Genomic DNA, 72,089 nt, shown 5'->3' with positions numbered 1-72,089 from the left:
AGCAAACATCATACACCAAGGGATGTCGTCCTGAATATCCCTTGTCAACTCATCCATAACTATAGCAAAGAGAAAAGGACTAAGTGCGGAACCTTGATGCACCCCGATGGTAATAGGAAATTCTTCCGTTCTCCCAACATTAGTGCGAACACTTGCACTAGCCCCCTCATACATGTCTTTTATGAGGTCAATATATTTTCGCGACACACCCTTTCTCGCCAAAGCCCACCAAAGTACTTCTCTTGGTACCCTATCATATGCCTTTTCCAAGTCAATAAAAACCATATGCAAATCCTTCTTCTTGTCCCGATGGTATTCCATCAACTGTCTCATGATAAAAATCGCATCCATAGTCGATCTCCCGGGCATAAATCCAAATTGGTTTTCCGAGATGTCTACATATCTCCTAAGCCTTTGCTCGATTACCCGCTCCCATAACTTCATTGTATGACTCATAAGTTTAATTCCCCGATAATTGGAACACTCTTGGACATCACCTTTGTTCTTGTACAAAGGGACAAGAGTGCTTTTCCTCCAAGCCGATGGCATCTTGTTGCTCCTCCAAATCTTGTTGAAGAGCATGGTTACCCATTCAATCCCTCTCTCCCCGAAGCACCTCCAAACTTCTATGGGTATACCATCCGGTCCCTCTGCTTTCTTTGACCCCATCTTCCTTAACGCCTTTCTAACTTCACTCTTTTGTATTCTACGCACAAATTCCCGGTTAACCATGCTTGGTGTTACCTCTACATCCCCAAAACCTTGTTCCTGATGTCCATTGAATAAATTATCAAAGTAAGAACTCCATCTAGCCTTTATCTCGTTATCCTGAACCAGAACCTTGTCGTCCATATCTTTCACACACCTAACTCTCCCAATATCTCTCGTCTTTCGGTCTCTTATGCGAGCCAGTTTATAGATATCCTTCTCTCCTTCTCTCGTGTACAACCTGGCATACACTTCTTGTTTAACTTTTGCCCTCGCATCCCGTACGGCCTTTTTAGCGGCTCGTCTAGCTTCCTTGTACTTTTCAAAGTTCTCATCACTCATGCATTTCCCCAAAACCTTATAGCATTCACGTTTAGTCTTTATCGCTTGTCTCACCACATCGTTCCACCAAGATGTGTCCTTACTTGATGGTCTATTCCCTTTAGATTCCCCTAATACCTCCCTCGCCAACTCCTTTACAACATGCTCCAATTTATCCCACGTTGCATCAATATCTTTCTCCTCACAATCCGACCAAATATCGCTACTTCCAACCTTATCCAAAAACGCTTGTTGGTTTCCCCCTTGTAGCTTCCACCACTTGATCCGTGCCTCACCGATTATCTTTCTCTTCCTCAAGTCTCTCTTACCTCGAAAATCAAGAACCACTAGTCTATGTTGTGTTGCGGCACTTTCCCCGGGTATGACCTTGCAATCGGTGTACTCTTTCCTCCACACATTCCTTACCAAAAGGAAGTCAATTTGACTAGCATTACCTCCACTTCTATAAGTCACCAAATGAGAATGTCTTTTCTCGAACCAAGTGTTCATTATACCCAAGTCATATGCCAAAGCAAAATCCAATATGTCACTTCCTGCTTCATTTCTCTTCCCGAACCCAAAACCCCCATGAATGTTCTCAAAGCCAACTCGACTAGTACCCACATGCCCATTGAGGTCACCACCAATGATCAATTTCTCTCCAATAGGGACACGTTCTACCACCTCTTCCAAATCTTCCCAGAAGGCTCGTCGAAAAGAAGCATCCAAACCTACTTGGGGTGCGTAAGCACTTATAACCGTCACGACCTCATCCCCGACTACAAGCTTAATACTCATAATCCTATCACTCTTTCTCGATACCTCTACCACATCATCAATGTAATCTTTATCAATGACAATACCCACTCCATTACGACTTTTGTCTTTACCCGTGTACCAAAGCTTATAACCCCAAGGCGCTATCACCCTTGCTTTATCTCCGATCCACTTTGTCTCTTGTAGACACAATATATGCACTCTCCTCCTTTTCATAACCTCCCCTACCTCAGCTAATCTCCCTGTCAAAGAGCCAACATTCCAAGTACCAAACCGTAACCTACTACCCTTCCTAAAGTCATGTCCTGATTTCTTTACCCGCTCTTGACCATGCTTCCTAGATCCAAACCTATTTGACACCACACCCATACTTCGAGGTGGCGCGCCGCTTTTGGGCGACGACCTAACAACCCTTGCATATTTTTCACTACACCCGGGTCTAGAAGATGTAGCGCACCCTTGCCTATTTGACACCACCCCCAGATGTAAAGATGGCGCGTCGCTTCCGGGCGACGACCTAGCAACCCTCACATACTTATCACTACACCCGGGTCTAAGAAGTGCAGCGCGTAAACCGAGGAGACGCCCAACGATGTACAAATTCCGATTCATGTCCATAAAATGTGACGAAGTTTTTATGCTGGCTGCCACAGACCTACCGCAACCCTCCTCCTTTATCCGGGCTTGGGACCGGCAGCGAATGCCCGAAAACACTCACAGGCGGAGTTATTAAAAATCATTATATAAATGAAATAAATCACATACAAAAATAACTTAGTAATTCACAATTACAATTACTTAAAATGGGTCATAGAATTATAAATCACAACTACTTGTATTTATAATAAACAATTCATTCTTATATTAATTGTTTCATAAACAATAAATAACCTAAGTAATAAAACAATTTAATTACTTAGTACAAATCTTATTTAATCGAATTACAATAAGATACGTCTTATTACTCACAAAATCATTTGTTCAAGTTTAAGGAATTAATTAACTTGTATCATCATACAATTAATTAATTAATCAATTAAGAATGTTTCCCAAGAGGTATGACCTTAAGGGATCAAGTGATCACCACCGTCACACGACAGTAATGTCAAACTCTAGTCAGCCAATCATTACCGATAAATGTGGATTAGTTGACAATAAAATGTTACATTCCCTTATGTATTCTTAATATGATATTTAAACATGTGATCGCATTATTGTCGAGGACACATACTCCAACAATCTCCCACTTGTCTGCGACAAGTGTACGTCACCAATTCTCTTGTCCTATTACTATCTCCCACTCAATACAAGGTGTCTTGCAAGTCGTACTTGCATTTGATTATATCATGAGTGTTTTTCTCGATCTGGAGAATAACTGTCTGACCGGAATTATCTACCATAGATACCTTTCGAGCGTGGCCACGCATTTCTAGTTTATTTCTCCTCAAGTGGCCTTTAGATATAAGATCCTAACGGGGATGGACAATTCCTATTGCACTCTTCCCTTCGAATAAACACAGCTCATCATGACCCAAAACATGCCCATTAGACCCCAATTACAAAGGTCGCAGAACATAAATCAAAGTCACTCTGAAACTGTGCCATCTTAGGCAAACAGTCATTAGTCAAAGAATGGACTCATAAGAATACCATAGTAGCTCTCGCCGCGACCAGGCTATAAAAATTTCCAGAACTCTATAAGCGGTCATTAGCCCAACAGAGTGTCCCTCACAGTCTGTCTATATGATCGACTAGTCATCTCTCATGACTCTATGTCACTTGAACTTGTCATCAATCGCATCACACTCTAGCTACTTCGAGATGTCACCTCATATAAGTAACCAGGGGCGAATACTATGTTAATCCAGTTCATTTTAATGGGGTTCAATATTGTCTCAACAACCCATTTGGATGTAACAAAGTACAAGATGAGTTAACGATAACTCAAACAATAAATGTGATTATCACACACGAGTAATAAATACCATATTACTACTATATATCTTATAATCATAAGTGTATTTATACACTTGTCTAATGCAATAAAAGTTTAACTTGTGAACATACCATGTGTCCATGTGTTCAAACTTTATGAATTGCAATTTCCTTCAATTTCATGTTATTCCTTATAGCATGAATTTTACTAAGTACATGTCTAGACTTCATACTAGACTTAGGTTCTTTAGCATGAAAGAAGCTCTTTACTGTTATCATATAACTTGTAATGTAAGTTTTGGTGGACAACACTACTTTTAGTTTTAAAGTAAACCACCTAATAACAACGTACTTAGGTTCATTTCGTAGAATCTTGCAATGGATAACAATAAAACACTATTTTTAGTCATTTACATCTTAGGTGAATAAAATCAGCCTAGGATTTTCATAAATCCTAATGAGTTCGAAAACTTGAGTTTGTGTAACCTCTTAACACACAACTAAGTATCCTTCCAAACTCCATAACAAACCATTAGTTCTCCTTGAGAATTCATGACGGTTCCTTGAGGCTTACCAATGACTCTCATATGGGTTAGCTTGTTATCGACTTATCATGCTCCAAGAATTTAATTCATCTAGGACATGTGCATAATGGCATTACATGATTATACCAATGGCGGAAACATTGGTTATCGAATTCATGTAAACAAAAGTTCTTAGGTTCAGTAAATAACCATGACTCTATCATGGTAATTCTATATTCATCGACATGAATAACCTACTTAACTGATTGATTTCTTTAAGATGAAGGATCATTATCAACATAAGATACTTATCTATGTGCTAATTCAGCATCCCATGTTTTAATAGATTCACATGATGTCCAATATCATCCAGAATTGAAAACCTAAATACTTCTTTATAAAACACAGTATATGCTCGTCATTCCCAATGAGTAATATGTTACGCAATTCATGAAGTATGATTGCTCCCACCAAACTTCATGTCTAAGCATGATTGTCACCGACTCCCACTCAATTCCACATGTTTCGTTTTTGACAACTCATTCGAAACATTTCATGAATTGAAATAATCATTGCTTTACTAAGTATTTAGATAAAACCATACATGTCATTCACATATTCCTTTCAAAATACCCATTTGGAAAGAGGTTTTAATATCTAACTTATTCATTTTCATAATGAGATATAACAATGTATTTGAATCTTTAGCATAGCTGACAATTAACTTAGCTTTCGTAGACATTGACATGTCTCTCTATGCAACTCTTAATCATAAATTTCCATTTACTTTGGATTGGTCTCAATAATCCCAAATAAATCTATTTTACTTGCATAGATACCATTTTAGTTTCATTAGGCTCTTAAGTAAAATGTCGAATTTTAAAATCTCTAGTTATATCCCTTCATAGATTAAAATCTTACATTCCAAGAACATCTTCTTTTGGTCTCCTTACGTAGTGCCCTTAAGAACATCTTCTTTTGGTCTCCTCACGTAGTTCCCTTAAGAGCATCTTCTTTTGGTATCCTCACGTAGATCCCATCTAGTCAAGGTTTGTAGCTATATTTACTCCCACTCTATCTTTAGGAGAATAGATCTTTTTCTCCAAAGATAGCTTTTGAGCCACAAACAATGACGGTGAAGGAGGAAAACATATCACATATCAACTTTATAGTGATTTGTTTCAGACAATTTGGAAAAATAATATTGACTAGATGATTTAAACTTGATAGGTGTATAGGATAAGGTTGGTAATAATTCCCTAGTGTGAGTTGAATAACTCAAAATAACTTTATAATTAATCTTACATAAGTAAGTTGTGACTTTAGTCACAATGGCATAAGGAGAATCGAATTCATAGCTCATGGACATATAATGACTTAATCATTATAATTGTCTATCTGAACAATTTAAGTTGATAATCTTATGTTTCTAGATGCAAGTAGTGTATGATGACAATTTTAGAACAAACGATACGATAAAATAAGTGACTTGGGTTGCAAACCAAGTCACCAATATCCAAAATACTACAATTGTTTAAGGAAACAAACAAATTTCCAAGTCGAACGAGGAAATCAAAATAGTTCTAAAAATTCAACATGAAACTAAAGACAAAACAAAATAAAGCCAAGCATCCACCGATCTAGTACCATGGGAGGCTACATCTAGCTTCCCGCAAGATCTTCTAGGCGTGCCTTTCTTTGCCCTTGTCCTTGCTAGGATGCCCTAATTACAATAAAAAGGGTAAAATATCACAACTTGTATCAAAATACCAAAGTTGAGATTTGAAACATAAAAGATAGGGATAGTAATGTGCCTACTGGAATAACTTTTCCAGCTTTTATATCGCCAAGGTACTTTGAACAATTTCTCTTCCAATGCCCAACACCATTACAATAGTGGCATTTGTCCCCGGATGGGGCACCCTTCTTGGGCTTAGAGGAGCTAGCTTCACAAGCTTTTCCTTTGTTCTTGTAAGGAGTTTGATTTAATGTTAAGCACATCCTTGGTGGTGCTAACACTTAGCCCCATGTCCCTCACGGCTTGCACAAGCATTTTGTGCAATTCGTCGAGGGACACTTTCAAGTTTTGCATATTAAAATTCACCCTGAATTGAATATATGCCTTAACCTTGTTTAAGGAATGAAGAATTCGATTAATGATGAGTTCTTCGGGAATCTCTACCTTTTGCAATTTTAGAGTCTCAACATGCTCCATTAACTTGAGCACATGAGGGCTAACGTTTTGGCCCTCCTTAATGTTGAGATCAAAGAATGCGGATGCCGCTTCATATTGAATGATCCTCAGAACTTGTGAAAACATGGTCACAAGTTTCGTGTAGATCTCATAGGCGGTGCTAATCTTTATATCACTCCTTTGGAGTTCGGCCTCCATAGAGAAGATCAACACATTTTTTATCGCAGACGTCTCCTTTTGGTAAGTCTCATAGGCTTGCCTAGCGGCGAGAGTAGATCTAGCGGTAGGTGCGGCGGAAGAGGCCTCGGTAAGGTAATGAAGCTTGTCGTCACCCTCCGCGGCCAAGCAAAGTTGTGCGTCCCAATCGGCGAAATTGGACCCATTCTTTTCTGATTTACAACGATCCATGAAGGATCGGAGCCAAGAAAAATTGATGAGAGTATTTGAGCTAGTGCTCGCGGATGAAATTGGAGTTGCCATTGCAATTTAGAAAACAATATCGACTACAAAACAAGAAGTGAAGGAATTAATAAACATCTATTGTTTTAATAATACTTGTAAACATTTTAAACAAGTTTTAAGCATTTATATAGTGACCTCTACCCAACTATTATAAATGATCCCGAGATCCAAAATCATATTAACTCGGGCACGGTGAGCCGATTCATCCCTTATCAATATAATTCGGTGGATTAACTCTTTAATCGATTCTACTTCTAGAACTCTCGGTCGATAAAATTACTTTAATATTTATCTTTAGCACGGAACACATGCGACTACAGTCACGAATAATTCCGTTGAGCTCAATCCAAATTTCGATGTAATAACATTTTACTACCCACTTACCCAACGTAACAAGTTTAGCACCCCGGTGAGCCGAGCCTACTTCCTTATGAAATTGGGACTCATGGTTCTACTATTTGGTAAAGCTAATTCTCAATTATTATTTAGTGAGAGGTCTTGTCAATTTATTATCTATCACGTTTTAAGTGAACTAAAGCGGTGAACTACAATAATTTTAATTGACACGGTCGATGACTCGATAAAATGATATGCATGTGTAGTTATGGCGATTTGGCTATGCATGCAAACATATAAAACAAATGCAAAGCAAAAACAAAAAATCCTAGTATGGCCTTCCTAAAATAGTAAATCAAATAAACTATTTACAAATTTGGAAACCAACTCCTTTGGTCCCTTGAACTTTATTTGGCACGCACTTCAAGGTAACACCGTCTTTGTCGGGCCACCTTCTCGAATTGCACCGTCTTCAAGGAACTCCGAAATATAAATTACATAGCTTTTCTACTTTATACAATATAAAAGAAAAACCAAAATAAAATAAAATAAAAGTGATACGAAATCACATTAGTTACAACCGAATCGATATCCCCATTCATTTCAGGAAATACCAATTAAAAACTAAGGCCATACTAAGTTCAAATTACATAATTCAAAATTATATAAAATAAAATATGACAATCATACTAAAAATGCAGTATTAATATATGTATGAAACATGCCATGTGAAGTGTCAAATCGCCCTATTAAGCTAATATCATATATTCGGTCCGTTTTATGGATTATTGTGACAATTAACTTATTAAAATCACAAATATTACATAAATCACATCTATGTCCAAGTTAATTACCCCAACCTTCTTAGGACTCAAAAATTTAGTCTTCACTAAACATTTGACAATAATTCAACATGATATTTTATTATTGCTCTTTAAACATCTATTATTCATAATAATAAAGAAATAAGTCCCAACTAAGTCATAAAAATTCGAAAATTTCAAAATCATAATTTTGTTTATTCTGGATAATTCCCAACATTCCAAAAGTTTAATAAAATTTTCCTTTAGATTATTTTTGTTTATTTCACAAATAAATCGTATAAAACATAATTTTAACCCTTTAATTCAAAATTAAACATAAAATTATGCAATAAATCAAAATTAAAATTGTGAAATAAGTTTCTTGAACCTGGAAATGATACATTTAAGCCCAAAATCGAATTTTTATATTTATGACTATTAAAGTTGATATATATCAATTTATATCTCATAAAAATTAATCATCACTTAAATCATACGAAATTTAACATGCAACTTTATATCTGATGTTCATATCATATATACAACATTGGGAAAAACTTTCATGCCATGAAATTCATTTTAGCTATTTTTTCTAAAATAGTCACTATTTATTCGATTTTTACATCTAAAAATCATAAATCATGCAAAATAAAACCATTTTATTTCAAAATTTACATACAGTGTGTAAATATTGCATGTGACAACATACTAAAATTTCATGGTCATTAACGAAGTATAACCATTTTTAATCAAAATACCTCTATTCAATCGATTTTTATCATGTAAAAATCATAAATCATGCTATATAAAACCATTTTATACGAAATTTTACATAAAATGTGTAAAATATGCATGTGAGGTTGTGCAATAATTTCAAGGTCAGAATCATAGTCTAACTAATTTTAGTAATTTAAGTGACATTTTATTCAATAAAATGTAATAAAAATAATAATAATCATTTTAAAGAGAAATAAATTACCATAAATCATCAAAATGAATTAAAATCAATTTAGGACCAGAATGTTTAACATGCAAAATTTTCGTGGCATTTATCTTCATAAATCACAAATTTTTAGTCTTATATGTTAACATATTAACTCGGAAAACAAAACCGATTATGCTGTTAGGTTTATTTACCTATTATTAGACTCTTCTAATAGTGTACTAATTAACTTCTTAATTTGTGTTCTTTAGATCTAATGCATGCATAACAAAATAAGAGATTAATAAGAAAAACAATGTCCCTTACATTGTAATTTTCGGATTTATGGGCACAAGTAAGGCCCCTACCTTCACTTGTTCTTGAGCTATGATGAGTATTAGGATGATCCTCTAAAACTCAATATTAAGAGCTCTCCTTTTGATTGCACCCAACATGTAACCTTTATCACTACTAAATAATATTTGCTAGATATTTATTTAGTAATCTGCCTTAAAATTGATTACTAATACTCATATATTACATTAATATTATTAATAATGTGATTGAACAATTTATGTGATTTCTAAAACATTTTAGAGAGATTGTGTGTGTGTGTGTGTGTGTGTGTGTGTGTGTGTGTGTGTGTGTGTGTGTGTGTGTGTGTGTGTGTGAGAGAGAGAGAGAGAGAGAGAGAGAGAGAGAGAATGAATTATGAATGCATGTAAGAGTAAAAATGAGAACCAAAAACTCCCCATAAGTGGAGTGTGGTCGGGTAGCTAGAGGCCAAAAGAGGGCATCTTGCTTTTTCTTTTACTCTTACCAAAATGTAGGTATGTAAGAATAGGTAGAGTAGGTTCAATTAAATAATTATTATCACATAAAATAAATTACCCACTAATTCCTATCACCCTCCATTTTTTCGGTCATTTATATAAAATGGACCACCATTTTATTTTGTCAATTTATCATTTGCCACACAATATGTCACATGTAGTATGTTACATGTTATTAATTAATTTAATGCATATTTATCAAATAAATATCATTTTATAAATTAATTAAATTACATACAACAAATTGACTAGTGATTCTTGATCACATAAATAAAATGCGTCATATAATTATAATTCACAACATCTTGTAATTATAATTAATCATTCATTCTTATCTCAATTGTTTCACAAACAATAATCAATTTTAGTAATAAAGTATTTCAATTACTAAAATAAATCTTATTTAATCCCATTATAATAAGATATAAAAATTCTCTCTCACAAATTGAATTGTTCAATTTTTAAGGAATTGATTAACTTGTATCGTCATACAATTAATCAACTTTACAGATAAGGGCATCATCCTTTAGGTGTGACCTTAAGGGATGAACTGACCACCACTGTCCTACAACAGTAACGTCAAACTCTAGCAAGCCAATCGTTACCGATTAATGTTGATCAGTTGACTATTTAATTTATCATCCCTTTTGTATTCTTAATATGAGATTTGATTATGATATTTAAATCATGTGATCGCACTATTGTTGAGGACACATATTCCAACAATCTCCCATTTGTCCGAGACAAGTGTGCGACACCAATTCTCTTGTCCTATTACAATCTCCCACTCAATGCAAGGTGTCTCGCAGGTCGTACTTGCACTTGATCATATCTTGAGTGGTTTTCTCGATTTGGAGAGTAACTATCTGACCGGAATTATATACTATAGATACTTTTCGAGCGTGGCCACGCATTTCCAGTTCACTACTCTTCGATCGGCCATGAGATTTCAAACAACCCTGACAAGAGATGGACAATTCCTATCGCACTATTCCCTTCGTTTAGCCACAGTTCATCATAACCCAAAATACACCCATTTGACCTCATTTACGACAGTCTTAGAGCATAAATCAAAGCCAATCAGAAATTGTGCCAACTTGGGCGAATAGTCTCTAGTCAAAAGAATTGACTCAAAAGAATAATATAGTAGCTCTTGCCATGACCAGGCTTTATGAATTACCAGAACTCTATAAGCGGTCACTGCCCGACAGAGTGTCCCATACAGTCTGCCTATGTGATCGACTACTCGTCCCTTATGACTCTATAGCACTTGAACTTGCCATCAATCGCATCACACTCTAGTCACTTCGAGACGTCACCTCATATAAGTAACTAGGGGCGAATACTATGTCAATCCAGTTCACTTTAATGGGGTTGAATTTGTCTCTACAACCCATTTGGATTTAACAATGTAATGGGTGAGTTTAATAAAACTCAAATGATAAATGCGATTATCATATATGAATAGTCAATACACTATTACTACTTCATATCTTATAATCTACAGTGTACCTTTTACACTAGTTTAAATGCAATAAAAGCTTGGTAAGTGGATATTCCATGTATCCATATATCCAACTTTATTAATTTCTATTTCCTTCCATTCAATGTCATCTCTAATGACATGAATTTATCTAAGTATATGTCTAGACTTCTTACTAGACATGGGCTTTTTAACTTGAAAGATGCTCGCACTGTTATCACATAACTTTTGATAAAGTCATTGGTAGAGGAATCTACTCTCATTCCCTACGTTGACCATTTTATCACAATTTACTTAGATTCCTTTTGTAGAATTTGCAATGCGCCAAACTAAAAACACTTTTCTAGTCTCTTACTCCTAACTAATAAGACATCCTAGGATTTCAAAAAATCCTTTTTGGTTTGGAAACTAAAGTTTGTGCAACCCTTCAACACGTAACTTAGTTTATCATCCAAACAATCGAACAAATCCTCAATTGTTCTTTAAGGCTTTCACAAGACCATCTTATGAATTTACTTGTTATTGACTTATTATGCTCCAAGCATATGGTTCATCGCAGCTTGTGCGTCTGTTGGCATACATGATCATTCTAATGACGGAATCATTAGCAATCGATTTCATGTGATCAACAACTTAATAGGTTCAGTGAACGACCATGACTCCATCATAGTAGTTCCACTTTCATCACCATGAATAACCTATTCAACCTTTTTGATTTTAAACAAATTTAAAAGATATTATCATCATAAGACACTTAACTCTATGCCAATATTCTCTACATAGATTCAGAAATCTTAGAATATATTGCACCTTTTCCTAGTCTCCCAATCACTCTTTCACAGAAGAGAGCATTGGTACATTATTCTCAATAAGTAATATGTTATCAACATATAAGACATGGAAAAATAATTCTAGCTCCCACTTAACTTCATGTATAATCATGATTCTTCAATCATGTGAATGAACCCATTCTCAATTATCACATGAACGAAAAGTATAATCCTTTAGTGCTTACTTAAGACCATTCTGGGATCACTTAAGAAAGCTACGCCATAATATGTTAGGATTCTTAGATTTTGATCTAAGGCTTTGTGTTCCAAACACATTCCTTTTCTAAATTCCCATTTTAGAAAAGCGAATTTTTAATATCATTTGCCATTCCTCAACAAAATGAAATGCGGCGATTCCTAACATAATTTATCTTGACCAACATCTTCATGTCGATCTATGCACTTAGGTACTCTAAAGCTCTATTTACCTTTAAGGAGACCCTCGCCTTAAAGTAAATCTACTCTTGAGTAACAATCTTTGGATTGTAATGCTATGGCTCGTTTGTAACAAGATCGATTTGGGATAAGGTCATTATACCATTACTTTTGAAAAGCAATATTTCTAACAATAAGACATGTGTGCTATACTCTCACTCTATCTTTATAGATTTATTGTTCCATTACTTTCACAAAGTAACACAATAACTATAAGACATGTTTGTTAGTTACAATCTACTTCCACTCTATCTCTTAGAAATACACCTATCTTCTTAAAAGATAGCTTTGTGAGTAACAAACATTTATGGTGAAGTAATTCGAAGTTCGTCTAGACTGATGAATTTGCACATAAAAGACCAGCTCTATCATGGCAGCTTGATTCATGTCATATGCCAGTCTGATCCATGTCATATGTTAAATAGACTCTCTATTTCAGGTATCTCCTGGTTGACCATCCGTTTAGAATTACTTGTCCGTTTTGGATTGCAAATTCCCAAAATTGAGTTCAATAACTCAAACCGACTCATATTAGTTTGATCTTATGGGTAGTGACACTAGGTCATAATCCATATTTAATAAATCAAATTCATTACTTAGATATTTGCAACTACGATCGGATCGTAATGCTTTAGTACTTTGTTCAATTAGTTCTCTACGTCATTTTAGAAATTCTTTTTTTTTTTTTGATTCCGAGGGGGTTGAATCCCCCCCGGGCCCATGCATTCCCGCACCACCACATGGACCATGTAAGCCATCCCCTTCGGGGACTACAGTGGCAAAGTGATCCTCGCCCCAGCTGGTAGTCGAACCCGGGACCTCTCAACTCCTGCATTTCTACTTAAATCATCGGTAAAAGTGACGAAGTAGTCATAAATTCCTCTTGCGGTGATGCTCATTAGAACACATACATCGGCATGTATTAGTTCTAACAAATCACTTGCTCATGTCCCTTTACCACTAAGTGGAGTACAAATCATTTTGCAAAGGAGACAAGATTCGCATATTCCATATGATTGAAAATCAAATGGTCCATTAAATCTAGTCGACACTAGCTTTTTAATGCGTTTCTTATTTATGTAACCTAATCGAAAAAGCCAAATGTACAAATCATTTGGATTACTAGTTATGAGTCTTTTGGATTTGTATGTTATAGATATCTTTAGTTGAGTTGTAAGTGTCTAAAACATGAATACCATTGATAAAAGTGGCTTGGCTCACGACCAAGTCATATTTCAACAAAGTACAGCAATCCTTCTATGTCTAACATAGAAATGGTAATAATTTTTTTGGACAAAATGGATACATAATAACAATTATGTAAATTACAACTCAAAGCTATTAGTTAAAACAAATACATAAGTCCCTCTTGAAGTGGCGGCTACCCTAACTCCATTTCCTTGTCGGAGATTTATATCATTCTTGTTTAGCTTTTCCACATTTCCAAGCCCCTGAATACAATTACAAAGGTGAAAACCACAACCGGTATCCCATACCAATGTTGAGGTGGATGTATAATTTATATCAATAACGATTTCGGAAGAAATAGTACCAAGTGGAGTGACAAGTCCAGCTTTGATATCTCCCAATCACTTTGGGCAATTTCGTTTCCAATGGCCCATGACATTACAATAATGACATTCTTCGTAAGATTGGGCACCTTTCTTGGTCTTGGTTGTGGTAGTCTCACTATCCATTTCCAATTCATTATCAGGTTTGGGTCTCTAACCCATCTTTGCCTTTCCTTTAATAATACCATCACTCCTTTCAGTTCCAAGAACATTCTTGCTAGAACTCTCACTGAATTTAATATTTCTCCTAGTTTCTTCAAACAAGGATGCCATGGATTTAGTGAGATTTTCTTCATAAGGTTTTCTTACCAAAGAAGTAGGCATAAATATTGGAGTGGGAGGTGTGGAAGTGGTAAAGTAGCAAATATTTCCATCCTGACCAATGCCAAAGCGTAATTCTCTAATCGTATCATTGTCATACTCGGAGCACTTTTCATCGAATGATTGGAGCCATGAATTAATGGTGATTGGTGTAAGAGTATTAGATGAATCCGTTGCGAATAAATAACTACAAAAACGGAAATGAAGGAAATAATAAACATCCATCGTTTTAATAATACTTGTAAACATGTATTGCATTTTTATAGTGATCTCTACCCAACTATTATAAATGATTCCGAGATCCAAATTCATATTAACTCGGGCACGGTGAGCCGATTCATCCCTTATCAATATAATTCGGTGGATTAACTCTTTAATCGATTCTACTTCTAGAACTCTCGGTCGATAAAAATTACTTTAATATTTATCTTTAGCCCGGAACACATGCGACTACGGTCAAGAATACTTCCATTGAGCTCAATCCAAATTTCGATGTAATAACATTTTATTACCCACTTACCCAACGTAACAAGTTTAGTACCCCGGTGAGCCGAGCCTACTCCCTCATGAAATTGGGACTCATGGTTTCTACTATTTGGTAAGGCTAATTCTCAATTATTATTTAGTGAGTAGTCTTGTCAATTTATTATCTATCACGTTTTAAGTGAACTAAAGCGGTGAACTACGATAATTATAATTGACACGGTCGATGACTCGATATGATATGCATATGTTGTTATGGCGATTTGGCAATGCATGCAACATATTAAAATAAATGCAAAGCAATAATAATAAATTCCTAATATGGCCTTCCTAAAATAGAAAATCAAATATCTATTACATATTCGGAAATCAACTCCTTTGGTCCCTTGAATCTTCAAGTGCCACGCCTCCCAAGAACATCGTCTTCGTCGGAACACCTTTCTGAATGGCACCGTCTTGAAGAATTTCATAATTACAAATAATAATAAAAATACAAAATTATTCCTATTATACATTTGTAAAATGGAAAAACTAGTAAAAATAAAAGTGATACGAGATCACATTAAATTGAAAACGAATCAATATTCCCTTTCATTACGGGTAATATCGATTAAAACTAAGGTCGTACTAGATAAAATTACATAATTCAAAATTATATAAATAAAAGACATTCAACAATTGAAATATGCAACATTATAATATGTGTCTGTCATGCCAAATTATGTGCCAAATCGCCCTATTTACCTTATATCGATTATACAACCCGGTTTTATGGAAATGCGTGATAATAACTTCTTAAAATCACAAATTAACATTTAAATCACATTTAAGCTCAAGTTCATTATCCTAACACTCTTAGAACTCAAAAATTATTCATCACTCAATTTTTGACAATAATTCAACCTGGTTTAATTATATGCTCATTTTTTACCTTAAAATCATAACATTTATGAAATAAATTCAAATTAAATTACAATAATTTCAAAATTTGAATATTAAATTTTTGAACATTCTCGAATTATTCCTTTACACTCATAATATCAAAAATCATTGTTAAAACTTTTGAACTAATTTCGAGAAAATAAAGTTGTAATTTATCGGTTTTATCTCATAAAACATCTAAAGTATCCAAAAATTAATCCAATCAATTTTATAACTTTAGATCTGATAAGTGGGATATTTATGCAACCTAAACTAATTTTCTCATACCATGCAATTCGTTTTAGCTATTTATGCTAAAATAGTCACTATTTATGCCATTTTTACACTAAAAATTCATAAATCATGCTAAATGAGATCATTTCATCTCAAAATTTACATACACTGTGTAAATCATGCTTGTGACAAGATATTAAAGTTTCATGTCCTGGTTCGAAGTTTAACTATTTTTAACCATTTTACCTCTTTTAATCCATTTTTATCTCATAAAACTCATAAATCATGCAATATTAATCATATTTATACGAGATTTTACACACAACTTGTAAAATATGCATGTGAGGTCATATAAAATTTTCAAGGTCAGAGAGTAAGTTGAACCACTTTTAGTCATTTAACCTCCATTTATGCCATTTTTATCACATAAAAATCATAAATCATGAAATATTAATCACATTAATATAATATTTTACATGCAATAAATAAAATATTTATGTGAGGCCATACTAAAAAATCACGGCCAGTAGTGAAGCTTAACTTATTTTACTGAATAAAAGTTCATTTTACTCATAAAAATGTAATTATTTCGTTAAAAATCAATAAAATGAGCAATAAAATACCATAAATCATAAAAATGACCTAAAAACATTTTACGACCAGAATATATAATATGCATCATGATTTCGTGACTTACTTTTATAAATCACAAGTTTTTAGTTTTATATGTTAACATTTTAACTCGGAAAAACAACAACCGATTATGCATGCAACATCCTATGATCTGATACCACTTGTTAGGTTTATTTACCTATTATTAGACTCTTCTAATAGTGAAATAATTAAATTCTTAATTTGTGTTCTTTAGATCTAGTGCATGCATAACAAAATAAGAGATTAATAAGAAAAACAATGTCCCTTACATTGTAATTTTCGGATTTATGGGCACAAGTAAGGTCTCCTACCTTCACTTGTTCTTGAGCTATGATGAGTATTAGGATGATCCTCCAAAACTCTATATTAAGAGCTCTCCTTTTGATTGCACCCAAGATTTAACCCTTATCACTACTAAATAATATTTGCTTGATATTTATTTAGTAATCTACCTTAAAATTGATTACTAATACTCATATATTACATTAATAATATTAATAATGTGATTGAACAATTTATGTGATTTCTAAAACATTTTACAGAGATTGTGAGAGAGAGAGAGAGAGAGAGAGAGAGAGAGAGAGAGAGAGAGAGAGAGAGAGAGAGAGAGAGAGAGAGAGAGAGCAAAAACATGTACAATGAATTATGAATGCATGTAAGAGTAAAAATAAGAACCAAAAACTCCCCATAAGTGGAGTGTGGCCGGGTATCTAGAGGCCAAAAGAGGGCATATTGCTTTTTCTTTTACTCTTACCGAAATGTAGGTATGTAATAATAGGTAGAGTAGGTTCAATTAAATTATTTTTATGACATAAAATAAATCACCCACTAATTCCTATCACCCTCCATTTTTTCGGTCATTTGTATAAAATGGACCTCCATTTTATTTTGTCATTTGTCACACAATATATCACATGTAGTATGTTACATGTTATTAATTAATTTAATGCATATTTATCAAATAAATATCATTTTATAAATTAATTAAATTACATACAAGAAATTGACTAGTGATTCTTGATCACATAAATAAAATGCGTCATATAATTATAATTCACAACATCTTGTAATTATAATTAATCATTCATTCTTATCTCAATTGTTTCACAAACAATAATCAATTTTAGTAAAGTATTTCAATTACTAAAATAAATCTTATTTAATCCCATTATAATAAGATATAAACATTCTCTCTCACCCAAATTGAATTGTTCAATTTTTAAGGAATTGATTAACTTGTATCGTCATACAATTAATCAACTTAACAGATAAGGGCATCATCCTTTAGGTGTGACCTTAAGGGATGAACTGACCACCACCGTCCTACAACAGTAACGTCAAAATCTAGCAAGCCAATCGTTACCGATTAATGTTGATCAGTTGACTATTTAATTTATCATCCCTTTCGTATTCTTAATATGAGATTTAATTTATCATCCCTTTCGTACTCTTGCTAATTGGTTTATACTAATTTGGTCTCCTACCAAATTAGTCTTCTTAAAGAAATTTCCAAATGCCCCAAAAACCCTAGATCTAATTGCAAGATCTACTCCTTAAGGATTTGTACCAAGGAAATACTCTTAATACAAATATTAATTTAGTTACTATAAATTAATATTTATATCCTTAAAAATACTAATATTATGTGATTACTACTTCTAGTAATTTTAGGAATAATATTAGAGATTATGTGAGAGATATCTAGTGTGTTCAAAACTAAGACTAGAGAGATAAGTTAATCACCAAGTGAGTAACTTATCAAAAAAGAATTGTATAAAATAAGAAGGAAAAACCTCTCATTTTTCCTTAGGGTGGCCGGGTAGGTGGAAGGGGGGAAGAGTGCCTAATGCATTTTGTTGTTTCTCTTCTCAAGAATAATAGGCATGCAACCCTATGATTAGTAGGTAATCATAGTGCCTCCCACTAATTAAATCAACAAAACACAATTAAACCCCATAAACCTATTTACACAGCTCAGCCACTTAAACTGGGTCCATTTTAAGTTTGTCAAATGTTAAATTGTAAAGATTATGAACCTACTCCTTATAGTTCATGGGCATGGAGGAAAATATGTGAGGTTAAAAAGCTGTTCAAAGAGGGTTATACTGCTGACAAATGGAGAGGGACTGCTGAGGCTTACACTATATCTGATGGTTACAACTGGTTATTGAATGAGTCTAATCAGAAGGTTCCTTGGGCTAGGATTGTTTGGAATAGGTACAATTTACCTAAATGGAGTTTTATTATGTGGCTCGTACAGCATCAAAGATTGCTGACTCTAGACAGATTAAGGAAAATGGGATTGGATGTGCCTACTGAATGTTACCTTTGTGGCATGGAAGCAGAGACTCATATGCATCTCTTTAGTATCTGCATTTTATCAAACGTTGTTTTCAGCTGTTATCATCCTGGCTACAAATCCCTATGAGTAATCTTTTAGCTACTGAATGCATACTGAAGCTTAGAAGACTCTCTGTGTTGGTAAGACAAATTATACTAGCTGCTATAGTTGGTGTTCATTATGGAGTTTGGAAAAGTAGGAATACTCGCAGAATTGATGGATATGTTATGAATCCTGCTCATCTTGTGAGACTGGTACAAGTTGATTGCAGAAGACGAGTTGCAGGAGAATTTCAAGGAACTATGACCAGTTTTGATAAGAATTGGTGTAGAGATCATGGTCTGATCTGAAGTTTTTTTATATATATACATGTTACTACATAGGTTTTATCTTATTTGTATATGAAAATATAGCATGTAGTGGAAAAACATTGTACTGGGTGCTTTGGTTGGAATGAATATTACAAACATTTCACCTAAAAAAATGTTAAATTGTATAGTGTGACATATTGGTCATGTTACTAGGCATGTAATTTAAATAATGCATTTTTAACTTATTAAAAATCATTATATAAATGAAATAAATCACATACAAAAATAACTTAGTAATTCACATTTATAATTACTGAAAATGGGTCATAGAATTATAAACCACAACTACTTGTATTTATAATAAACAATTCATTGTTATATTAATTGTTTCATAAACAATAAATAACCTAAGTAATAAAACAATTTATTTACTTAGTACGAATCTTATTTAATCGAATTACAATAAGATACGTATTATTACTCAGAAAATCATTTGTTCAAATTTAAGGAATGAATCAACTTGTATCGTCATACAATTAATTAATTAATCAATTAAGAATGTTTCCCTAGAGGTATGACCTTAAGGGATCAACTGATCACCACCGTCACACGACAGTAATGTCAAACTCTAGTCAGCTAATCATTACCGATTAATGTGGATCAGTTGACAATAAAATGTTACATTCCCTTATGTATTCTTAATATGAGATTTAAACATGTGATCGCATTATTGTCAAGGACACATACTCCAACAACAGATTATACCTTTTGATCCCGAGCCAGAAAAGACTTTTTGGTACAGACACAAATTTCAAAGAGAAATAAGTCTGGTGGAAGACTTGAGTACACTTGACTAGGAGCGGTTTACTTTCGCAAAAGATTCGTCCTTTGAAGAACACTTATTTCTGCACCCGTTACTCCTACAACATTAAATATGCCGACCTTGGCAAGTCATTCCGAACCCACGGTTGATTCTATTCCTAAAGATTTCAAGCTCCCTACCACTGATAAAGGGACTTTTGAGATGAAGCCTTCCTATATAAGCCTAGTAGAGAGAAATTTATTTGAAGGAAAAGCTGGAGAGGAGCCCGCCAAGCACATGGAGAAATTTGTTACATATTGTTGTTCTATTCCTTTGACTTCAGGGGTGACTCAAGATCAAGTCAAACATACTTTATTTCCTTTCTCCCTGAGAGATGATGTAGTAGAATGGCTACGTGACTTGGATATGGAGGCTGATTCAATCACTAACTGGACTTCATTAGCTCTTGCATTCTACAAGAGGTATTTTCTACCGCATAAAACTAATGCTCTTAGAAGCCAGATTACGTGTTTTACACAAGGTCCTACTGAAGACCTTAATGAAGCCTAGTTTCGTTTCAAAAGGCTAGTTCGATCCATCCCCCCATCATGGCTTCCAGATTTTGTTTCTTTACAACCAGTTTTACAACGGGTTATAATACGATCACAGAGCTTTGCTTGATTCATCTACCAATGAAAGATTGCATGATAATACTAATGATGGTAATGCTTGGAAGTTGATTGATTAGATAGCTACTTACACTGCTTAGAATGGTAACCCCAGAGGAAGTAAGAGAGGAAGTGGTTCAGACAATGCTATTGCGGCACAACTGGAGGCTTTAACGGCTCAAATAGCCGAGTTGAAAACTACTCGGTCTTTGGTTAATAAGCAAGAAACGGTTCATGTGGTTCAACAAGAAGTGTCCTATGAGAGATGTGGGATACATGGCCACACTGCAACCAAGTGTATGAGTACCATTGAACAGGTACATGCTTTCCAGACTTTCAAGCAAGGTACTCCTTATTCTAACTTATTCCCTGAAAGGAGTCAGAATGTATTTGCTCAAGCCCCGCCGCATAATGCTTATATTATTCCTCCAAATCGTGGTAATCAACAGATGCAACCTCCTCCTCAAGCTCCAAGTAATGAGATGGCTGAGATGAAAGCTCTTTTGCAACAAAGTTTGATGATTCAACAAAAGCAAACGTCTCAGATTTCCGAACTAATGGCTCAGAACAAGATGTTGGATACTCAAGTTTCTCAAATGGCGGCTCAAAATCCTTCAAAACAGTCCGACAATCTTCCTCCTCAAGGTAAACAAGCACATGAGCAAGTTAATGTTATTTCTTTGAGGAGTGGTACTACTTATCAAAGTCTGGATGTGCCCATTAATGAAGATGAGGTTCCTTATATGCATCCTAAGGGATTGGGCAATCTCGAGTTAAGCGATGACGAGGAAGTAATTGTCGGAGTGTCCCCGACAATAATGCGATCACAATTGTCGATCATGATGATCACATATTTAAATCTCATATTTAAGAATACATGAGAGAAATTAATACTTTACAGTCAACTGGTCCACACATATCGGTAATGATTGGCTGAATAGAGTTTGACATTACTGTCGTACGACGGTGGTGATCAGTTGATGCCCTGAGGTTATACCTATAGGGTAATACTCTTAATTGATCATTTAATTAATCGTATGCCGATACGAGTTAATTAAATTGCTTAAAATTGACGGATGATTTTGTGAGTAAAATTAACGTGTCTCATTGTAATTCGATTAAATAAGATACGGTCTAAGTAATCGAATTGTTTTATTACTTAGATTAATTTATTGTTTACGAAACAATTGAAACAGATTGAATAATTTATTATAAATACAAGTTGTTGTAACTTATAATTCGATAAACCATTTTGGTACAAGTAATTGAGAATTACTAGTTAATTTTGTATGTGACATATTTTATTAATATGTTGATTTTTAATATGTTAAAAATACATTATATTGTGACATGTCATGTAACATGTGACATATGACAAAATTGACAAATGACAAAATCAAGTGAACCTTCCATTTTATGTATGTACCGAAATATGGAAAGGGGGCAAGGATTTATATTGTGTTGCTTATTTTAAATGGAAACACAATGATTATACTCTACTCATAGACATGCATTAGTTTGTCTTGGGAAGAATGTGAAGCTCATGCATTGGCCCTCTACCCTTCCCTCCACCCGGTTTTTGCATAAGAAAAGCCAAGAGTTTTTCTCTTATTATTCAACCATTCACTACATAATTTTTTAGTGTAAGAAAAATTAAGAACTCTCTACAATTTGTGAAATATTTTAGAGAAAGAAACACTCATAAAATCCTCTCCTCTTAACCGAAAAAGAAGATAACAAAAATCTAATTTTTGTGTCAAGTTTAACTAAGATTTTAATTAACAGTAGATCATATTAATTATTATTATTATTAAGGGTGTTACTTTCGGTATAATTCCTTAGGAGACATTCTCCACTTGAATCTTGTTCTTCCACCTTTTGAAAGCTCAAAAACTAGTAAGAAGGTGAACTTACTAGTGCCCATATTCCGAAATCATCAATGTAAGAATTGATTTTCTCCTTATACTTGTAATTGTTTTGCATGCATAAGATCCGATTTAATTTTATGACTAAATTAAACTATCATACTATGTATATGTAAATATTTGAGATTAATGAATCCTAACAAGTGGTATCAGAGCACAAGGTTGTTGCATGCAAAATCGGGTTTGTTTTTCCGAGTTAATTAGTTAACAAATAAAACTTGTTATTTAGGATTTATGAAGATAAATCATGAAATAATTTTGCATGTTACAAGTTTCTGGTCCTAAAATTTTTTTGGGATAATTGGGTTGATTTATGTATTTTATTGTTCATTATATATATTATTGGCATTAAAATGTGATTTTTATGAGAAAAATGTCATTTTTGGACGAAAAATAGCTAAACTTCGATTTTTTCAGTGATTTTTGGTTATGTTTTCACATATATTATATACTAGTTTCATGTTACATTTCATGAAAAACTAAGTTATTTTGCATAAAATATGAATTTTATGAGTTTAAATCGAATTTAAAGGGTTTATTAGGTTAATATGAGTTATATTTCGAATCTGGTCATGAAAATTTTATATGTTGTAACATGCATTTTTACTCAGTATGTGTAAAACTCTTAGATGGTTTGAACTTTTTTTTATGATTTATCAATTTTTGAGTAAAAATTCAATAAATAGTGACTTAAATTAGCCTATAATGCTAAAACATATTTCATGACTAAAGAAAAACGTCATATGTTGCATTTTATCCCATATTTCAGATCTAAAAGTGAAAAGTTGATTAAAATTAATTTTCTCATATTTTAATGGTTATATTTGATAAAACCGATAAACCGCAACGATGTTTTTTCTCGAAAAAAAAATTTCGAAATTTTTAACCTAAGTTTTGAACATTATGAGTGTCATGGTATTTTTCCAGAATGTTCATGAGTTTGAATTTCAAATTTTGAAATTATTATAATTTAATTTGGAGTTTATAATATAAAAATGTATATTTTTTGGGTCCATTATGAACAATATTAAGAAATCAAGTTGAATTATTGTCAAAATGTTAGTGAAAATTAAGTTTTGAGCCCTAAGATGGTTGGGGTAATTAACTTGAACATAAATATGAATTTATGTAACATATTGTGATTTTAACAAGTTATAATCACGCAAATCCATAAAAACCGATAAAATATACGATATCTATAAATACTATTAAAAGGCTAGCCTAAAAATGACACATAGACAATGCCACATTGGATGAAAAAAAACCACGTATACAATAACATGTGACTTGGCAAACTAATATGACGTGGATTATCCAATTTATTATTATATTGCATTAATTTAATTCACTTATTTACTTTAAAAATCCATCCATATTCCATTAGATTTAAATTTAATTAACTCAAAAAAAAACTACAATAAAAAAATACGTATTAACTATAAGTTAATAATTTCAAGATATTTCATATGGAGTACTATTATATGTATTCGAAATAAAAAAAAATTGAATACATAAGAAATTAAGAACGAAGAAGAATAAATGAAGTTGAAAACAAAAAAAATTGTATTGTCACTAATTCACTACTTTTTTTTAAAGGCATTAACTCACTATTATTGTTACTATAACTTTGTTGTATATAGAAGATGTTTTACAGAACTAATTAATCGATAAATAAGTATTAACGATCATATAAAATATTTTCTTAGGAAAATGTAAAATATATGAAAAGGAAAATATTTATTTAATTTAAGTAATTTACAAACAAATCCTGTAAATACTTGTGAAATTAAACACTAATAATAGAATTTTAAAAGGGTAGAAATACCGTATTTAGTTCATGAAATTATTTCACGTAAAGGATAAGGTTTTGGAAAATATAAAATATATGGAAAAGAAAATATTTATTTAATTTAAGTAATTTACAAACAAATTCTGTAAATACTTAAGTAAATCTATACAATATAGTTAAAAGGCTAGATTAAAGCATTTAATTTAATTTCACATGGCATTAGCATTTAATATTTTATACCCCGTTAATTTCCATTAATTTTTATTGACTGTTTAATTATTATTTATTAATTATTATTAGATTATTGGTTATTTGATATGATTCTTAAAAAAAAAAAATTGAATGATTACTAAAAGTCCTTACAAAAAAGTCATTACATATTGTGTAAAATACAAATAAAGAAAATCAAAAGACAACATTAATATTCTTAAACTAAATGTATATATTAAATATTTGATGAGCTAAAAAAACCAAAAAAAGATGTAATTTACCAAAATTCACATAAAAGTTTCATAATTTACAATTATATTTCACATTTTAATTGAAATTTTTGGAAGAGAACATAGATGTTAGTGAATCGGCTAAATTTTTTCATATTAACACAATTCATAAAATTAAAGTATATATTTGTTTATTTCTTTAAAATCTATATAATAAATAGTATAAAAAGGCTAACATTGAGTACACTTTTAAAAGACATTTGATATAACCACATGATTTCAAGAAGCCATATTACAAGTCTCATCATATCATCATTATTGTCTTTTATGTCCCCTAATATTTATTCTTACAATTACAATATTAAAAAAAATTAAAGAAGACAACAAACTTTTTATCTTCTTCCACTTCAATACTTTATTCAATTCACCACAAGCATTTAACCATACTTTTCATATTCTTTCTCCATAACTCATTTCTCAAGTTTCTTTATAATGATTCATATTTTTAGTTTACCTTAAATCTTTTGATGATATTATGACTTCTTAATTACCACTTTTTTTTCTTGAGATGATAATGTTTATTCCATGAGGACAACAATAGACATGCATTTTTATTATAATTTTTTATCAGCCTACAGCTCATTCGTTTTTTTCATGTTCTCTTTTCCATTATAAAATTTTACTATATTGGTCAAACTTATTTGATAATATTTTAAATATACTCGGTATATCTTATGCAATTTTGTATTTTGTTTACAATTGATTTTGGCATAATACTAATTTGTACAATTGATTGAATTTTCAGGAGCATGACATACCTGGAGATCAATACGTGCAAATGACAATCGACAAGTATGTGGATTTTTTAAGAGGTAGCATAGTATTTCTCATTTTTGTTTTCTTGAAATTTCTTTTTTTGGGAGATTTTTCTATTTTAATTATTAATACAAAACTCATTTGATAATATTTTACATATACTTGGTATATCTTATGCAATTTTGTATTTTGTGTACAAATAATTTTGGCATAATACTAATTTGTACAATTGATTGAATTTTCAGGAGCATGACATACTTGGAGATCAATACGTGCAAATGACAATCGACAAGTATGTGGATTTTTTAAGAGGTAGCATGATGTTTCTCATTTTTTTCTTGGAATTTCTGTTTTTTGGGAGGTTTTCCTATTTTAATTATTAATACATGACAATCGGTGAGTACAGACTACAATTTAAGAATTATCAATTTTTTTTATTTTGGTTATTAGTTCAATATCAGTTAACACGATATTTGATGTTGGAGGATGTGTTCATATGGATGATCAAATCTGAAGCTCGTGAATGGAGTAATCACCATATTGAGGATGTATTTTTATGTCGTTGACATTTTAATTGATATTAGCCTATCTATTTTTGTTCCAATAATTATGCTAAGGTTTTTAGCCTATTAGTTATTCTTGGCCTTTTAGTTGTAGTGATAGTATCGACACAACATTGACGGATAATCTTACAAGAGGAAAAAAACCATCAAATGATAATTAAATTTGAAATGGAGAGACACGTATTCAATGTATTCAATTACTATATTAGTCTTACTTCATTCACTTTGTTAGACTATTTTTCTTTTACCTATTGAAGGAGAAAAACTTGACCGCCTTTGGTAAATTGGCGGTTAAGAAAATCTTCAATCTCCGGAGCACCAATATCTTGAAGTTACGTAATACATAACCTATGTATAAGTATTAATCATTGATTTCTATATAAACAACTTATGTCTATATACATGTATTTAGACTATTTAATTTGAGTATGATGAATTGAGAATGCAGATCATTACTGAATTTACGAGTTAGCACAAATTATGAATCATCAGAGCAATGAGCAACGTCATTCGTTCAACATATACATTCAAAAAAACTCTCTACTAAATGCCTAAATCCCATTAATTTACTAGGTTGTTAATAGAGGAGAAGAAGAGTTACTCATGATTAGATTTTTTTTTGTATCTTTTACAAAGACCCACATTTTAACGATAAATACAATGCCTCTATTCCCCACTAATCTCATATTATTATTGTTTATATTACCGTGTTATTATGTTCAATCTCATAATTTCCATCCTATTTTATCGTCTGCAATGTTTCCAAATCAAAATTTGTTTTATACAAGTAGTATTAATAAAAAAAAAGAAAATTTGTATAGGACCCGTGATTTTTCACGGGTTTCAAAACTAGTTGGCTCTTAAAAGGCGATTTAACTTAGTATGGCCTTAGTTTTAATTGGTATTACCTGAAATGCATGAGAATATCGATTCGGTTGTAATTATTGTGATCTCGTATCACCGTTTTGTAATTTAATAGATTTATTTTTTTATTACAAATGTATAATAGGAAATTATGCAATTTTATTTATTATTTTGTAATTTCACGGAGTTTCCATGAAGACGGTGTTACCTCGAGATGCGTGCCAAGACCGAAGTTCAAGGGACCAAGGAGTTGGTTTCCGAATTTGTAATAGTTTATTAGATTTAATATTTTAGGAAGGCCATACTAGGACTTTATATTTATGCTTTGTACTTTCTTTATATGTTTGCATGCATCGCTAAATCGCCATAACTAAACATGCATTTTATTTAATCGAGTTGTCGACCGTGTCAATTATAATTGTCGTAGTTCACCGCTTCAGTTCACTTAAAACGTGATATATAATAAATTGACATGACCTCTCGCTAAATTAATAATTGAGATTTAGCCTTACCAAATAGTAGAACCCACGAAACCCAATTTCATAAGGGAGTTAATTCGGCTTCACCGTAATAAAAACCTTGTAACATTGGGTAAGTGGGTAGTAAAATGTTATTACTTCGAAATTTGGATTGAGCTCAACGGAAGTATTCATGACCGTAGTCGCATGTGTTCCGGGCTAAAGATAAATATTAATGTAATTTTATCAACCAAGAATTCTAAAAGTAGAATCGATTAAAGAGTTAATCCACCGAGTTATATTAATGAGGGATTATCCGGCTTCACCGTACCCGAGTTAATATGAACTTGGATCTTGGAATCATTTATCATAGTTGGGTAGAGGTCACTAGATAAATGCAATAAAACTTGTTTAAATTTAAATTATTTACAAATATTATTATTAAAACGATAAATGTTTTATTCCTTCTATTTTATTTTGTTGACCGCTTTTATTTCTCAATAACAAATGGCCGCACCAAACACCAACGCAAACACTCTCACTAATGTTTCATAGCTCCGATCCTTTATGGATCGATGTAAACTTGAAAAGAATGGATCAAATTTCTCCGATTGGGATGCCCAACTCAAATTAGCCGCTCAAGGTGACGACAAGCTTCGTTACCTCATTGAGGCCTCTCCACCCGAACCTAATGCTAGGTCAAGTGCCGCCACTAGGGAAGCATATGAAGCTTACCACAAAGATTCCGCTGCAATAAAAAATGTATTAATATTTGCTATGGAGGCGGATCTCCAAAGGAGAGCCTTTAAGATGGGCCCCGCCTATAAAATCTACTCTAAGCTTGTGACAATGTTTTCACAAACACCGAGGATCGTCCAATATGAGGCGGCCTCGGCATTCTTTGATCTCGACTTCAAAGTGTAATAACCCAAATATTTCTATATTAATATTAATAGTTTTATACTATTTTCTTATATTTTATATAAAGGTTGATCTTAAACAAAATATAATATTTTATTTTTGGGCTGAGTTGGTTTTCTCTAAATTCTGCTAGTCTTACGAACCTCCAATTAGCTTACCATTATTTATTCGTTCTCTTCTTTGCTAACCTATTTCCTAATTTCTATACATGTTCCAATTAATAGCCGTCACTTTGTTAAACTCTATTCCTCATTGCCTATATATAATAACCCATCAATATTATTTCCTATGACTATCAAGTATCACGTATATCGCTAGGAAAAAAATATCCCATAAAGCCTTTGGTCTGCTTTTGCTTATATCGGAGGGTCGTGCTTTTCTTCGTGTCAACATCTTCTCGTGACTGTCGCACTAGATTTTTATATCCAACCTCTATCTGGGCCTTTGTCTATTCTTTGTTTTGAGCAACTCGGGACAAATTCAAGGTAACACGAATCTACCGATCCTATTATAATTATGATTGTTCGGGGTTATATGATTATGTGTAATTTATACATGTTGTATTTATTTAAATTGATTATTGATAATGAATGTAATATTATTTATATAGTAGTTATACTATTTTATTGGTAAGGTAAATAATTTGTGAGATGGGTACAATTTATGCGTGGGTTGAGTTTGATTATTGAGATGGAAAGTTCGAGATTGTGAAAAATTATTTTTTAACAAGGAAATCTAACGCTTAAAGATAAGCTAATGTACCATTGCTCAATTAGGCTATCAAGGTGGAGTTTATTAATATAGCTATGGGATTTAGCAAAGTTCAAGTCAAAAGCTAACAGGGAGTATGTCGGTGTAGATAAGCACAATTGCATGATCCATAGAAGAGTATCCGTGTGATATTTTTATATTAAGTTTGACGTCTTGGATGTATATATTGTGTTTGATTTGTCGATTGTTTTGACCTAGACTCGTGGGTGAGTAGCTTAGAGTATTACTCTAAGTGTTGAGCACGGTTCATTATTGAACCTCTGACGATATTGATATTGAAATTGAAATTGGTTACCGGTATTGAGTTATGAGGCCGTTGTGCCATATTGTGTTTACGGTCCAGAGTGACCCTGGTTATTGAGTTATATTATAAGATTGGAATTGACATTGAGATGGATATATTGTTTCGCGGTCTTATCCGCCAGTTCACTCACCCCTTGTCCTAGTCTTAGGGTTGACGATGAGAATACGATATTTGGTTACTATACTATGAGACGGAGTAATCATTGAGATGGAGTAATGAGTTGAGATTGAGTTAATTACTGGAATTAGAGAGTGTAGTAATATGGAGTAAGTTTGAGTTTGAGATTAGTTTATGGGGAGTGTTTTTATTATTCTCCGTGTTTCTTTTATTTTTACATGTTTGTGGTTCCACGCCATGACCAAAAATTATTCTGCTTCTATTGAGGTATTATCTGTTACTCAGCTTTTCGACTGACGTGTTTTCTCCCTTCGGAGCTACTCGTCATGGGGGTAGTTCCTTTCTGCCTTCCGGTTTTGCTTTCAGGTCTTCCGCTGCTGTTCAAAAAGGATTTTATCTCAAGACAAGATTTTATTTAAAGTATTTGTAAAAGTTTTAGTTCATTTTGTATTATTTTATATTTAAGCGGATTTGTAATAAGAGACTTTGTATATTAATTATAATATTTCTTTATTTCGGCAAGGTTTATATGTAAAAGTTAAGTTTTAATTTAGCCGAAAATTAGGGGTATTACAATTGGTATCAGAGCAGTTTTCTTTCTTGGTTAGGTGTTGAGATCGTCACATCTTAGCACCGCCCTTTTAACTTTTAAAAAAATTTCTTATTTTGAGTTGTCATTTTTTTCCATTTTTAAAATTTTACATTCGAGGACGAACTTTATTTTAAAGAGGGTGCAGTGTAATACAACTCAAATTTTATAGTTTCTTTATTTTCTAAATCCGAACTTCGGGGACGAAGTTCATTTTAAGAGGGGAAGATTGTAATAACCCAAATATTTCTATATTAATATTTATAGTTTTATACTATTTTCTTATATTTTATATAAAGGTTGGTCTTAAACAAAATATAATATTTTATTTTTGGGTTGAGTTGGTTTTCCCTAAATTCTGCTAGTCTTACGAACCTCCAATTAGCTTACCATTATTTATTCATTCTCCTCTTTGCTAACCTATTTCCTTATTGCTATATATGTTCCAATTAATAGTCGTCACTTTGTTAAACTCTATTCCTCATTGCCTATATATAATAACCCATCAATATTATTTCCTATGACTATCAAGTATCAAGTATATCGCTAGGAATTAAATATCCCATAAAGCCTTTGGTCTGCTTTTGCTTATATCGGAGCCTCGTGCTTTTCTTCGTGTCAACATCTACTCGTGACTGTCGCACTAGATTTTTATATCCAACCTCTATCTGGGCCTTTGTCTATTCTTTGTTTTGAGCAACTCGGGACAAATTCAAGGTAACACGATTCTACCGATCCTATTATAATTATTATTGTTCGGGGTTATATGATTATGTGTAATTTATACATGTTAACTCGAAAATAATTAGAACAAACCTTGAGGAGTTTTACTTCCCCAAGGCAAAGAAAGACACAACTAATAACAACTTAAGAAAATCTAAATCAAGTTAACACCGTCCCCGGCAACGGCGCCATTTTTTGGTCGGACTCTCGAGGAGGTTTAGTTTTCGATACTTGTCGTTAGGAGCACCTAGACCAAAACACAATTTATAACTTCACAAACAACTCTACACTTAGTAAAGAGGCAAGTAAAGGTCGGATCCCAAGGGACGGGAATTGAGATGAGATTTTCTATTGCAACTAGTGGTGTCTAAGGGTGTCTCAATTTGGGGTTTGAAATAGAAGATCACTAAACTAAATAGCAATGAAAGTAAACTAGCAAGATGATTAAAAAGGGATGTAAACAATTGATAAAAGGCACTAGGGTGTCATGGGGTCATAGGGGATTCATGGGAATTGATCCTACAAACATATTCTCAAATTATAAGCAAGCAATTATTGTTGTGATGGATCGAGTTGGTTTATATCTTACAATCCTAGGAAAGTTTGGGTCCCGGAGCCGAATCGATTAGATTGTACAACACCTACAAGTCGACTTAATCTTCCCTACTCAACTATATGCATGGTCTAATGAGACTCGAGTTGGTTTATATCTTACAAGTCTCATTGAAAAGATAGGTTATGGGTAAAAAATGCAAGGATTCATAGGCTCGCATTTCATCAAACATAACATGTGCATAAGTTGAGATCACAACAAGCAAGCAAATAAACTATGAAAACATATTAAATTAAGCATGAATCATCCCCCATGTTGGTTTCCCCTAATTACCCATTAACCCTAGCTAAGGAAACTACTCACTCATTATCATGTTGAACATGCTAGCAAGGTTGTCAATCATACCAACAAAGTGAAACATGATGAATAAATGAAGATAATTAACAATAATTAAAAAGATATTAAGAGAATTATACCTACTAATGATTCCAATAATAAAGCAAAGAATAATATAAGTACTTGATGATAGATTGGAAGGTTGTCAATCTCCCAATAATAACCCAAATAATCTTCAATTACCCAAAACAAAGGATGAACAAGAGAGAGATTAAGGAAATGAAACTTGTATTAAAACTTGATTAAATGTTGATTACAAGATTAAAGAGAGATTTGATTGATATTAACTACACTAGAGATTGCTAAGAAGAACATGCTAATCTAATTAGACTAATGGGGTATTTATAGTGGGGATTAGTTACATAAATTAGGGTTTACTAAGGGCTTAAATGACGATTAAGTCCTTGAGGAATCGCCGGTCTCTAGGGAGACTCCGGTCTCCTTTTTGCTAGTCTTAGAAAAATATGCGCATCCTTCCTTGAAGCTTGTAGAAGACGAAATGGCTGTTAGAGAATCCGGGCGTCCAGGGCACGGGACGGGCGGATTCTGGTGATTCTGGACGGGCGTCCAGCTGGGGAAGACGGGCGGATTGTACGTGTTTTGGACGGGCGTCCACAGAGAGAAGACGCTCGGATTGCCCCTCTTGGACGGGCGTCTTGTGGACAATCCGCTCGGATTGTCTTACAGCTTCTTTCTTTCTTCTTTTCTTCCTTTTTCTTCATAAAATCCTTGAGGATTTCCTCGGGGATGCAAGGATCTTTTCTCATCATTGCCCATCTACTATAGTATGTACAAAGGCCTTCTAATCTTGTCTTCTCTTTGATGCTTGGTCGTTGAATTCAATCAATTTAACTTCATTTTGCCATGAAAATGCAAGGTTTGCACTCCTTTCCTACCAAGGACACAAAACCTCAAAGAATATGCAAAACAAAGGACTAAAGACAATAAATGACCCAAATATGCACTAAAAAGTATGGGAACAAGGCTAATTCGGGGACTAAATATGCTCTAATTATGGTCACATCAAACTCCGATTTCATTAGTTCCGAAAAATATAAGTAAAGGAGTTCATTTGTTGCACCAAATATAATGTCATCATCATATACTTATACAACCAACAGTTCATCTGACTGTGACTTTAAGAACAATGTTTTGTCAACGGAGCCCCTTTTAAAACCATTTTCAATAAGAAATTTAGACAATCTATCATACCAACACCTAGGTGCTTGTTTTAAACCATAAAGAGCTTTGTCTAATTTGAAAACATGGTTAGGCAAATCATTGTTCTCAAAACCCGGCGGTTGCTCTACAAAGACATCTTCTTCCAAATATCCATTTAAGAAAGCGGTTTTGACATCCATTTGGAAGAGTTTAATGCCTTTGTGAGCTGCAAAAGCTATAAGTAATCATATGGCCTCAAGTCTAGCTATCGGTGCATAGGTTTCATCGTAGTCAATACCCTCTTGTTGGTTATAACCTTGCACCACTAGCCTAGCCTTGTTCCTTACAATTTCTCCCGAGTCATCAAGCTTATTGCGAAAGACCCACCTAGTACCAATGACGGTACGATTAGGCGGTCTAGGGACTAAGTGCCATACCTCGTTTCTCTTGAATTGATTGAGTTCTTCTTGCATGGCAAGCAACCAGTCTGCATCAGTCAGAGCTACTGTTACATTTGAGGGTTCAATTTGAGAAAGGAAGGCATTGTGGGCACAATAATGAGATGAGCGAGATTGTTGAGGGATGATCTTGTTCGAATTCCCGAGTTGAGATCGCTTGTGAGATTAGAGAGTGGATGAGAGCTTTGATGTTTCCACTTCTTTGGAACAACGGTTTCTTGTTCCCCCTCAACAAAGATCGATCCAGTGATCTGTTTCTTTTTGCTTGGAGTGATCTTCATCATCACTGTTTTGGGTTGATTCAGTTCTGGAGGTGGAGGCAACAGTCGTTGGGTCTGTTGCATCCAGAGAAGAAACAGTAGTAGGTGTGCTACGTGTTCCCCCTGAGCTGCTGACTTCCTTTGAAGGTAACAGTCCCTGTGTCTGTTGCGAGTTAGCGTTGGCAGCTTCTACATCCTCGAACACGAAGTCCTTTCGAACAAGACCAATCTCAAACTCATCGTCATCATCATCGTCATCTTCCACGTTTTGTACCTGTCCAAGCACACTAGATTCATCAAAAATGACATGGATGCTTTCTTTAATCAACATGGTTCGTTTATTGTAAACTTTATAGGCCTTGCTATGATCGGAGTAGCCAATAAATACTCCTTCATCACTACGTGGATCGAACTTATCCAAGTTGTTTTTACCATTGTTATGAACTAAACATTTGCTTCCAAAACATCTAAAATATGAAATATTGGGTTTTCTTCCACGTAGCAATTCATAGGGAGTTTTATTCAAGATACTCCGTATCATGACACGATTATGAATGTAGCAAGCGGTATTTACCGCTTCGGCCAAAAAGTTCTTAGATAACTTACTACATAATAACATTGTTCTAGCCATACCTTCAAGGGTCCTATTCATCCTTTCAACCACACCATTTTGTTGTGGGGTTCTAGGAGCCGAGAAGTTATGGTCTACACCATTGTCATCACAATAAGCACCAAATGATGAGTTTTTGAATTCAATTTCGTGATCGGTTCTTATTGAAACAAGTTTTAAATCAAGTTTGTTTTGAATCTTTCTTAACCAAATTAGAAACTCATAAAATGCCTCATCCTTAGAGCTTAAGAAGAGTGCCCAAACAAACCTAGAGTAATCATCAACAATGACACACACAACGACTACCACCTCTACTCCTAGTTCTCATTGGTCCACACAAGTCGATATGTAGAAGTTGTAAAGGTTGAGATGTACTCACAATTCTTTTGGATTTAAAGGAACTTCTAACATGTTTACCTCTAGCACATTCATCATATACTTTATCAAAATCAAACTTCATGTTGGGAATACCTTCAATTAAGTCGAGTCTTTTAAGGGTATTAAGAGTTTTAGTACTAACATGACCAAACCTTTTATGCCATAACCAAGGATCATTGTTCATTACACTCATGCAAGACATAGTGTGACCGGATAGAGTGTTCAAATTAGTTAAGTACACGTCTTTGACACGTCTTCCTTCGAGTATTAGTTCATTAGTAGTGGCATCAATTATTCGACACATATTAGCACTAAATTCTACAATATTACCCTTATCACAAAGTTGAGAAATACTAAGGATATTATGCTTCAAACCTTTAACAAGCCGCACGTTGTCGACACAAAGTAATGGTGACTTACCAACCTTTCCAATGCCAATTACTGCACCTTTCTTGTTGTCACCAAACCTTACCGTGCCACCATTGTATGCTTTAAGTGAGAGGAATTGGCTTCTATCACCCGTCATGTGACGAGAGCATCCGCTATCCAAGTACCAATTGCGGCCGCCTCTCACCAAGCCCTACACAAGATTAGATTTTGAGTTTAGGAACCCAAACAAACTTGGGTCCCCTTTTGTGATCAACATATCTTACGGTGTCTTTCCTAATCCATATTTGCTTTATTATTTTGTTGTTCTTGTTAATGTCCTCAAATCTTTTTCTACAACCATTGAAAACATGACCATTCTTTCCACAATAGTTTCAAATAATGTACTCGGGAAGACCCATGTATTTCCTTCTTCTAAAATCAGTTTGAGGCCTCTGGATGCAACAGTCAATCTGACTGTTCCATTTGAAGCCCAAACCAGCAACTTTGTTACATCTCTCGGTTTGACTTGTGAGAAAGTTTAACACGGTTTGACTTCCTTCCCATTTTTCAGTGATGTTTTTGGCTTTTACAAGTTCATTGGTCAAGTCATTGACTCTTGAGAGGAGATGCAAATTCTTTTCTTTTTCCCTCTTGAGTTCATCATTGTTTACACTTTCTAAAGACAACCTTTTCTCAACTATGAAGTCATGGGTGTGGTTGTTGAGTTTAGACACGAGATATCCGATCTTTTCTTTGGACTCTTCATACTTAGATGTCATCTCATCAAGACGTTTGCTTAGATCAACGAATTCATCGGATCTATGATGAGGAGTAGATCTAGAAGTGCTACATTCGGGCATACCCTTTTGAAGAAAGGTAAGCCTTTCATGAAGAACCTCTATTTCTTTATTAAGACATGCTACCTCATCTTTTAGACACTTGTTTTCATTGACCAAACATTCAATTTTTTTCTTTGGACTTGTCTAAGTGTTTGTCAGAAGCAACGATCCCAGCATAATCTTTGTTTCTCTTAGGTCTACAATCTCAACCACAAGGTCATAGACTTCATTTTCGAGAGCATCTTTGTCCTTCAAAAGATCATCACGTTCCTTGGTTAGTGAGGAAATTTGCATCACCAAGGTAGTGTTGACATTTTCAAGGTCAGAGACGTCCGTGGGGATCATCCTAAGACGCTCTAGTTCTTTAGTCAAATGTTTGTTTAACTTGTTGACTCTTTTAACTTTATCATAAGCCTCAGAGGTGACAGTGACGCTGTCTGTTGCTTTTAGTTCATTTTTAAGATTAAAGTTCTCTTGAGCGATTTCTTCAATCTCATTTTGCATTACCTCAAGCTTATCATTTTGAAACCGGCACTTATCAAAAAGTTGATCAAGAAGCTTACATACTTTCTCTTTGGAGTAAGTTCTAGCCTTGGTCTTTAGATGATTTACCTCGTTGTCGGAATCGGATTCGAAATCATTGGGATTAGCCATGAGGCATCTTAGGTGTTCGTTTTTTGAGGTTTTTGAGACCTTTTCTTTAAGATGATTTTCAAGACACATTTTAGCCTCTAGTTCCTCATCTTCCTCGGAGTCGGACATTCCCCAAATAGCACTCATGACTCTATGTTTGTAGTCCTTTTTAACCTTTTCTCTTCTTTCCTTTGATTTGATATCATCCCATTTGGGACATTCTTTAATTTGGTGAGATTTATCACCACATTTAAAGCATCCCACAGTGGAGTTAGGTCGTTTCTTAGGAAAGCGTTTTTTCGAGTAATTATTAGTGAACCTTTTGTTTCCTTGACCATTGACTAACCCGGCTAGATTCCTTGTGAACATAGCAAACTCGTCTTCCTTCTCATATTCTCTATCACTTGGAGAGGATGTGAGGGCGAGACTCTTTCCCTTTGAGGACTCACTAGAATGCTTGTCGAGATTAAACTCGTGAGCCATTAGTGATCCCATTAGTTCATGAAGAGATAGGGTTGACAAGTCTTTAGCTTCCTCTATGGCGGTGACCTTGGGTTGCCACTTAGAGGTTAGACTACGAAGGATTTTTCGAATGATGTCCTCGGACTCGAAATTCCTTCCTAGACTCTTAAGCTCATTAATAATACAAGAAAAACGTGAAGAGAAACTATTTATGGACTCGTCCTTTGACATTCTAAACATCTCATATTGTTGCATGAGAAGGTCAACACGGTGTTTCCTTACTTGGGACGTCCCTTCATAGGAAAGTACAAGGGAATCCCAAATAGATTTTGCCGTAGGACATCCAGAGATTCGACTAACTTCCCCCTCACCAACACAACGTTGAAGAATCGACATTGCTTTGGAGTTCTTTTCGGCAAGTTTGAAGTCATTTTCATTGTAATTTCTTTCCTCTTTCGTTTTGGTGAAACCGTTTAAGATATCGGTTTCCTCAATAACAAGAGGTCTATTTTGGATGATGTTCCAACATTGATAGTCTATGCTTTTGATGTAATATTCCATTTTGAGTTTCCACCATCCAAAATTCGAACCGGTAAAGACCGGGATCTTGGAGTGTTTCTCGGAATCCATTACCCACGAATCAAACTCTAAGGCAATTAGCCTCGATCAAGAGCACGAGGCTCTGATACCAATTGTTGAGTTTATGGATTCAAGTACCTAAGAGGGGGTGGGGTGAATTAGGTACTATTTAAAAATTTTAACTTCAACTTTATTAATTTAAAGTGAGTTGTATGAACGAAAGAGATGAAAGAATACTTCGAATAATATTGCAAGATTAAACGAGTATTAAAATGAGTGTTTGCTGAAGTATGAAAATAACAACTGTTCTGACTGTAGCTATTTGTCTCAGTTTATGGAGTACAGACTGAAGACCAAATGTGACAGTATGAGGAACTGTTACTTCGAAAGTTAAGCAAAGCAAAGCAAACAAAATAAAGAGCAGTGGAATAAAACAAAGAAGATCAAACACGAGATTTTTGAATTGGTTCGGCAAGAACTCAAGTGCCTACGTCCAATCTACTTTTTATTGATTTATTTTAGTGATCTACTCCGACTACTAAAAACCCGTACAATAAAAAGACAACAAACTACTCCGGTTGTGACACAAGTTCAAGAACTACTCCGTTCTTAGAACAAGCCAACTCGCAACCTACTCCGGTTGCCAAAGAGTTGAAGACTACTCCGTCCTAAACTCTACACACACACTAAGAATGTTATAAGGATCAAGCTTCCACTAACTTATTCTTAAAAAGAATTGAGGTGGACAACTTTACAAGATCAACAATTCATAAGTGAGAGAGTCTAGTATATTAAAGTAACAGTAGCCATGATTGTAACACTTGAAGACTTTTAAAAGATTTGCAAAGTAAAGACTCGGTTTTAAGCTTTGAAAAACAATTTGCAAACTTAGATTAAATCTCAGAAAAAGTCTTGAGGTTATGAGAGGGTGAGGCACGCCTTTTATAGAGAGGATGAGCAAGGGGGTTGTTAGGGTTTTGAGGGTCAAAGACCATCACATGTGATGAGTCTCAACAACTTCCCAAACTTGCACCAAAGAAGGTTCTTATTCAAAAGGCAAAAGAGAGAAAGAGGGTTTGAAATTATCCAAAAGAGATTATGCAAATTCCGAAAACAAAGAAGGGAAAACAAGTCACATGATGACAAGCTTTCACAAAAATGGCAAAAAGCAAACCTTGTTTTATCAAAGACAAAAGAGTCAAATTTGCACAAAGGGGAAACAATTTGAAATGATAATTTATTCAAACCATTTTTTCTAGAAGGCCAAATCCTTGTAAAAATCTGAAAGTTATCTTTCAAAATATAAGACACGTAAATGGCTTTTGAAAGATAAGAAAGTGTTCAAGTGTTACGAATTGAGGCAATGATCCAGTGTCTTACTTTGTGAAAGTAACAAAGTGGTCTTGATTGTTTCTATTACTTTAAAATACTTTACTTTCTAACTTGTACATAAGATGACGCCTAAGACTCAATACAATTGGATGATCAACAACTCAACACTTCTTAATCCAAGCTTGATTTAACCATAAATCCTGAAAAGGTAAACTAAGAAGGCACACATTAAATGGGCATGTTATCATCAATCAAAGGAACCCAACAGATACCGCAGGGAACATTTTGGCTGCGGTCACAGAAAGATTGGGTCTCGCGACAGTGACGAGAGCGGAATTGATGGCTCTTAAAAGGGGTTTGGTCATAGCAAAGGAGAGATTGTTTCACAAACTGGTTATTCAAACCGATTCTCAACCTATCATTAATTTGTTGAAAGCGGTGGATATGTTACCTTCCGCTCATGCTCACCTTGTCCAAATATGCAAATGCTTCCTCAATGACCATCCGGAGATAGTCGAGATCCACCATATTTATAGGGAGGCGAATGCGTGTGCAGACTGGCTAGCTAATGTTGGAGTGAACCAGAGGCAGCAGGTGGTCGTTTGGGAACCTAATGGTATACCGAACCATTTGTTTCGGTTGATGCAACAATATGTTGGAGGGGTATCGTGGCCTAGGCTTGTCCCGTTTTATGCTTCTTAATTTCTGTCTCTGTTGTTTAGTTTCTAGTAGTCAGTGTTCTTGTCTTTTATGGGTTCTACCCCGCTTCGTGTAACCAAAAAAAAAATCTAATTGAGAATATAAACGAACGCGTGCAATTAAACTAACCCCGTGCATTGCACGGGTGTCAAAACTAGTTTACCTTTAAAAGGCATTACAAACTCAATATTACCGATTATTTAAATCAAATGATAATTTGATTATTTATTATGTTTGATTTGACGAAACTCAGTTTAATTATTGCATAATTATTAATGACAAATCATAATTTTCGTTTCAATTGGGTCTAAGGTCGGACGGGTCAAGACCGAAATATTTAAGTTCGGTCTCCGGTCTACAAATTTCACGATTTCGGTCTTTGGTCCGGTCCGATTTTGAAGCCATGCTCACCCCTAAATTTGGAATGGATAGAAGGAATAATTATTCGAAGACTTGGGGGACAGTAAGAGGATTATACATCTGATGTACTACCTCCAACTTTATAGTTTATGAGCATTCTAATAAAGTTTTTGAGTTTTATTTTAAAGTTTCTGAGTTTTACTATGAAGTTTCTGAGTTTATTTACTTAAACATTAAACTCTAAAAAATTGCAATAAAACTCAAAAACATTGCTATAAGTTTAGTTAAATTTGAGTTTTGACGGAAAAAATATTAAAATCTAACTTAAAATTTTTAATATGCTCGAAAAAAATACAAATATGCTCAAAAACAAATAAAGTTTGAGTAAATAAGCTAAAAAAAAATACATATATGCTCAAAAAAACAAAAAAGTTGGAGATAGTACATTCGATGTATGTTCCTTTTTCTCCTTGGAGGAGCATTGGAGTAAACGATTACTCAAACTTAAATCATGTTGGCAACCTCTAGTGGTCAACAATGAAAACATAGGGCCGATAGAGAATAGGTGACTGACAAAAATACTAAAGACAATAGTACAATAATACTCACAATAACACCTCAGATCAGAACATGTGGACAGAAGCCTTTACTTGAACACCTCAAGCAACTAGAAGTACCTCATTTCTTCTTAATCTCTTTGATTCACGATTCCCTTGATCAAAAACAAAGAAAAGTGGGCAGTTTCAGCTCCTAATCTCACATAAAAAAATGGCAACACTTATTCCATACAATCTACCCTCAAAACCCACTTTCTTCACTCTCTCCAAACCAGCTACTAGAACCCCATTTTACAGTTTTGTTCATAATCATAATAAGTTAAGACAATTACAAGTAAAACCCATGTCTTCTAAAATAGCCAAGGCAGTTGCAGAAGACGTTACAGGTCAGGAGGATGTGCTAGTAGACCCCACCAGGGTTGCTGAAGTCGTGGATTATGATTGGACAGAAGAATGGTACCCTCTTTACTTGGCTAAGAATGTTCCTGATGACGCGCCTCTCGGTCTTACAGTCTTTCATAAGCAGCTTGTTCTCTACCGTGATGCTGCTGGTGAGTTCAGGTGCTATGAAGATCGTTGCCCTCATAGGTATCCTTCTCATCTGAAATTTTTTAGTACCGATAATTCCATATAGCAGTGAATTTTTGTACCGCTAGCAATGTGCATGACAGTATCATGTGGAGTTTTCCTTCTGTTACTGTAATTTTGGCTATACTTTTCTGATTTCTATCCCGAATAAAATTACTTGTCGAAAGAAATGGCACTAGTTGATAGGTTGATGTCATATTTAGGTTAGCTAAGCTTTCAGAAGGGCAATTGGTTGATGGAAGGCTTGAATGTCTATACCATGGTTGGCAGTTTGAAGGTGACGGCAAGTGTGTAAAGATACCTCAGGTGCATCCCATCACATTTTCTTTAACTACGGAGTACTTGTTTTCTGCAAATCTATCCCTTCTTTTTACTTGTGCTGGAGAAATAACAGTGACTTTTTGTGATAGCTTCCATCTGGAGCCAAAATACCGAAACAAGCTTGTTTGAAGACATATGAAGTGAGAGAATGCCAAGGAGTGGTGTGGGTTTGGATGTCCCTCACCACTCCACCAAATGCCAGGAAGATCCCTTGGTTTGAAAACTTTGCTAGGCCGGGATTCCAGGATATCTCAACTACGCACGAGCTTCCTTATGATCACTCCATCCTTCTAGAAAACCTCATGGATCCGGCTCATATACCTATTTCTCATGACCGTACTGACTGGACGGCAAAAAGAGAAGATGCTCAACCGTTGCTTTTCGAGGTCACCGAGAGGACGGCCCGTGGATTTGCTGGCTGGTGGGGAAAGGAAAGTGACAAATCCAGGCCCAACTTTCTGCGGTTTGAAGCGCCATGTAATCTCCAGAATAACCGAGAGATAGTTGATGACAACGGAGCTAAACAATACTTTAGTGGGCTCTTCCTTTGCAGGCCATCTGGCCAGGGGAAATCCATGCTCATTGTAAGATTTGGGACAACAAAGAGATCACCACTTGCGAAATTCTTTCCGACATGGTATTTCCACCAGAATGCTAGTAAAGTGTTTGAGCAAGACATGGGCTTTCTCTCGTCTCAAAACGAGACTCTGATGAAGGAAAATGTCCCAACCAAGGAGCTGTACCTTAATTTGAAGTCATCTGACACGTGGGTTGCAGAATACAGGAAGTGGATGGACAAAGTTGGGCATGGGATGCCTTACCACTTTGGACACAGCACAGTCTCACTACCTGAGATACCAGCGGTTGTTGAGCATGCTCCAGCAGGCTTAGTTGCTGGGCTTTCAGCTTCATCTCCGGCAAAGGGTGGACTGGCATCAATGCATGCTCCAAACTGGGCCAACCGATACTTCAGACATGTGATTCATTGCAAAGAATGCAGGGGAGTTGTTAAGGCCTTCCAGTCATGGAAAAATGTCCTTTCTGTTGTGGCTCTTTTATCGACTGGATTTGCCATTCTTGCGACAGGAAGGCAGTGGAAAACTCTGTTTTTGGTTACGACGGCTTTATGTCTGGCTGGTGTATATGCATGCTCTACTGCAATAATGCTGAATACAACAAATTTCATAAGGAATCATCGTCGAATCTGAACCTTCACTTGTGCCTTGAGGATTTACAGCAGGAGGGAAGTAAAAAAATGCTCATATCTAAAAAAGTCTGAATTTGTTGTTCATACAGAACTCTGTATGGTCCACGCAGAAAAAACTTGAGATAAGTTAGTCCGACAACAAGGATATGGTAATCACACTCAGTAGGTCTCGAAATTGAATGTAGCCATATAATGCCTTGCGTAATTCTCTCAGTCTTGAATGATTGAAATGAATGTATTTATATAAGAACTAAAATACAGCCAAATTTCAATTGCAACAGAAAAGCCTAGCTAATCAGCTACATTGTCACCTAGCTAATCAGCTACATTGTCCTGTTGATGTTTGTACTCTCTCTATGTCAAACAGGATCTGAGATGTAGTCCTTCATTCGAAAGGATAAATGACATGCATGTATTATATTGACATATTAGTTTTTGTGGAATCAAATTGGTCATAGCGGCTATCAACTGTCTCAGATGCTTTTCAGTATCTGCGAGTATGTAGAGCAGCTTATCCTGTTGTGTCACTTGGTGACTGAAAATTACAGCTTTCGAGCTCTACTAATCTTTGATGAAGACATACTTGTGGACTTGTTGGTGGTGCTTTCTTCTGTCTGGCTTTTATAATTGTCTGAAATCACAAGTGGAATGTTGGTCTCAATTTCATCAAGTGCCTGCATAGAGAAACAAATAATTTTAAATCTAAACATCACAACTTCACAAGTGGGAACAGCCTCTGTGTTGCTAACATTGGAGTAAGGTTGCGTACATCCGACCTCCCCGCGATTTGCAAGAGCCATTATATTAATCAAAAAAAATATCAGGCTGTTCATTTCCGTGAGTTAAGTTCCCAGTTAAGGTACAATCTTCCGATATGGCCAAACAGTTTTGAGCTTCTTGTACCACTCTCTTTGGGGGATGTCTTCTTTAATTTAATAAGGTGATCATTGCTTTACCTAAATGAAGGGCGTACGTGACAATACGGTGAATGTTGGGACTTTTGACTATCTAGCTCCTATCCGTCTTGTATTAGATTTAATAGAATGGTTCATCCAAAAAGAACAGAACTCGCATTGTCGTTAGACAGTTGTGCTATTCCAGAAACTAAAGCTCTAGAATCACTTTTCCTTCAGCACTGACCTGGACAGCCTTCTGAAGCACATTGAACATCTCCTGGGCACGCTTTCGTTTCTTCTTAACATCAAAATTTTCCTGCAGCAGCTCTTCAAAAAGGTCTTCTCTGTATTGACATTGAACATTTGATCATTCATAAAGTAGTTCAAACAGTGAAACAGCCCCAAAGGACATGGAAAAATCCTAACATTTTAGGACGCCGTTCATCCAATTTAACACCTGAAGTGAGTACAGATGACAGTTTTAATGGGTCAGTGAGGTGGCGAGATACAGCTATTTATCTAATTCCATTTTGAGGTAATTAACATCTTACAAGATGTTGATCAAAATAAATGCCTGTTAACCAATGGCATATGGCGTACCTGTAAAACGCTTGAATGAGGCTGTTATGAAGGTCCCTCTTAAGATGATTGACCTGAAAGATAAGTGTGAACGACAAATAAGAAATCATTATTTGGAAAAAGGACAATTAGAGCTCCTGAGAACAGCATGTATTAATGGACTGTACCACAAAGTGCATTATAGCTTTTGGAACATCATCTTCAATTTTGTTCCTGACTATATCAAAATAAGATTGCAAAAGTATCCTGATCATCAATATCTCAGTTTCTTCATCTTCAGTGGGTTCCTCTGAGGGCTTTAGAATGGAAGAAGGCTGCACTTGAACAACCAACAGAATTGTAAAAATCAAGGATATTTGCACTCATGTCTTAAAAATTAGAAAAATTTCAATCTCCATTAATGATGGTGATTACCGCTTTCAGCTGTATCAATGACGGTGCTTTCAATGTATGATTAGGCGTGTCATCACTGAACACACCTACAGGAGCTTTTTTGGATGATGAACGACCCCATAGTTTGATAGGCATCCCAAAAAGCTTTGTTATAGCATCTATAATAACCATTTTAGATTGCAAGATCAATACTATGACTCATATGTACACATTTTGTGTATAGTTTGATAAACAATCAAGCACAGCTCCACCATCTTAAAAGCCACTCACCAGCTGATACTGATTTATCATGCTTTTCTAGCTTTTGGCCTTCCTATCAAGAACCCCCAAAGAAAGCAAATAGATGAGCATTTGTAATCTTTACAAGTATTAAGCAGAAAGACATCAGTATAACCGTTATAAGTACTTGATTTGCTGACTTCTGATCCCTCTTTGGAGATGGAAATTGATCAGCATCCATAATTGTGCCCTGAAATACAAATGGGACTGTATCGTTAGCCATTTAAGATGCCCGTCCAAACTAGTTACGTGACCAAAGAAACTCAGATATTGTTATACGTAGGACTTGCTGGAATAGCTTCTTGAAGAAGAGAACCGGCACCTTAGAAGTACGGATCAGCCGTCTAGCAATCTCTATTGCTCTCTGTCCTCCCACAAAGCTTGGGTGTGAAGTATTTATGTCATCTGCCTGGATTAATGAAACAAACAATACATTTGGAAAATGCGTAAAGAAGGCAGATTGAAAGGTCAAAAGCACTTTCTGCACACAACACGTCCCAAAAAAACTGAAAAGGGCTGGCAGCTTGAGAATGTGTTTAAAAACCTCCATGTCAATTGTTTCTGCAATTCTTTTCTCCACAGGTTTGATAGCATAATGCATAAAGTTCGCCATTACCCCCTTTACACGCTTTCTGAAAGTCGGAAACCTTTGCAACTCTCTTGATTCACAAGAACGACTCATCTACAAGAAATGTAAGCACTTGTTTTTACATTCAAGTTGACTGAGAGAAATGTTCTTTAGTCACATAAAGATGTAACAATGCACCAGTTTGTGCTTCATACCTTGATAAGTTCATCGCATGCAAGTTGCAGACACTGCATACTAGGATCTAGTAACCTTTCAACTTGTCTTCGTATCAGAAGTTCAAAAGGCACCTGAAGTTTTATTGTCAAAAATCAAAACAAGCTAAATGATGAGTTGAACAGGATGTATAATTCATGATGATGGTGTTCACCTCTGGAACAAATAATTTGTTTCTTGGACCCATAGAATTTTGAATAGCTATCCTGATTTCATCATCTGACAGATCTTCACAAGGATCAACTTCCTGAGGGATCATACAAGGAACATAATCACAGCACACAGAGAAGTACGTGAAACCTTGATGAGATAAGACGAATGATTCAACTTCAGTGAGGTAGAGCAGTGAAAAATATTAGACCTTCAAGGCTTTACCGAAGATTGAATGGAAAATATAACGAATCCTTGCTCCACCTGCCAACTCCTGAGTTGATATATGTGGATTCTTTCCGTCAATCACAGATGAGAAAGCTATCGACAAAAGGTATATAACAGAAATGTCAAAACAGGATAGTAAGCTAGTACCTTAGCATATGATATGCGAAAGCAATACTAAAGTCCATTTCTACCTTTGGAATGAAAAAGGGAGGAGGATACAGAAAGATAATATTATCAAAATGAACCTCTCACCTTCACTATAGCTTCTCAAGATATTCAACACAACTGCTCCTCTTTCCTGGAAAAATTGCGACATTCACATCAAGAATTGACATAGCACGCCCTATGTTAAAGGATTTTGATTTTGAATAAAAGAATTGTAAGAATAATAAATATCGACACAATAACTATGATGTTGCCACAAGATTTCTGTAGCTTAACTGACTTTTGATTCTACTCCATCTCCGTATGTCCTTAATTCTTCTTCAACAGCTTGAAAGTGCAGTTTAATTTGCGATTTCAATGCTGGCAGATTTGCTCTGATGTGTTGCTCAAGAATCTGAAAATTCATTAGCATTATTGCTAAACTCAACATAATTTGCAGAAAAACTATACATCAACCTACATGGTCTGTTTCTTTGAAAGCAAAATTTCTGAAGGTAAGGTAAAATAAAATAGGCGAGAGTGGAATTAAGAGTTTGACGTAACTAACTTGATTTAGTTTCTTTGCTAGTTGAGGAATTCCACAACGATCCAGTACACCCTTATATTCCTTCAGCAATAGAAACATTTACAGATTGACAGGGAATATGATCAATGCAAGAGTAACAATTAGATCAAGTATTGAATCTAGTTGCAATATATAGGTGGCGTACATGATGATCACGAAAGAATTGTTCCTCAAAACTAAGCGCTTCAGCAACACTTTTGTTCTTGTTGATATCCTGAATTTGCAGAGAAGATAAAAACTCCATGACATGCGTGCTAAATATCTCGAAACAGTTCTAGCTATGTTCAGTTTAGAAGCTTTCTAATACCATGAATTTCGTAGAAGTTACTGAAAGCATCATTAATCATCTTCCGAGCAAAAGGATTGACGAAGTAAAGTTGATATATGATAAAAACCAACACAGAAAGACAGAAAGTTACCCTCCATCTTTTACCTCTTGACTACGATTAATCACACCAATGTAACCCAGATGAAGAGGAATTACTTTCCCTAGAAGAAATTTACAGGCGTCAGTACCCCTGTCCATTATATCCAGCTGCGTGCGCCAAGTCGCCAACACAGATTAAACGTATCTATCAGTTACTATCAACAATCAATCAACGCACATAAAAGAAAATATGAAAAAGCATATACAAAGACTGGAGCAAAAGACCTTAGTAATGACTCCGATTGTTCGGGTACCTGCCAATAAAATTTAAATTAATAAGTAAACAGCAACCATAAGAACATAACTCTACTGCATCAAAGATTCCCACCAGTGGGTAAGTAAGGGGTCACATGTACGTAGCCTTTCTCCCTATATTAAAAACACAAAGACGTTTCAAGACCAATGATGACAGCGACTTCAAAATTGAAGCATGCACTGAAATGTGATCAGATGAAGAACAAAAGTACCCTTTGGATCAGCTTCTTTGGACATTTGAAGGGCATCAGAGGTTGCCAAATCAGAATTCGCAGGACTAACTGCTAATATAATGCAGTTCTCTTCTTCAATATTGTCCATAATCATCCTCCTAATTCTATCTTCTATGTCAGTAGGTTGATCTCCTACAGGAACTTTGGTAACGCCAGGTAAATCAATAAGTGTTAAGTCAAGAACATTCGGGGAAGAAATTTTCAATCGGATTGGCTTATCTGAAACCCCTTTGTTTCTTCCTGCTTCTCTTTCCGTCTCCACCTGCATTCATGTGACAATGTCGGATCAAAACGTATCTACAAGTCTGCTGCGAATGCATTATTCTGGTCACTATGTATCAGTGTATCACGAGTAAAACTCTTGTGAGACCGGGCGTCAGGTAAATTAATTCATTCGTCATTGATGTTCCAATTCAGAAATTAGGGTTTGAACTTTGAATTGATCAATTCCTCAGTGCCAAAACAAACAGTAAGAAGAAGCGTCATTAATTACTGGTAAATAACAGAAACCTGAATTTCACGGCGAATGGCGGAAAAATCATAGAACTTAGTGTTAGGCAAGTGAAGGAACTCCCCCCACTCAATGTGATCATCTACAGTAGGAGAAGGGAGACGGTGGTGAAGTTGGAGGATGAGAGGGCGGCGAGTACAAATGTCGCAGGCGCGAGGAAGGAAGTCGCGGCCAACAAGTGCTTCAAGTACGCTGGACTTGCCGCTGCTCTGGCTGCCAACCACGGCAACGTGAGGCAACCTGATTTGGGAGAGCTGGTGGGCGCCGAGACACGAAAGGATGTCTTGCAGCTTGTTGATTGTCGGGATCACCGATGATCCTATACTTGTCAATGGTAGTTGTGGTTGCGGAGGCGGAGTTGACCAATTTAAGCTGCTGTTGTGGTTATGAGTGGTGGCGGTGACGGTGGCGGAAGTGGTGTTATCCCTCTTTTGCTGTTTTCGTGGTGGCCCTCCCATGATCAGGTTTGAATTTTAAGTCAAGAATGACAGGATTTAGGGTTTTAAAGGAATGAAATTTAAGCATTTGGCGCCAACCATGGATTACCTCCTTTTTTTTCTCTTTTTTCAAAAGGAAGGAGGAGTAAATCGGTACTCCTTTCGTCCCGTCCCGGTCAATAGGTTTACTATTCATTTTTGGGTGTTTTAGTTAATAGACTATGTTTCTGTTTTGGTTATGTTTTACTTTCTATTTTATTTTTTAATAATATACTAAAAATAATTCTCCTCTCTTTATCCATTGATCTTTTTATACAAAGCACATGTAAACATTTTATTGAGGCGGCGAGTTGTCCCGTAAACTCTATCTTTGCTTTCTCTTAATTGTCTATATCTATATTTGGTATGGGTTTATACCTAACTTACCATATTATTATCATTACTAGTTGGAAAGAAAAGTCCTTGCTATGACACCTTATAGTTTTTGATCTTTGACAACATAGTTTGTGTAAAAGTAGGAAAAAAAAACATATTAAATTTATCTTTTTTAAATAAATTACTTTGCACTTTTGCAAGCAATTTTTTATTTATGCTAGCTTTCAATTTATTTCAGCTACCTAAAAAATACAAAATGCTACTTCTCAAACACTTACATAAAAAACGGTTAGTTGAAATATTGGTTAAAATAAACTGTATGGTCAAATAAGTCCTAAAGTACGTTGTCATAATGCATGTACTCTTCTACCTCTGGAAAATAAGACGACTATTGTAATTTGTAAGATAGAGCAATTATAAATTTTTCTTTTGCTAAAAAATTAACATCATGTGAGACTTGTTGGTCCGAACAATTCAAATAAAATCTTAATCCATGTTCATATACATTAATAGAATAACTACACGTATTGTCCTGTATAAAATTAGCTCTTTATAATATATTTATTTCCTTCATTCAATGATATTAGGGCATAGAGGGAGTCATTTATTACCAACAAATACCCCGGGTTTCAGGGTCTATAAAATACCTTCCACACGTCCCATTTGCTCTCCATTACCAGAATAGAAACATTGCGAATCAGAGTCTGTGACTGTGACCATCAAAAGAAACAATTAGTCTCCCTTGTGACATAGAGTATCCGTCACAAGGGAGAGACGGGTTGGTTTGATACCACATTATGCTATACAAGTAAGGCTAGATGAGTCAAATTTAAAAGGTGATTTGACTACTCAACATTAAACAAATATAAAAAAAAAGAGGGAATGGGAGTTCCCCATGCAAATCGTCTATTACACACTTTGTTTCATAAAAACACAAAATTAAATCCCTCTCTCATCAATTATACAAACATTTTCCTCTTTCATCAACTTTAACAAAATCAAAACCATCTTCTCTGATCAAGAACACTGTATACAAACTCCATCTTCATCTTGGCGAGCTTCAGTTACTAGCTTCTAAAACTCCTAGCTAATCATCATTATTTCCTAGTTTCTTGAAGGGTTTTTTGTCAAACACAACCTTTAAAAAACTTTTTTTTCGAAACACCACCTTTAAAAAAAAAGTTTGTAAAACACAACCTTTAATAATTTTTTTTTTGTAAAACACGACATTTTGGCCAGAGTTTAACCACTTGCAATAGGGTGACTTTAAGTCGATATTTGAGGTAGCAAACGAGTTCCATTTGAGGTGTTCTTAGACTCTTTGGAAAGGTGAAAGTACAAGCTTTCCAATGGTTACCAATACGGCGGTGATAGGTCGGTTTATGTGGGGTCTATTGGTATGTAAAGTAAGGTTGGTCAAGGAGTGAATTGGAGAGAAAAACAAACTAGAAAAACACCAATTCACTCCTTGACCAACCTTACTTTACACACTAATAAACCCCGCATAAGGCCACCTATCACCGCCGTATTGATAATGCCGGGAAAGCTTGTACTCCCACCTTTCCAACGAGTCTAAAAACACCTCAAACCGACCCCGTTTGCTATCTCAAACATCGACTCAAAGTCACCCCATTGCAAGTGTTCAAACTCTAGCCAAAATGTCGTGTTTAACAAAAAAAAAATTATTAAAGGTTGTGTTTCACAAACTTTTTTTTTAAAGGTCGTGTTTGAAAAAAAAAGTTTTTTAAAGGTTGTGTTTGACAAAAAACCCTTTCTTGAAAGTAATGGGTAAAAAAACAATGGCGAAGAGGACATCTCCGAAAAAACTTGCGAAGAAAACTATGGAAGATATTGTTTAATTAATTGTTTGTTCAAATGGTCACATTGATGTAGTTTTCTCAATTTTTTTGTATTTCACATATAGCCATGCATGTATGAGTGGATGTAATCAATGGATTGTATTGTGTTAGACTAATTATTGTGGTTGTGTTTGTCATGGATTGTATTATGTTGCAGATCCGGTGGTGGAGAAGGGTAAAGGGAAGCAGCCGGTGCAGAAGGGTAAAGGGAAGCCGAAAGGTAAGATGACATTTGCAGTTCTGATGGTGGAGACAGATGAAAGTGAGGCAAGTAATGAGTCAGATGTGATTTCAAAGGAGACGGAAGCCAGTGGTGAGGAGGAAAGGGAAGGAAGTGGGTGCTGTTGTTGGTGTAAAAAAGAAGAGCAAGAAATAGACAAGCACGGTAGACAGTAATCTGAAACTGTGACCATTTTATCGAGAAATGTGCTCATGTTAAGAGTTTCTGGACACCTTATAAACCTTAAGATGTTAACAAAATAAACTAGACATGATGACATATTTGATATTGTTGAAAATGTGGCCACCTTATCGGGGTAATATACCTCTGTTTTTGTGGTATGACCCGACCTTAACAGGCTAACATCTATGCTTAAAACATGGTCATATATGTTGTCATTTTTAAAATGTGACCACTTTGACGAGTAACTGTACCATATCTTTTGTGATGAATAAATATTAAGGTTCTAACATATCCTAGTGACTTGTCTTTGTGATGAAATGTGACCACCTTAGTGTAGGAATATATCAATATGACAACGTCTTAAAATGGTAACATAATAAACTAACAATACTCAGAAATTGGTGATTATTGATAATGTGACCAAATTATGGCATATGTAGTTGTATTTGGTTGTTGTGTGGTGTACTTAGCATCATAATATCTATGCTTAACGGATGATGACTGTAATACTACGGTTTTCATAGGCTGGTACTCGGTTGAGTATGGCCTACTCGGTCGATTAAAGTGTGTCGTGTATCCTGTTTGGCTACTGCCCAGGAACACTCGGCCGAGTATGCGGAATACTCGACCGAGTAGAGGATACTCGGCCGAGTATACTCTATACTCGACCGAGTGTCCGGTCCGTCAAGTGTTATTTTCGCGGGTTGATTTGGAAATGATTAGGGCGATATATAATACGCTAAACACTTTCTAATTACATTTTACAAAACCTAAACACTTCTACGATGCTCTAATCATCTCTGAATCTCTCCTTTGTGTGTGGGTGATCATAGCAATTACATTCATTCCTTTGTTCATCGTCGGTAAGTCCTTGTCTTCATATTCAATGGTTCATATTTTAGGGTTTGTCTTGGATTATGAATTGGGGGAAATGGGGTTTCACATATAGTGATTGTGTTATGTGATTGTTGATTAGGCGGAGACTTCGTAGAGGAGTCGTTCTAGATCGCTTGCTTGTATTCCTTGCAGTTGTGCTAAGGTAGGGTTTCCTTACTCAGTTCCTGTTTAATTGATTTGAGATGTTTTGTTGTACTGTGTATGATTGTTGTCTGCTGATCATCGTTGGAGTGTTGGTGCGGTGGTTGTGATGGTGTTATGATGATTATGGTGGAGTCACTTGCGGGAGTGGCTTCACACCCTAGTTCGCCCTCCGTGGAACCCGCCACGGGAGGGGATGTGCACATTAAGGGACAGGGTTATCGCTCGTTGATGAGCGGTATTTAGGTGGGGATTGGCTGCGATTCCCCGGTGGCGGCGAGGATTACCTATTGCGATGGGTAATCTGGCAGGACTACACACTTCGATGTGTAGTCGGTTACTGTGTGAGATCGGGAGACCGGGGATAGAGGATGATCAGCTGGTTGCTTTATACGCTTGTCTTATTTTAATTATACACTAACTGACCTCGTTGTGTTTTGTAAAATATGTGGTGATCCATTCGAGGATGGTGAGCAAATTGTGACAGGTGATGCAGTTGATGAGCTTTAGGGCAGTTATGGGGAGTCACCACGCAAACTTAGTTATCGCTGTCAAGAGTTGTAGTTGTTATTTCATAATTGTTGGTTTTTGGATAGTTGTTTATGACGGATGTTGAGACTATGTAACTGTTTAGGTCTTTTTTACCTAAGTCGATTTAGGGTTAATGTAGTCTATATTTGTTGGTCGATTGTATGATGATTCGTATGTTAATAAGTAAACAGGAAATAAAGTGCGTAATGTAAATTGACACGTAAGATTTTGGTGACGCGGAAAACCCAATGTGGGAACAACCGCGGGAGGGACGGTACCCTGCCAAGTATTGCACTATATAAATTGGAGGATGATTACAATTATGGTACGAAGCTTAATCCTGCTGACCCTAGGTGTCAGGCCTGCAAGATCGAGAATGAACGTGTATTATTTGCCGAGATGTGATCTTGAGTGTTGATGTATGAATGCGGGTATTTTATGAATGTCCTTCTTGATTTCCTTCCTCTGCTATTTATAGGGTAAGAACCCTAGATATACTCTATCTCGAATATGGAAAGAGAATATTATTTCCATAAGGACTTCTTTCCTAATCCGGGTTCCCTTGCCAATTCTCCCCGATCTCCCTAACTTCTCCCTAACTTCTCCCTGACACTCCTTTCCTTAACACGAGCGCCTACTGTGATGGGCTTTTGATCCTTCTTAAGCCCATTCCCCCTTCTCCTGACTGCGGGCTCCCATCCTCCTCACCTCTTCTCCATAATCTTTTATTTCACCAAGTGGGCTTTCTTTATTACGCTATTTTTAGCCCAAACAGTTTGCCCCAAATTTCTTGCGAAGTACTCTCTCAAGTATCGAGCAAGGAATTTACGTAACCAAATATTTAAAACCCTACGCCGTCCTTTTGCTCCTTCCCATGCAAGCCGCCTTTCTCCTCTTTCTCCGCACCCAACTCCCTCTCTCCTCTTTATAACCCCAACGTCTCTCTTCCACTCTCATTAATCACTCCAAATCATTTCAAAAAACTCTCCTCTTAAACCCTCAATCTTCTTCCCTTCAATCTTCATCAGCTTCACTGTTCCCTCTCCCGTCTTCATCATCAGGTAATCCATCTTCTTTCTTCCTTTTAGTCTTCATTTTCTCTCTCCATTATGGGCAAAACTCGACAGTCTTCGTCAACCTCGACGCCCTCCGACCGTAATCTCGACCCCATTTTCCCTTCTCGGGGACTTTTTAGACATCCACATGATTATGATTCTGCCCTAACTCCGGCCGACATTCCTAGGATCAAGAGTCTGCTTGGTCTTGGTGACGGGGTGGATATCGCCATCCCTGAACCGGGGCAGAAAGCTGACGCCCTCCGTCCGGGGTGGGTTTGTTTCTATCTGTACCCATTCAAATATGGCCTCCGTTTCCCTTTCCCTAAACTCGTCCAAGATTTTATCTTCACCAATAATTTCGCCATGGCACAAATTTTCGCTGCCATATGGAGAGTTCTTCTCTATTCTCTGGCCGCTGGTCAGAGTACTGGCAAAGCTGTCACTCTGGGCGATCTGGCCTATATGTACAACATCAGGTCCCTGGGCAGGGGTTAATTCTCCTTCCGGGGCCGTGGAGAGGCTCCCTTCAAACATGTGTCAAAATCTCGCGATGAGAAATGGTTCGAGGACTTCTTCTACGTGAGGAAGGACTCCATCCAGCCTCCTGCTGATTATATTTTCGAGAAATGGGTTCTGACTTCGAGTAAGTAGCTTCCCTGTCGCCTGAATTATTTTATCTCGCTGCTTACTAGCTTACTTCATCGTCTTCATGCAGGCCCCTGTGACCTTACCCGTATCGGCGCCAATATCCCTGCTTGCAGCAAGATATTTTGCATTTCTGAATCTGAGAGAAAGTTTCCAAACCTGCTTCCTGGCTTCTCGCCTGCTTCTTCCTCCAATCCTCCTCAATCAGCCCACAGCATGTCTTCTGGTAAGGTTTCTGTAACCACTTCTGTTTGCATGCCGTTGCCGCTGATGTTTTAAGCATTCTGCCGTCTGAGATTGTGTATGCTTGCAGGTTCAAAAGTCGATCAACTGGAACTCATCCTCCAAAGTGCTAAAAGAAAGAGACCTTCTGCCAGCCCTGATGTGGCCTCTGCCTCCAAGAGGAGTGCTCATGCCGCCTCTTTTCACACTCCTCCTGCAGTTTCTAGTTCTGCTGCTCGCGTACCCTTGGAGGTTAATCCGTTATCTCGCCATCCGCCTACTCCTCCTGCCAGTCCTCGTGCTTCTACTAGTGGAGGCATCATTGCTCATTTTCCAGAAGGCTTTGGGAATGTGGACAAGGTGCCCTACTGGCCGGAGATTGATCAGCTGCTCTTTCCTCCTGTTGAGGAAACGTTTTGAGTTCTCCTCGGAGGAGATGGTTGAAAATGACGTGCACAACGCTTTCATGGTAAATATTCTTCATTTTCTACCGTCATCCGTCTGTTTCTTGCTTAAATTCTGCCTCCCAACTCTTTTCTTTGACTTCGATTATTTATGCCCCGGACTCTTGATCACTTTACAACAGAAGATGATCAACATAGTGCGGACCACCGGTCGTGCTACCGGCGCAAGAACCAGGAGTCAAGGAAATCGTTGCAGATCCGCACAACAAATGGGTTGATCCGAAGGAGCGTGTGGTGGAGCTGAAGACTGAGCTTGCTGACACCAAGAAGAAGTTGAAGGAGGGAGCTGATCAGCTGGCTCGGACCCAGGCGGTGTGCAACACTTTTTATGACTCTCTGAAGCAGTCTGAGAAGATCACTGAGCTGATCTCCCTGGCCACCAATGTCGTTGCTTATGCCACCTGGCGGGGAAAGATCAGTGGGATGCGTGCTGCCCTCGAGGAGGCTCCCACCCAGCAGGCCATAGAGGAAGAGGAGAAGCGGTGGAGATGCTCTACCCCGCTCAACTCCGATCCGAGCATGCCGATGCCCGAGGTTGGTGAGGTGAATTCTCTGCGTTGGTGAGCAGTGTGTGGGGGTGATCTTTGGAATGTCCCAGGATGCTGCTGACGGAGCTCAGGGAGCTATGGCAGCTGAGGATGCTCAGACTGATGCGGTACCTGAAACGAGAGGTCAACAGGCAGAGGAGATGCCAGAGGTGGAGGTCATTAATGTGACCGATAATTAAGTTTTTATGTTTTGATAAACTTTTTGGCAGTCTGGCCCAGAGGTGGCAGACTTTGTAAGTTTTTAAACTTGTTCTTTTGTTTGCTCCGCCAGGGTGGCGGTTAAACTTGGGGCCGTATTTTGGCCATATTTTGAATGCCCCTTGTCATAGTTTGGCAAGGTTTTTACATATCGTGTACTTGTTTGTTTATTCTCCCAGTTTTAGGAAGTTTATGCCGTGTCAGCCTGCTTGACTGATTTAGGCGAGTCCTGTTACCTTGAAAAGGCTAACGTTATGACTCAGCTAGATGCCGTGTCAGCCTGATGGCTGATTTAGGCGTATGCCACAATGTAAGGAGGAATGGCCGTGTCAACCTAGGGGGCTGATTTAGACCAGCCTGGTCAGCCTGAAAAGACTGATCTAGACCAAGCTAGCTACCGTGTTAGCCGGCTGGCTGATTTAGGCGCATGCCGCAGTTTGTGGACTACTTAACCTTGTTCATGACGCAAGGTGTGTTCGTCTCATTTTATGCCAGCAGGTGGCGTCATTGAGGCAAGTTTATCGTCATTCTAGGACCAGATGGAGACGCTGCAAGATTCTGGTAGCGCAGATATCCCTACGTTCCATGTTCATTTTTGCATGCATGCTGGGGCCCTGATTAAGTGCGATTAGTGCGAGCTACGTCCAGGGGGTGGTATCAGGGGTAGCCGGATAAGCGTATTCACCACAACCAGGCTCCCTTTCGTATGTTCCACGATCACTTTGGTGAGGGTGCTCCTTGTGGAGAAAATAGGTTAGGCATGTTGGAGTGCCATGTGCCTTGTCACCCCGCGTTGGCGATTGATGATCTGCTAGACATCCTTTCAAAGTACCATAGATACCAGAATTCAAAGTGATGTACTTAGAGAAGCCTGAAAATAAGAAAATCTATCAGAATGATGTGAAGTACCTGTCGCCATCTCATGGGGTACCAGAGCAATTGTGGTCCCGGAATGACGCCGCACCACACCATCCAATAGTAGTTTAAAGTTTTAAAACAACTAAAGACACCCGAAATAAGAGTGAAACCGCGGTATGCCTACTACCGGATTTTTATTTTATCTTTAAAAATGATTTGGCTTCTCATAGTACATTATTCTGAAAGCTAGAGTCTACTTATTATCAAAAGTAATATCTCTTCAGGTGAAGTATGTTCCATGGGCGTTGTATGATTTGACCGTCCATAGTCATCAGTCTGTATGCACCATGGCCAACAACTCCTTCTACCTGGTATGGTCCTTCCCATTTGTAGGCGAATTTGCCTGCTTTTCGATTCTTGGTGTTCTGGAACACCTCTCGGAGAACCAGTCTCTCCTACCTCCGGGAGCCCGACCCTTACATTCTTGTTGTAACTCCCGGCCACAGATCGTTTGTAGGCGGCCAGGATGGATTTTTGCGCTTGCTCGCAGCTCGTCAATTGTGTCCAGGCTTCTGGTCATCTCTGCATTGTTCAGTTCCCTCGTCATATTTTCATACCTGTGAGTGGGAACTAGAACTTCTGATGGAATGACTGCTTCTGCGCCAAACACCAGGCTGAAGGGTGTTTGACCTGTTGCTATCTTTGGCGTCGTCCTGTCTGACCATAACACTAGTGGCAATTCATCTGCCCACTTTCCTCCTAACTCCTGTAGCCTCCTTCTTAGATTGTCCATAATGATTTTATTGCTGGATTCAGCTTGTCCATTGGACTTTGGAGTCCTGGGTGCTGACTTTTTTAAGGTGATATTCCACCTGGCACAGTATCCTTCGGTATCGTTTGAGATGAATTGTGAGCCATTGTCACATATGATTTCTGATGGGATACCAAATCTGCAGATGATGTTTCGTTTTATGAATGAGATGACCTGTTTGTCCTTTACTTCCGTGAATGCTTCTGCCTCTATCCACTTGGAGAAGTAATCTGTCATTGCTAGCATCCAGGTTCTGTTTCCTGTGGCCCGTGGTAGAGGGCCTACTATGTCCATGCCCCATGCCATGAATGGCCAGGAGAAATAATAGGTGCGAGAGGTTCTGTTGGCCGGTGAATCATTGGTCTTGAGCGCCGCAAAGGCGTCACATTTTCGTGCGTACTCTGCGCATCTCGCCTCATTGTAGGCCAATAGTATCCCTTTCTCGAGGGCTTTATTTGCCAGGACTCCACCCCGCATGGTTTCCACATTCGCCACTGTGGAGAGCATGCAACACGGTCTGTGCTTCTTCCTTGTCCAGGCACCGTAGGTAGGGACTGCTAGCGATTTTCTCGTATAGTGTATCATCAATGAGTATGAACTCGAAGCCTTTATTTTAAAAGCTCTCACTTCCTTCTTATCGTCTGTAGCTTGTTATGGCGCAATGATCTAGGTAAAGTGTGCGCCGATCGTCTGTCATTGGTCGGCTACTTGGTCGCGCACTGTCTGTTTGGCCGAGAGCTCTCACCTTCCTCTCAGAATCGCTTGGATTTCCTTTTTGCTTTGTGGATCTTTCAGTTCACCTCTTCTATTTCGTTTGCCTTCGGATAGAAGTTTCAAAGATATGTGCTATTGGAATGCTTTGGATAGCTCGTTGGTTTGAATGTTGCCCCCGGGGTTGCAAGGGCGTCCGGTTCCACGTTCGGTCTCTGGGAACCCGTTTAAGCTTGCAAGTTTCGAATTTTTGTTTTAATTCCTTTGCTACTTTCAGGTATGCAATCATCTTCGAATCTCTGGCTATAAACTCATCATTCACGTGGTTGACTATTAGCAAAGAGTCACCGGATATGAGCAGTGTCGACCCTAGCTCCGAGCTAGCTTCATTCCCAATATTAAGGCTTCGTATTCCGTTTCATTGTTGGTTGCCTTGAATTCACATCTTACGACTTGTGCTATCGAGATCTCCCCGTGGTGATCGCAGGATTATTCCTACACCCGCCCCTTTGGTTGGAGGCTCGTCGATATGCATCCGCGGCGTCCGTCTCGCTTGCTTTTTCTAGAGTGAGGATTTACGTATCCGCCGTTCGGATGGCCGGATCAAGTCCGACACAAAATCGGCCGTGTGCTTGTGATTTTATTCTTTGTCACCGGGTCGTCTTGGATGTCGTATCCACTGAGGTGTACAAACCATTTAGACATTCTCCCTGATAGTTCAGGCTTCCTCATGATAGCTTTTAGCGGGTAGTTTGTCACAACATGTATGATGTGTGACTCAAAATAGGGACGCAGTTTGCGAGATGCTACTACTAATGCTAGTACTAATTTTTCAAGGGATGTGTACCTGGTCTCTGCCAAGAACAGAGACTTGCGACGTAGTACACTGGGCCTGCTCCTTTTCTTGCTCTCTGACCAGAACAACACTCACTGCTACTTCTGTGACGGCTAGGTATAGGAATAATGGTTCTCCTGGCTTTGGTTTTGACAGCAGTGGCGGGCTGCTGAGATAGTGCTTCAGGTCTCTGAAGGCTTGCTCGTGTTCTGGGGTCCATTCAAACTTCTGACTCTTCCTTAGTACGTCGTAAAATAGCCTCGCACTTGTCCAAGACCTTGAAATGAACTCCTGTTCGGGTGCTACCTTCCCAGCTAGCCTTTGAACATCTTTAGGCTTCTCCGGTGATTCCAGCTGTAAGACAGCTTTGATCTACTCGATGCTGGCTTCTATCCCTCTTTGAGTCACAATATAGCCCAAGAACTTGCCAGAAGATACCCCGAAGGTGCATTTAGATGGGTTTAGTTTCATCTTGTACTCCCTGAGGGTGCTGAATGTTTCTGCTAGATGCCGCATATGATCTTTAGCTTTTTCTGACTTCACCACCATGTCATCAATGTACACCTCCATGGTTTTTCCTATTTGTTCTTTGAACATGCGGTTAACCAGTGATGTGACCATAATTATCGCATATTTAGCCCCCGAATTAGCCTTGTTCCCATGCTTTTTAGTGCATATTTGGGTCATTTCTTATCTTTAGTTCTTTGTTTTGCATATTCTTTGAGATTTTGATCCCTTGGTAGGAAAGGAGTAAGAATCTTGCATTTTCATGGCAAAACAAGACTAAATTGATCGAATTCAATGACCAAGCATCAAGGAGAGACAAGATTAGAAGGCCTTTGTACATATGATAGTAGATGAGCAATGTTGAGAAAGGATCCTTGAGTCCCCAAGGAAATCCCCAAGGAATTTATGAAGAAAAGGGAAGAAAAGAAGAAGAAGCCTTGCTGAGGCACAATCCGTGCGGATTGTCCCCAATCCGGCCGTCCTCCGGTGCGCGAATCCGTGCGGCTTTCCACTAAGACGCTCGGATCCCACCTCCACAATCCGCCCGGATTCTCTTGAATCCGCTCGGATTCCATCGCTAGAATCCGCCCGTCCCGACCTTAATCCGCCCGGATTCCAAAGCCACGCGCGATTTCCTCTTCTCCAAGCTACGAAGAAAGAAGCCCTTCCTTCGGAAAATACCGGCTCCTCCCTGCTCAATCTAAAAAGTGTAATTACTAGTTTAGCCCTTAGTTAACCCTAATGCATCCCCCTAATTTCCACTATAAATACCTCATTAGTCTAATTAGAAGAGGATGTTCTTCTTATCAATAATTAGAGTAGTTAATATCAATCAAATCTCTCTTTAGTTTTGTAATCAACAATTAATCAAGTTCTAATACAAGTTTTATTTCCTTAATATCTCTTTTGTTCATCCTTTATTTTGGGTAATTGAAGATTATTTGGGTTATTGTTGGGAGATTGACAACCTCTCAATCAAGCATCAAGTACTTCTTTTATCTTTGCTTTATTATTGGAATCATTAGTAGGTATAATTCTCTTAATCCCTTTTTAATTATTGTTAATTACTTTCATTTATTCACCATGTTTCATATTGTTGGTATGATTGACAACCTTGCTAGCATGATCAACATGATAATGAGTGAGTAGTCTCTTAGCTAGGGTTAATGGGTGATTAGGGAAACCAACATGGGGAATGATTCATGCTTAAATTAATATGCTTTCATGTTTTATTTGCTTGCTTGTTTTGATCTCAACTCATGCACATGTTATATTTGATGAAATGCTAAGCCTATGAATCCTTGCATTTACTACCATCTCCTATCTTTTCAATGAGACTTGTAAGACATAACCCAACTCGAGTCTCATTAGACCATGCATGTTGTTGAGTGGAGAAGATTAAGTCGACTTGTAGGTGTTGTACAATCTAATCGATTCGGCTCCGGGACCCAAACTTTCCTAGGATTGTAAGATATAACCCAACTCAATCCATCACAACAATAATTGCTTGCTTATAATTTGAGAACATGTTTGTATGATCAATTCCCATGATTCCCCTATGATCCCATGACACCCTAGTGCTTTTTAATCAATTGTTTACACCCCTTTTTATTCATCTTGCTAGTTTATTTTCATTGCTATTTTAGTTAGTGACCTTCTACATCAACCCAATTTGTGACACCCCCAAGACACCACTAGTTTCAATAGAAATCTCATTTCAATACCCGTCCCTTGGGATCCGACCTTTACTTGCCTCTTTACTAATTGTAAAGTTGTTTGTGAAGCTATAAATTGTGTTTTGATTCGGACGTGACCCAACGACCACACCTTTAATTGTGAACACGAAACGGACCGATCAAAAATGGCGCCGTTGCCGGGGACGGTGTTTGTTTGATTTAGATTTCCTTTTTATTGTTATTAGTTGTGTCTTTCTTCGCCTTGGGGAAGTAAAACTCCTCAAGGTTTGTTCTAATTGTTTTTGAGTTGTTCGATATTGTGCGAGATGGATTTTATAGATTGTTTTGTAGAGGACCACTTGAGTATACCTTACTTCAAGGATCCCATACAAGCATTGTAAGCCTTGGAAGCAAGTGAGGCTAACAATATGTATTGGGAATTGGAGGTGGATCTCTTTGAGGCCGCTCTAGCTAACAAGGAACTTACTCGTGCACAATCCGAATTAGTGCATAACATTCTAGTGGAAGCATGTCAACCCATAGAGGATGAGCAATCCATCCTAGAAGATATTTTACAAGCTCAAGAGTAAGAGGTACCCATCATGGAATTTGAATATGATGAGGTTGATGAAAATGAAGTTGAGTATGCTATGAGAATGGAATGTCTAATGGAGATGGAGCAAATTCTCAATGAAACTCCAAAGGAGGAAAGTAAGGTACAAACCCCCACTTTAAAACCCCTTCCCCCAAATTTGAAATATGCCTACCTTGATGAATCAAATACCAAACCCGTGATTGTTAATGATAGACTTGATGATGACCAATTGGGAAAATTGCTTGATGTGTTAAAACAACATGAGAAGGCTATAGGTTATAGTCTAGATGACCTTAAGGGGATAAGTCCCAACTTTTGCATGCATAGAATTCATCTAGAGGAAGACCATAGACCTACCATTCAACCCCAAAGAAGATTGAACCCCCACATGCAAGAAGTTGTCAAAGGAGAAGTCATGAAATTACTTGATGCGGGAATCATATATCCCATATCGGATTCTTTGTGGGTTAGCCCCGTCCAAGTGGTACCTAAGAAAGGAGGTACTACGGTAGTGACAAATGAAAAGAATGAACTAATACCCACAAGAATGATCACCGGTTGGCGTATGTGCATTGACTACCGGAAATTAAACTCCGCAACAAGAAAGGATCACTTCCCCTTACCATTCATTGACCAAATGCTTGAGAGGTTAGCCTCCAACAATTTCTTTTGTTACCTTGACGGGTATTCGGGATTCTTCCAAATCCCTATACACCCGGATGACCAACATAAAACCACTTTCACATGCCCTTATGGCACTTTTGCATATAGGAGGATGCCTTTTGGTTTATGTAATGCCCCCGCCACTTTCCAAAGATGCATGATGAGTGTCTTCTCCGATTACTTAGAGACCATAATGGAAGTCTTTATGGATGATTTTAGTGTTTATGGAAAGGACTTTGACTCATGTTTGCATAATCTTTCTCTTGTGTTGCAAAAGTGTGAAGATGTTAGTCTTGTTTTAAATTGGGAAAAGTGTCACTTCATGGTCAATGAAGGAATTGTCTTGGGTCATTTGATTTCGGAAAAGGGCATCGAGGTCGATAAAGCTAAAGTTGAGGTGATAGAGAAACTCCCACCTCCCGTGAATGTTAGAGGGGTGAGAAGTTTTCTCGGTCACGCGGGTTTTTATCGTCGTTTCATAAAGGATTTTTCAAAAATAGCGAAACCCCTCACTCAACTTTTGCTTAAAGATGCCCAATTCCTCTTCACTGACGAGTGTGTTGAAGCATTTAATAGAATCAAAGAAGCACTAATCTCGGCACCAATCATCCAACCCCCGAATTGGGAGTTACCTTTCGAGATTATGTGTGACGCTAGCAACTACGCCGTTGGAGCGGTTCTTGGCCAACGGGTAGGGAGAGCTCTTCACGCCATCTATTACATAAGCAAGACCCTCGATCCCTCCCAAGTGAATTATGACACAACCGAAAAGGAGCTTCTTGCCATTGTATATGCTTTGGATAAATTCCGTTCCTACTTGCTTGGATCCAAGGTGATTGTATTTTCGGATCATCGCGCTCTCCGACATCTCTTGATAAAGAAGGAGGCAAAACCAAGATTGTTGATATGGATTTTGCTTCTTCAAGAATTTGACTTGGAAATAAGAGACAAGAAAGGAGCCGAGAATGTAGTGGCGGATCACTGGTCAAGGATCCGGTTTCATGATGAAAATGGAGAAACCCCGATCAATGACTCATTCCCCGACGATATTTTGATGGCCATTCAAACACAACTTGAAAGGCACATCACCCCATGGTTTGCCGATTATGCCAATTATATTGTTGGAAAGGTACTCCCTCCAAACTTGAATCACAACCAAAGGAAGAGATTCCTATTCGAAGTGAAGAGGTACTTTTGGGATGACCCAAACCTCTACAAGGAGTGTAGTGATGGGCTCTACCGGAGATGCATCCCTCAATGGGAAACCCAAGGAATCTTGGAAGGATGTCATTCATCACCCTACGGTGGGCACCATGGAGCAAGGAGAACCGTAGCAAAAATTCTCCAATCGGGCTTCTATTGGCCTACAATGTTTCAAGATACAAGAGAATTCATCATTCATTGCGACGCTTGTCAAAGAACGGGAAATATCTCGTGGAGGAACGAAATGCCACAAAGGGGCATTCTAGAGGTGGAGATCTTCGATGTTTGGGGAATCGACTACCAAGGGCCCTTTGTGACATCCAATGGGAATAAGTACATTCTTGTGGCCGTAGATTATGTCTCGAAGTAGGTGGAGGCAATTGCCACCCCAAATGATGATGCAAAAACGGTCACCAAGCTTTTCAAAAAGATAATTTTCCCAAGATTTGGAGTTCCTAGAGCGATCATTAGTGATGGAGGAACGCATTTCCATGAGAAGAAACTTGCATCCCTTTTGACCAAATATGGTGTCCAACATAGAACCGGCTTGGGATATCATCCTCAAACAAGCGGTCAAGTTGAAATTTCAAATAGAGAGATCAAGCAAATCCTTGAAAAAGTTGTGAACAAGACTCGGAAAGATTGGAGCACAAAGCTTGATGATGCTCTTTGGGCTTATAGGACGGCCTATAAGACTCCCATATGAGCCTCCCCCTACAAGCTTGTCTATGGAAAAGCATGTCATTTGCCAATTGAATTGGAGTACAAAGCTTATTGGGCAATCCAAGCACTTAATCTTGATCTCAAATTGAGCGGTCAAAGGAGGATGATGCAAATCCAAGAGTTGGAGGAGTTCCGACTACAATCCTATGAGAATGCGAAGATTTACAAAGAAAGAACGAAATTGCTTCATGATAAGAGAATTAGACAAAAGGCCTTGCACAAGGGAGACAAAGTCCTTCTATTCAATTCCCGCTACCGACTCTTTCCGGGAAAATTGAACTCTAGATGGATGGGTCTCTATGTGATAACCGAAGTTGGAAAATATGGAGATTTCGAACTCAAAGCGGAAGATGGAAGCAAGTTCAAGGTAAATGGTCAAAGGTTGAAGCCATACTATGAAGGAGCGTTTGTTGGAGAGGTCGAGGCTACCTACCTCGGGCCTCCTCCCCCTTGAAAGGACCATCTAAGGGAGAGTTTGGTGGAGTCCTCCCTAAACCACCACTTGTAAATATACTAACCCTCTAACTTGTATTTATTGTTTTATTGCATTTGTTTTAATAAATAGCATGAACTCTTTTCATGAGCGTAAGTGAGGGAGGGTTACTAATGAATTTTGAATGAAGGAAGGAACGAATTCTCGAGTGTGGGGACTCATCTAAGAGAGGAGAAAAAGTCAAAGGAAGAATTCGCAGCCTGAACACGAGCGGATTCCCTGGAATCCGGCCGTCTTGCTGGAATCCGGGCGTTCTGAGGAGAAACCGTCCGTCCAGCTACGCTGAGAATTTGAAGATCTTTGGTCTGAGGTTGAATCCGAGCGTCCTAGGAAGAAAAACGCCCGTCTTGTAGAATCCGGCCGGATTTGAAGAAAGACGCCCGTCTTTCTACCTGTGCATTTCAAAGAAAATCTATGTAGAAGAATCCGTCCGTCTTCAGAAGAAGACGCCCGCCCCATCATAAAAGAATCCGAGCGTCTCATGCTCGGGACGCCCGTCTTTTGGGCGTCAAATTTTGGAAATTCTCGCTGTGACAGAATCCGGGCGTATTGCCCAGAATCCGCCCGTCCCAAGGAGCACGAATCCGAGCGTCTTCAGCTCGAATCCGCTCGTCTTCTCACGGTGTTTTGACCCGACTTTTCCCTAATTAAAATACACCCCACCACACATACAGTGACACATCACTACTCCTTCCACTTGCACTATAAAACCCACCTCCTTATGACTCCCATACATATCCAAATCACTCTCTTTACCCACAAAATCAAAAAGCCCCAATTTTCTAGGGTTTCCAACACTAACTCAACAAGGAACATCCTTACCCTTTCACAAATCAAAAGAACCCAACAAAAGAATCAAGAATGGCACCAAGGAGATCCTCTTTTAGGAGTGCAAGAAGACCAAGGATGATGGGAAGTTCTTCTACCTCCCATCTCAACACTTTAAGAAGGGAACATGAAGAGATTGTAGATCTTACAAGGCTTGATGATTTCTCAAATGTGGAATTCCTCAATGATGTGCAAAGATTAGTCTTCCACCGGCTTCTAAGTAAGAATATTCTTCCCACTAAATTTTTATGTCATGCTACATTGAAGAAACTTGGGATTTATCACCAAGTGGAAGCTCTCTTTGAGGTTTTCGGTCTTTCAACCCTTTTTCACATGTATGAACCCACCTATCGGTCTCTTATGCTTGAATTTTTGAGCTTTTTGAAGATTACGACCTTGAACAAAGTAATATGCATAGAGTTTAGGTTGGAGAATGTTTCTAGGATGATGACCCTTGTAGAATTCGCAAATGTGTTTGGACTTGATGTTTCGCCTACCCGAACATCGAAACCCAAAAAGTATAGTGTTGCACCTTTGTGGAGGGCCATGACGGGCCGGGATTTAATTCACACCAAGGAATGTCTTGCTTTTCATATCCAAAACCCGATCTTGAGGCTTACATATCGATTTCTCTCGGGCACTCTACTTGCCCGCCGAGATCCGGCCATCGTGAACCAATTAGACCTTGTGTTTATGGAATCCTACCTCAACATTCAAGGGATAACGGGGTATCACTTCAATGCACCTCTAGTTTTGCTAGAGAAATGGGCAAAGTTTAGAAATGGGGATGATGATGGAATGAAGCACATAGTGAATGGAGGACTCATTACTAGACTTGCAAAGCACTTCAACCCAAGGTTCAATGAGAATAATGAGTACACTCCACTTACGGGAAGCACGAGAATTAATGAAGACCTCCTTCTCGTCCATCACCATTGGATAACCCTTGAGGGGGTCGATAAGCGGATAAAGTGGTTGACAAAAGGAAGCGATCCGATTTATCTTCCAATGGCCGATCTACCACGGATCTCCCCAAGAAGAGGAAACTTGTCCCCAATGCCATCCTACCTCATCCCAAGTCCAACAAGGCAAGCACCACCACCACCAAATCCACCACCACAACAACAAGAACAACAAACTCAAAATGAGAAGATAAAAGTGCCTCCCTACCCCTTTCCATACCAACCGTATAACCATCCAAATCCCTTCATCCTCCCCCGTGACGACTTTGTCACGGGAATCTTACAAGATCTACACTACCGTCAATACGAGACCTCCGTGGACACTTACTATGCCCTCTATCCTCAATATCACGAGATGGTTCGAAGAGGACGGATTAGTGAGGAAGGAGCTTTCCCTTCATGGGCTTAAATGGATTTGCTCTTCCCCAACTAGGAGAGAGCTAATGAAGGGGCGAACGATAGACAAGAGGAGGAGAGTGGCAACTCTTGTGGAGGTGACACGGTGGAACTTGAGAGTGAGGAAGACGAATTCATGGACCCAAGTTTGAGTGATGCTTCAAAGGATATTTGGGATAGCGATATAGAGGGAGATGATGCCGATGTCTAGAAGACTACTTCATCACTAGGTGGAGCGGGCAAGAGGCACCCACCTAAGTTTAAGTGAAGTTTTCTCATCTCTCCTCTTTATTTTTCAAAGTTTCATGAAAAGAAGTTTGTGTCTTGTTACCTTGTATCTTCATTAATTTTGATCATTGTTGGAGTAGTCCTAGCACCATAGAGGACTCACACCTCGGTACCATTGAGGTGTTCTCATTTTATTGTTCCCATTTTCAAAATCCAAAATGACAAATTAGTTTCATGCATTGCATAGTGTGTGCATGAACTACACCCATCCTTGGACATTAGCAACAATGTGTAACTCGGTTTGGGGAAGTTAATGCATACACAACGGGAGGTAATCTAAATTATCCTCTCCGTCATAACAAAAACCATGCATCATGTAGTGTAGCTTAGTATAGATTGCATTTAGTATAGAACTCATGCATCATCTTTGCATATTTCCATCATTTTGGCCATTGAGGACAATGCCCATGTTAGTGTGGGGATGGGAATTCTAACATTTAACTCTCATTCAAAAATCCAAAAAAAAAAAAAATTGAAAAAGTTCGAAAATCATAAAAATTTGAAAATTGAAAAACCCAAAAACATGTTTATTTCCCTTTATAGTCTTGTGTATATATTGTTTTGTATATATTGTGTTTGTTCTATCATTGTTCACATTGATTGACTACGCCACATCCGAGACATGAGGATAATGAAGACCGCATGGTATGATCTTTCCAATCTCCTTTTTCCTCTTTATGTTAATGACTATGTGGCTTTATTTTGATTGATGCGGTATAACAATGTGAACTTAGGACTTGCACTTAGTTTATATGTCATATTAGTTGATAGAATCACTTGCATTAGGATGTTTATATTAGTTGCATCATGGCATGTAGTTGCATGTTAGAAATGTTTTGAAAAATGCCTAATTAGGAACTTTGACAAGAGCAACTAAGCCATTACAAATACTTGTTCAACTTAAGACTTTGCCTACTAGAATGGTTGTAAAACACCCTAGATAGTGTCATACTAGTGTCTTTTGACCCATGACCCAAGGCCTAGTCAAGGGTTTGCATGTGAGTCATCTATCCAACCCCGTGATGCGATGTGGACTTGGTTAACTTGTCTAGGTGACCTTGATTGACCTTGTGGTAAGGCAACCCAAAAATATTTTCTATCAATAAGCTTGAAGTGCTCATTTCAAAGAATTTTGTCATGTGGAAGTAATTTAATGCCAAGGAAACCTCAAATGTTATGAATTGTTGAATGTTGAGAAATTTAAGTTGTTTTGATGGAGGCGTACCACTTCGATTTGCTTTGGTGCGGGATCCATTGAATTGGGCCCCCACACGGTTGTGAATTCGGCCGCCTAGAGACAGAGTGACTATCACCCCGAAAAGCTATTGTCTAGAGGTTAACCGGTTGCCTAATAAGCGATTGGCGAAAGCAAAGGACACTAGCCCGGAAGGGACAAACCCCATCTTAAATTTTTGAAATGTGAAAGTGAAATGAGGACAATTTTGAATACTAGTCATATCCACCCGTTGTGAATAAAGATTTGAGCATTTCATTCCCAAAAAGCCTTTTGTCAAGCCACTTGGTCGAGCTTGGGACGATCCATGACCTTTACTTTTGTAGAGAATTCGAGACTTGTCATGTCATATGCTACTAGCATCATAGGGATCATCATTCCACCACCATCCGATCGCTCTTGACGAAAGCATTTGGAAATTGAGGACGAAAGTAGTCTAGTTTAACACCATTTGGAGGTGATTTAGTGCCATCCTCTTAGCCTTAGTAATTTGTTGAACTAGTATTTGTGAAGGATTACATGCTCTTAAATTTGTTCCTCTTTAGTGCCTCCGCCACTTGATGAGGAAGTGGCTATTCCTTTTGTAGATGCATCCATTATGTGATTTTGTGTGCTTAATGTTTGGATGTGTCGCCATTTTGGCAAGACCCACCTTGCCTTGCAAGAAGGCATCCCACCTCATGGTTGTCTTGTTGTGAGTTGAAGGGGCGGAGTGAGACCCGCTAATTGTCTCATATCGGCTATGTTATTAGGTTAGTTTAAATAATGGTCCTAGTCTTTGTCACCTCTTTACTCGGGACGAGTAAAGGTTCGGTTTGGGGATATTTGATGTGACCATAATTAGCGCATATTTAGCCCCCGAATTAGCCTTGTTCCCATGCTTTTTAGTGCATATTTGGGTCATTTCTTATCTTTAGTTCTTTGTTTTGCATATTCTTTAAGATTTTGATCCCTTGGTAGGAAAGGAGTAAGAATCTTGCATTTTCATGGCAAAACAAGACTAAATTGATCGAATTCAATGACCAAGCATCAAGGAGAGACAAGATTAGAAGGCCTTTGTACATATGATAGTAGATGAGCAATGTTGAGAAAGGATCCTTGAGTCCCCAAGGAAATCCCCAAGGAATTTATGAATAAAAGGGAAGAAAAGAAGAAGAAGCCTTGCTGAGGCATAATCCGTGCGGATTGTCCCCAATCCGGCCGTCCTTCAGCTGCAGAATCCGTGCGGCTTTCCACTAAGACGCTCGGATCCCACCTCCACAATCCGCCCGGATTCTCTTGAATCCGCTCGGGTTCCATCGCCAGAATCCGCCCGTCCCGACCTTAATCCGCCCGGATTCCATCACAGCGCGATTTCCTCTTCTCCAAGCTACGAAGAAAGAAGCCCTTCCTTCGGAAAATACCGACTCCTCCCTGCTCAATCTAAAAAGTGTAATTACTAGTTTAGCCCTTAGTTAACCCTAATGCATCCCCCTAATTTCCACTATAAATACCCCATTAGTCTAATTAGAAGAGGATGTTCTTCTTATCAATAATTAGAGTAGTTAATATCAATCAAATCTCTCTTTAGTTTTGTAATCAACAATTAATCAAGTTCTAATACAAGTTTTATTTCCTTAATCTCTCTTTTGTTCATCCTTTATTTTGGGTAATTGAAGATTATTTGGGTTATTGTTGGGAGATTGACAACCTCTCAATCAAGCATCAAGTACTTCTTTTATCTTTGCTTTATTATTGGAATCATTAGTAGGTATAATTCTCTTAATCCCTTTTTAATTATTGTTAATTACTTTCATTTATTCATCATGTTTCATATTGTTGGTATGATGGACAACCTTGCTAGCATGATCAACATGATAATGAGTGAGTAGTCTCTTAGCTAGGGTTAATGGGTGATTAGGGGAAACCAACACGGGGAATGATTCATGCTTAAATTAATATGCTTTCATGTTTTATTTGCTTGCTTGTTTTGATCTCAACTCATGCACATGTTATATTTGATGAAATGCTAAGCCTATGAATCCTTGCATTTACTACCATCTCCTATCTTTTCAATGAGACTTGTAAGACATAACCCAACTCGAGTCTCATTAGACCATGCATGTTGTTGAGTAGGGAAGATTAAGTCGACTTGTAGGTGTTGTACAATCTAATCGATTCGGCTCCGGGACCCAAACTTTCCTAGGATTGTAAGATATAACCCAACTCAATCCATCATAACAATAATTGCTTGCTTATAATTTGAGAACATGTTTGTATGATCAATTCCCATGATTCCCCTATGATCCCATGACACCCTAGTGCTTTTTAATCAATTGTTTACACCCCTTTTTATTCATCTTGCTAGTTTATTTTCATTGCTATTTTAGTTAGTGACCTTCTACATCAACCCAATTTGTGACACCCCCAAGACACCACTAGTTTCAATAGAAATCTCATTTCAATACCCGTCCCTTGGGATCCGACCTTTACTTGCCTCTTTACTAATTGTAGAGTTGTTTGTGAAGCTATAAATTGTGTTTTGATTTGGACGTGACCCAACGACCACACCTTTAATTGTGAACACGAAACAGACCGATCAACCAGCCTTTGATATGTGGAGCCTGCGTTCTTTAGGCCGAATGGCATGGCGCTGTAGCAATATATTCCTCTTTCGGACATAAATGCTGTCTTCTCTTGATCTGCAGGATCCATCTTGATTTGATTGTACCCACTCCATGCGTCCAGAAATGTTAGCATCTCATGTCCAGTTGTTGCATCTACCATTGCATCAATATGAGGCAGCGGGAATAGATCTTTGGGACACGCTTTGTTGAGATCAGTGAAGTCCACACATACTCTCCACTTCCCATTCTTTTTAGGCACCACCACTACATTAGACAACCATTCTGGGTATTTCACTTCTCTTATCTTCTTTGCCGCCAGCAGGCTGTCTACTTCCTGGTTGATTACCTTATTTCTCTCTGCTGCAAACTTTCTCCTTCTCTGCTGGATGGGTTTACACTTTGGGTCCACGTTAAGCTTGTGTGTTATGATGTATGGATCTATACCTACCATATCATCGTGTGACCATGCAAAGCAATCCATGTTATCTCGTAAGAATTTGACTAGCTGATGTCGTAAGTTCCCTGTAC

At 37.2% G+C, this 72,089-nt stretch overlaps 2 protein-coding genes and 1 non-coding gene across 3 annotated transcripts; 1 reads left to right on the top strand and 2 right to left on the bottom strand.

Moving 5' to 3' along the window:
* Nucleotides 1–20,708: 20,708 nt before the first annotated feature.
* Nucleotides 20,709–20,816, bottom strand: LOC141625406 (small nucleolar RNA R71). The gene has a single exon (XR_012535189.1). It is a non-coding gene; the product is annotated as a small nucleolar RNA R71 (small nucleolar RNA).
* Nucleotides 20,817–40,805: 19,989 nt separating this feature from the next.
* Nucleotides 40,806–43,351, top strand: LOC141623872 (protein TIC 55, chloroplastic-like). Its single transcript, XM_074440023.1, has 3 exons — nt 40,806–41,383; nt 41,587–41,689; nt 41,794–43,351. The coding sequence occupies exons 1-3, from the start codon at nt 41,007–41,009 to the stop codon at nt 42,910–42,912; spliced, it is 1,599 nt and encodes a 532-aa protein (XP_074296124.1). The 5' UTR covers nt 40,806–41,006; the 3' UTR covers nt 42,913–43,351.
* On the bottom strand, nt 43,077–48,944 carry LOC141623870 (dynamin-related protein 3A-like). Its single transcript, XM_074440022.1, has 20 exons — nt 48,394–48,944; nt 47,863–48,145; nt 47,621–47,649; nt 47,402–47,503; nt 47,114–47,182; nt 46,951–47,010; nt 46,684–46,797; nt 46,491–46,536; nt 46,222–46,331; nt 46,015–46,107; nt 45,842–45,934; nt 45,603–45,740; nt 45,381–45,467; nt 45,186–45,248; nt 45,050–45,092; nt 44,801–44,937; nt 44,554–44,700; nt 44,408–44,460; nt 44,052–44,151; nt 43,077–43,585 (listed from the first exon to the last, which is right to left on the bottom strand). The coding sequence occupies exons 1-20, from the start codon at nt 48,850–48,852 to the stop codon at nt 43,454–43,456; spliced, it is 2,358 nt and encodes a 785-aa protein (XP_074296123.1). The 5' UTR covers nt 48,853–48,944; the 3' UTR covers nt 43,077–43,453.
* Between the last annotated feature and the right edge of the window lie 23,145 nt (nt 48,945–72,089).

This window comes from Silene latifolia, chromosome X (genome assembly GCF_048544455.1).
Source record: "Silene latifolia isolate original U9 population chromosome X, ASM4854445v1, whole genome shotgun sequence".
NCBI lineage: Eukaryota > Viridiplantae > Streptophyta > Magnoliopsida > Caryophyllales > Caryophyllaceae > Silene > Silene latifolia.
This window is presented reverse-complemented; position numbering and strand designations above follow the sequence as displayed.

Bases quoted from the DNA above. Each gene is read 5' to 3' on its own strand.
- LOC141623872 (XM_074440023.1), top strand. From the start codon at position 41,007: ATGGCAACACTTATTCCATACAATCTACCCTCAAAACCCACTTTCTTC. The intron at 41,384-41,586 runs GTATCCTTCTCA...TGTCATATTTAG, and splicing joins GAAGATCGTTGCCCTCATAG to GTTAGCTAAGCTTTCAGAAG. The intron at 41,690-41,793 runs GTGCATCCCATC...TTTTTGTGATAG, and splicing joins AGTGTGTAAAGATACCTCAG to CTTCCATCTGGAGCCAAAAT.
- LOC141623870 (XM_074440022.1), bottom strand. From the start codon at position 48,852: ATGGGAGGGCCACCACGAAAACAGCAAAAGAGGGATAACACCACTTCC. The intron at 47,183-47,401 runs GTAAAAGATGGA...CTGCAAATTCAG, and splicing joins TGATTAATCGTAGTCAAGAG to GATATCAACAAGAACAAAAG. The intron at 43,586-44,051 runs GTCAGTGCTGAA...TTCTCTATGCAG, and splicing joins TGCTTCAGAAGGCTGTCCAG to GCACTTGATGAAATTGAGAC.